The sequence below is a fragment of the Ischnura elegans genome, chromosome 10 (genome assembly GCF_921293095.1).
Source record: "Ischnura elegans chromosome 10, ioIscEleg1.1, whole genome shotgun sequence".
Lineage (NCBI taxonomy): Eukaryota > Metazoa > Arthropoda > Insecta > Odonata > Coenagrionidae > Ischnura > Ischnura elegans.
The window spans coordinates 75818905-75890993 of record NC_060255.1 but is presented as its reverse complement, the minus strand read 5'-3'; the positions used below and the strand labels follow the sequence as shown (position 1 = coordinate 75890993).

Sequence of the window (72089 nt, the reverse complement as noted above, 5' to 3'; positions counted from 1 at the left end):
AGTGCGTGTAATACGGCACACCCCTTTTATACGTGTTGCTGCTCAAGCCCTGCCTCGCGGAACACTGAAAAAAGATTGCTGGAGTGCCTTCCTTTTCACCTCCCCTTTCCACACAACAACTTCGCTTTGCCTTCCCCACACCACGTGTGCAGACCAGAAACCGCCAATCCCCTCCCATTACCCACTCAGACCTCTCGCCACATGCGATTGCACACATAAACACACATGCTCACGTGGGGTTTGGTGGGAGAAGGGGGAGGAAAGAAAGAGGGTGTGAGGGAAAGGATAGGGGTGGATAGGGGGGAGGGAGTATAGTGGGAGGGGGTTGGTGAGAGTGTGAATGCGATGGGTCAGTCGAATGACTGCGGAGGAAGAAAGCGGTTGGGTCGGCATAATTGGCCCTTTTTTGGGGGGGGGGAAATCCGACACCTTTCCCAGTATATCCGTCATTTATAGGTTTCAGAGCATGTACAGTGACATATACTCTAAGTACTCATATACGGGGCGGAGGAATACTAACCCCTTGAATTCCTTGTGTGGGCTTTCGCGGTGTGGCGAAGATGTTGTGTTCATGAGTGTTGACTTCAGTGACCTGAGTGGGCCAGCTGCATTTTCGGCGAAACTGTCGTCTACACAGATGGACACACGTGGTGTAAATGTAATGCTCTCCGCTGAATATTTACCCCTTGCGCTGAGATGATGTGTCTCGCTCGTGTAAGAAATTCCGATGCCAAATCGCGATATGACGATTGTAGCTCGTAATCGGATTTCCATGATTTTTGCACAATTTGGAGGAGAAATACAAATATTTTGAAAGTTTAACACCGTTAAAACATCCATAATGTACATAAAGAACTCACACTTCATGAAATCCGATGCATTGGAAGGAATTAAATGATTTCATACGTGTAGCGATAGGTGTGTTCTCTATGTTCTTACGTGTAGAGGCATCGTTTGTTTTCAAAAGGAAGAAATAGCTACTTTTTATATCATTGTTCTATGTTGATTACAAATTGAAAGTTTAATTTCATTACCTACCATTCCATTAGAAAAGAACTACAAATAATAACTAGAGGATAGGAGCACGATATTCAGAAAATAAGATGAAGTGGAAGGTGGGGATAAAACCCCTCCCCAGAACTCAGAGAAATTTTTAAGTTTAATCCATTTTACTTTATGGGATTGATATTATTTATAGAATAGTGTAAGGATGAAGAAAATATACCTCAGGAAGCCGTAAAACTCACCATTTTGAACTATTTATCTTTAAAATTCCGCAATTTATTAATCTCGCACCTACCGCTTATCCTGGTGGGTATACCATATCCCCACACACCCCGCTGTTAGTTGCACCTAAAACCCCCCAGCCATAATTCGTAGCTGCGCCCCGCTGGTTAAGGAAGGATAAGTTTTCTTCCAAAATTGCTCTACCATCTTGGAGTCAGTAAGTCCATATCACCATTCAATTAAGAGGTTTTTAGTAACATGCGACGGAACCACATATAAAGGCCGTTTTACACGGTACACGGAACTGCGCAATCTGACGTATACGTGCGATGGCACAATCAAAATTGCGTCGTGTAAAGTGGTGAATTCCAAGAACACATGCGAGAATGCGTGGTTGCGTGGATGCGTGGCAAAATAGCCCCAGTTCTAATTTCGTTCATGCATTCGCGCAATTCAACGCCATTTTAGTAATTAATGCAGCTCTAACCTACGCAATTCCGCGCCCCGTGTAAAACGGCCTTAAGAAATTTTTATAGAAGAGCCCTGAAGAAGCTCGGATTCGTCAAGCGTGTTGTGAGAAGACTTTAAGATGCAAAAATAAGAAAGGTGATATTTCACACCTGTTAGGCCACACTTAGAGTTAGGAGCATAATGGATACGATGCAGAAAGACTTAATCCGTAAACTTAATATAATCAAATATAGCAGTGGCGTAACTAGGAATATGCTTTGGGGGGTGAAGGGGTCCGGAGTAGGGACCAACTCCCCCGGGCTTCCAGGAAATATTTGAAAAATGACACACCTGGAGATACATTTTACATAATTTTGGTAATTAAAATTTAACTCTAAGCAGATACAGTTATTGTATGAAAAACTAGACAATAGTTTTAAATATTTTTTTTATTTCTCTGAGGTGTTAGGGAGGATTTATCGTCTTATCCCTTCATAGTGACGCCACTGAAAAGGAGTGCTGTACGAATATCAAAAACTGCTACGGGCTTACAGAAAGCGTGACACACATGTTAAAATAATAGACTGGCAACGCTATAGAGTGGCAGCTGCATAAGCAAATGAGAAAAGGCAAAGCGACACGGAGATAATCATATTAGAAACCCACTGTATATCCAGGTCCGACGGAAAGTATAAACTGAAAAATATATTTTGGCAAACGGAGTGTTGCAGGAATTCATTTTTCTTATAAATGATTGGCGGAATTTCATTTGGGCATTTCCTTTCTTTCGTTGACGGCTGGTGCCCTAATATCCCCCGCCACACACCTTACGAGGTGGCTCGCGAGGGAGAATGTAGATGTTGATGATTATCACTATGGAGGATTCTGCAATAGGCCTATAGATGCTACACCACCAACAGCATCCGGTCATGGTTCCAAGGTTCATTTAACACCTTCCACTTCATCTTATTTTCTGAATATCGTGCTCCTATCCTTTAGTCATTACACCAAATAACCCACGCGGAAGATATGCTCGAAAAAAGGTTTACATTAATATCTCGCAAGCAAAAATCGCAAATGTCTTAAAGGAAAATAATATTTTTTCAAGCAAATAATTTTAAAAACTAATAGAGAGCTGTTACAGTTTCCTTAAAATGCTGATTTCATTATCATTTTCTATGCTTAAATCTTACCTATAAATTGAACAACCATGGCTTGTCCCCCCCTAGTTTTTATCCTGGGTACGCCCTTGTGCAGCCTGTTACATGTCCTGCTACCCACGATATTGCTTTACTAAAGTTGCGACGTTGATGGTAGAGTGATCCTATTTACATGAGAAAATAAATTATTATGTGTGAAACTATAAACTAGAATGGAGTGTTCATCGAAATTTACATTCGCAATTACATAAAATCTATCGAATTTATGATACTTAAGGCAAATAAAGATAAGACAGAGAGTAAAGACCAACTACAGGAAGTGCTTAGAGAGATGGAAGTCACGCTGGCTTGACAATCTAAAATTAAGCAGGACCAAAACTAAGACACTCGTTGTAAGCAAAACAGGAATACCAGCACATATAACCTTGGGTAATACACAGCTAAACAATGTAGAAGAATTCACGTATATAGGAAGCAATATCACCACGGATGCCAGAAGCAAAGGGAAATTAGCAGTAGAATACAACAGGCAAAAATAGCTTTCAACAAGAAGAGAAAGATATACGTTTCAAAATACATGAATATCCATATTACGATGAATATACTCAAAACTTTTGTATCGAGCATAATATTTTATGGTAGTGAAACGTGGACAATAGGAGCAGTAGAGAAAAAAGAATTCATGCTTTTGAGTTACGGTGCTACCGTAAAATGTTAAAAGTTTCATAGTCCACCGGGTTACGAATGAGGAAATACTGGACAGACTGGGAGTGAAAGGAGACCTTTGGAATATTTTAACTGTAAGGAGAAATAAGTGGGTTGGTCATTGACTGAGACATGTTGGATTGGTAAAGACAATTTTGGAAGGCACCGTGGAAGGAAAGAACAGCAGAGGAAGAACGAGGCTGAATTACATTACCGAAGTAATGAAAGACAAAGGCCGCAAGAATTACCTGGAGCTGAAAAGGCTGAAGGAAGACAGACAACGATGGAAGACTACTGCAAACCAACCTAAGGATTGACTACTTAGAAGAAGAAGAATGCAAATATTGAGAATGAATGCATCGCCCTGCAGTCATCGTCACGCTGAGGAAAGCATTCAAAGCCTTTTAAAAAGCGAGCGAAGGAACGACATGAATCAAACTTCTACGGGATGGACTAGAACAAAGGAATTTAAACCGCGGCCCCCGGGCCCCGCATGCGGCCCGCCGGCTAATTTCTTGCGGCCCCTAGTGGCTAAAGAAAATATAGTATCGTGAAACACATATCGGCACACTATTCAATAATAAGCAATGTCAAAAATCGCATTGGCTGATTGAACTTTTTAACCAATGAAGATTTAGAAGAAGCACTTTGAAATTAATTTTTTTAATTGCATTGGTGTGGTGGTAAAGTGATGTGGAGTATTTTGGCACTCCGGAAGATGTAAAATCGATTTTTGGCCCTTGCAATAAAAAAGTTTGAAGACCCATAGACTAGAGCTTACTCTAGGCCATCCCCTTTCTTATTCCAACAGTCTCTACTATCCTAATATCGTATCATCTCGGTATGAGGGACCAATTTTCACCGAGAAAAATTGAAAAGGCATGATGATAACGCAGTTATCCTACGCATAGGATCGATGGAGAAGCCTCAGCGGAGCGAAACCCAAACAGAAAATCATTGAATATTAAAAAAAGGGGAAATATATTAGTATGAAAAAATAGGAAATAAAATAATAAATGCAAGAAATCTTTCAACCATCTCCCATTTCTTCAGCCGAGAGAAAACTCGGCTCATGAATACGGAAGGCCTCGAAAACATAAACATAAGTTGCTCTCCTCATTTATGTGTTTATGCAGTTTTAATATGTTTTGCGTTTCCTGTGTCTAGGTAAGTAGGAGGGGAGTGATCTGAAAACCCATGAACCTTGACTAATAAACATCCTGGTTAATTTCCTCCCTCAAACAAGTGAGTCTTGTTGAAGAAATATTATTATGAAATAAATCCTTTAGAGGACATTGTGGTTTTTGCTGCCAGAGATAAAATACCATGAGACAAAATATTCGTGTGGTAAACAAGAACTTCTTAAAGTTAAATACAGTCCAGTCAATAATAGGTAATCATAGTATTCGGGTTATTATAACACATATTTAGCATTCAGAGTACTTCTGCTGCCATGTAATCAGCAAAAAAAACTCAATAGAATATTTTAGCTTCAGAATATTTTATTTTGGCAGAAAAAAGTTACCCTCAATGTTTTAACTAACAGCTGCAGCGATGGATAAAAACGGTCTTGTTTTCTTTTGGCAGAACTCAGCCTTCGAGTTATGTTCCAAGTATTCTACGAGGCGTGTTAAAACAATGTACCTCGAGGAATATTTTTAGTTACCTTACTCCTCACCTCATTGTAATATATTATAACGGGAAAAAAACATCCTACACTGCTGACTATATCCGGAAAATATTTATTACATTTCCAAACCATACGATAAAATCAACAATTCATGCTATGATTTTCCAACTAAGGGGAACCGTATTCCTTTGAAAGCTATAATAAATAAAGTAAACTTAAAATTTTACGCAAACCTTTCCCAACAACAACAGCGAAAAATCTATGGGGTATTTCATTCAGCCTCAGCACGATGTTATTATTAATTTTATGATATTCTACTTCCCGCAACGACACAAAAATAGAACGCCATTTTCCCATAGGGAAACGGAAAATACGAGCTTCACGTGATTATCCTATCAAAACGTATGCTTGTAGTGCCCGAGATAATTTCTAGCGTTGATAAGGATAACAGGTTGGAGGACAGGAAATCACATTTATGAAAGTTACCGATTACAGTTAGTCGTCAAGGCAACCGCTATTGCCCACAATGCCCGAATAGATTACCTGATTGGTGTGACCGTTTGGTAACGGTTCTGGTGATTTTTACACATAAAATCGATAAATTACGAAAACTACATTAACATAAAAGGGGAACGCATCAAAATTTGTAGGCAGTGAAATATGTTGGAGAATGCAATCATAAGATTTAAATATAAAGTAGATGTTAGATAGATGAAAAATGGTGTATTGGACATGTGAATTATATTCAATCAAGCCACGGCAAAGAGATCACATTTATGAAAGTTACCGATTAGAGTTAGTTGTCAAGGTAACCGCTATTGACAATAAGCCCTGAATGGATTAGCTGAATGGTATGACCATTAAGCAACGGTTCTGGCAACTTTTGCACACAAAATCGATAATTTAGCATTTAGTATAAAAATCTCTATACAAAAGGAAATATACCAAATTTTGTAGGCCGTGAAATATGCTGCAGAATGAAATAAATAGGTTCCAGTATGAATTATATATATTTCATAGACGATAAATAGTGGAAATGGGCAATTAAATTATGGCCATCTAAGATATGGTGAATGATGAAATTGGTACCGATATAAAACACTACATTGGTTGCCACAAATGTGTAAATAAAATTTTACCTTAGAAAAGATGGACGAATTAATAAGGTAATTTGCTTTAGTTACTAAATGGTTTAATGAAAGCCCTTCCCTCACACATATTTATTGCATTGTTCCATTATGTTATTAACGTTTCTGTCTGAACTGGTTCATTGACGAAGAGGCTAAAATTGGACTGAATCCGAGACCCATCTCAATTTTGATAGAAGAAAAAGTAATTCATTACGGAGTTGTTTCCTACGTCACTGGACAGACTGGTTGATGGATTTACCTAATTATCTCACGATCCAGGTCACAGACTTGAGCCCTCTTATCGTCGTCGCGTTATCTCCAAAAAATATCAAATATAAATGTAATAAAGCCATCAAACGTTTCGGATGCTGCCAATTCCGTTCCAAGGGAATGTTTTGCGAAAATTTCCAAATGAATGCACAGGGGTAAAAATATACAGCGAGACAGAGCGTGTTAAAGTAGAGCTCGTAACAATGATAGCAGAGAAACTCATAGGATATAATAATAATCGATTATCCTCAACATAAATTGATTGTATCATAAACCTTTCGCGAAATGCATTGTTATTAATCAATCTAAGATAGCACATTTTCTTCAGAGATTTGACTGATTCTTCATCATTATATAATTTAATAACGATAGCTATGAATTGCTATTAAACGAATTTTTATTTATATCGAGTAAGTGCGGAGACTATTATGTGATGCATAATCAATAATTAATGTAACAATTTAACAAATTATTGTGAAACAACATGTGATTCCAATTAAAGGAAATTATTTGACAGAGTTTTTAAAAGTAGAATTTAAACGATAATCTTGGATTCTTTATCACCAAAGTAGAGCACGGATAGTTGTAATATGAATCCGATTTTTAACTATTAGAGAAATATAGTGGATAGAAATGTCAAAGTTAAGCACTCAAGGAAGAGCAGGAAACAAACACTTACGGCTAATCAGGAAGGCTAATGACTGTAGTGTGCTCCTCTATTGCGTGTTCAAAGTAAACTTTGAATTGAAGCATGGATATAATTGACGATATCTGGCGTGACTTCATAAGACCGAAGCATCATGTAAATGACACTACAATTTAATTTTAAGTGTTTAATTGAAACCCAGTTCGTTTGAATTAAGTTAATTTATAACTGATAACTTCGGGCTTGACTTTGTGAAACATCTTCATATTACTGCTTTTACTCCTTTATTTCCGTATCAAATCGTTTCAGGCTGGATTTTGTGGAATTTTGCTATATCCATGATTGAAACATAAATGGTAATCCACCCTATTTTACTATTTTATACAACTCTCAACGACCGACGATGGTTTCAACACTTAATGTCCTTTTCAAGGTTTTTTTAATCCTTTATTTCCAATAAGTTTATTTATGTGGGACACTAATTCAGCATTGCCATCTCTGTGTTGAAGCAATGAGAAAATAGTTGAAAATATGTGATTACTGGAAACGCATGCATTACCCACAGAAATAATATTTGGGAGTACGTGGGGACCCCATCTAGTGGCGGTGCGCCAAACCTATGCCTATCCAACCATACTTCGTACTGGGTGTGGGTCGAAACTAAACCGTTCGAAGGTGAAGCACGCGGTTCCTTCGGTGCGAAACACAATCTGTGTTTCGTATCGTCTCAGATGTTTAGCTCAGTTTTGACCCGAAGTAGTTGTGACTCCGACTTGGTTTCGACCCTGAGTCTAGCTCCCCGGGTTTAATCCCATTTCATTTCGTTTCCACATTCCGCTCCTGGGAACGAAACTATTGAAATTTTACTGATTTTAACTTTCGTTTAGTTTAAATTGTTAGCCCTGGTATTGTGTTAAAAATCAGTTACAAGAGTCCATCAACGAAACAGATTAACGCACAAAACAAGTTAAAAATAAGCAAGTAATAGCAAGAGAGTCCAGCATGACTGGAGCGAGAGCAGCACTGCCAACTGATTCCACTGTCAAGAACAAGGAGGATAAAGTTGGTGTACTCGCGTGAGCCCTAAAATTAGTGCGTGCGTTACCGCACGCGTGGAAATGAGGGGAGGGAGAGATTACCCGCAAGAGGGGATGGGGACGGAGGAGGAGGGGAGGGTGGAGAAATGGTTGGAGTGGGGATAGAGCGAATAAGCAGGTCACAGGCCTTATCGCGTGAGCGGCTGTTGCTTGTGCGGTGAGGACGTCGGATGGGATGGGTAGACAAAGTACAATATAGGACTATGGGAGGATTTGGAAGGGTCATTGCCACTACGTGGTATTCCACGGTGTTCGGAGGAGGCAAAAGATAACTAAGGTCATTTGCGCCGATGGAGGGGAAGGGGAGAGAGAAACCCGGTGTAGACATCACCCTAATATAAACTAAAGGCGCTATGGGGCCCGGCTTAACGTCTCATCCGACGGACGGAATACTGAGCTTCAAGTGCCTACCACACACCACTTACGCAAGACTTAGGCTCCCTTTAAAAATTATCGGATAGGGTTTGAACCTAGGCCTACTAGGTGTGAAGATAAAACTCAAGCCTCAGCACCACCTGATACCCCATTTACTCCTATGCAGTTTACTCATATGTAAAAGAAATACATTCTTGGATGAGCGTCAAGTCAACGATTATTTATAAAGAGAATATATGTAAATCTGCGACTTAACTTTTAACAATTAAACAACTCGACAAAAAAACTTGATTACTGCCGTTCAATTTCACTAATATGTATTTGAGAAGTATTCCAGTTACCAAAAAATCATGTGACTGGTTTATCTTGGGAAATAATGGCTGGTCTTGGTATTTGGTTTTCCTAATCAAAATACAATTCACTCTTATAAATTCATCCGTTAAAAAATTTATAAATTTTCGGCATCAAACAAGTGATCGAGTGATGAGGCATGCTATATAATAATTTGGATACTTCACCCATTGCATGCTATGGGCGTAATACTACGCAATACGTCTTTTGAAAAATCGTAAGTTTTCCATTATTTAACAAAGTGGTATCAACCTCTAAATGAACTTGAAAAATGAAAAAAATGAGAAAACAAAAGCAAATTCACTATATAAAATGATACTAAACATTTGTTCCTCGCATGACATGTTGTTACAAAGTTGTTGTTACATAGTTGTTACAAAATAACAAAGAAGTATTGAAAATGGTTGAAGATCTACAGTACTAAGATAAGTACGGCAGGTGTTAAAACCATAAAAAATAGATTCAAAGGATGAGTGCGTCAAATATTTCATTGCACTGACCAAAAAAATACTATTTTTGCGAATATTTTAATGTTCTTTTGACGAGAAAAATAATGTAAAGTCAATGGAACTGATGAAATCAATGGATACGGCTTTGACATTGTGAAAATTCATGTTGAAATGAAAACTAAAACTTTCAACTTGTAACTTTTTACTGGAAATTTGTATCGGTACTACTCGGTGTATTTGTTCGGCGTTTCAACGCTGAATTGAAAACTACGCCTCAGTGTTGAAACGCGTCGTAGCAATGAAAATTTCCAGTGAAAAGTTGCCTAGTTTGTTTGTTTTTCAAATCCAACGGGACTGCATTCAAAAGGTCCGATTCTATGCAATGGCAGGCTTATTTCTGTTGCCGCGGTCGCAATTTAATCGCCTTTCAAAATTGTCCCTGGCGCGGTGATGAGTGTTATGCGATCCACTTTTTTACAATATTTTTCAGAATAATCTTAGCGAGAAATACCACTGAATTTGAATTTGAATAAAAAAAGACTTTGATAGATCACATCATCATGTGTAGATCACATCATCATGTGTATAAATTTCGTTGATGTCCTTAATTACACCTTATTTCCCCGTGAAACTTGGATAATTTCTCCGTCAGTGACACTAGTGGCGTCTTTTATGAACACATTTGATTGCGCGGGGAGTGAAAACACATTTAGAGACCGACTTGGGGATGTTCTTTTGTGATATTCGTGTGAAAAGTCGTATAATAAAAAGTTACGAGTCGCAACCTTCATTTGTTTCTGGTTGTGATGGAATGTTTAGCTACGCGTCCGATAGAGTGGGTGGAGAGGAGGATGAGTACGTTGGGAAAGGCGAAGGCGTCGTATGCGGTCGTGACTCATTAATCTGGTCAACAAACTCGAGGCAAGGTGGTTAACTCGACGGTTCTTTATCCGAGGAAAACGAGGCGGAGAAAAAGCCGTGATGGCAGCCATGTGTTTGACTTCTCGAAACATTCGAGTAACGCCACGCGGAAAGGCGCCATCGTCGCCCGCGAAGACTCGTGAACGACTTGTTGCGTCGACTGACGGAAGAAGGTGGGGGGTGGAAGTACTCAAGGAGGAGAAGGTGGCATTGGTGAGGTGACTATTTTTTCACTGAATTATATCCTGTTTTATCTATCTACAGGAAGCTAAATTAATGTACTTCGCTGCATTCCGTATTACGTTTCAAGCCTTAAATTCTCGCAAAATTATGCGAGACATAGTTAACCCTCGAACGGGCGCGCCTGATATTTTAACACGACCGGGCGCGTGGCGTACTTTGTCCACGATACATGCATTTATGTGATACCTCTCGATTTTTGTTAACACTTATCTTTATTTATTGAAATTAGTTGAAGCTTGAATATTTGTAGGTGATACATATACAAAGGTACACAGGTGGTACAGCTGGTACACGGCCGGCCGCGAGGCGTTATTTATTCGCCACGGGTGTAGATTTCTCTTGAAGATCTAAAAATAAATTAACTACAATACTTCGAACTTTGAAAATTCGCACTATGGACAGTCAAATTACATTGTAGGAATAAACAAGGCCATTCTAGACCAGAATGTACCTACAATGTTGAAATCCTTGTTTTTCGAAGATTGGCGTACATTATACGCCACCGCGCTCGTTCGAGGGTTTAGTAAAAATTCTGGCTATAAGAATAGCCTTAAATCGATGAATATATAAAGGCATTTTACAAAGTATTGCTATAAATTACTCATACCTGTAAATATAAGCGTTTATGTTAAGAAACGATTCATCCACACCAATATTTGAAGTATTTTTATCAATGGTAGTGAGACATGAACATCGGCAGGTAAAACAAGGATTGGAGATTTGATCTTTTTTCTTAATGGTGCTCCACGGTACAATTATATCCTATTTTAGCCTATCCGGCAATGCAATCTTTGATATCGTCATTCAACACTAAATCTCGAAGGTACCGGAACTTTTCCTCTTAGTTTTTTTGGTGTTTCACTTCCAATCGATTGGGAGTCATTGCTTAAACTTTATTTTACAAACGCTCCTTGCCTACAGTTTTATTCAACGGAAATAATATGCAACGCAAGATGCTGATATTAGATTATAAAGAATAAGAGAAAAAATAAATTACTATTTTATTATAGAATATCAACAAAGTAGATTCAAAATTTTTTCTTGAAGGGTACATCAAGATTTTAGATTAATTATTTCCATGGTTTTCCATTCATTTTACTCCTAGTTTTATTATAAAAGAAATTATATGACAATTCTGAAAGTCAGACACTTTTCATGACTTATTTCAAGATATCTCCTTCTAATTACGTTGGGTTTAGATAACGGGGACGATCCAGCTTCAATATTATCAAAACAAGCAGAGTTTAGCTAGAGTCTTATCTTTAGTGTCGTAATTGCATGATAGAGAGACCTTAAAACAAACACTCACCGAACATTAGCAAACAGGAACTTAGAAAACGATTCCGAGAAACAAAATAGATGAATTAGAACTGCAATATGGCGCGCGCTCATAAGATAACATGTAAACGGATAGTCAGACGTAGAAGTTATTATCTGAAAAAAATGCGGAGTCTTAGATATTTATCTATTTATTTATTTCCAACTTCCCCGTAAACAGGACATAATGGCCTTTTTAACGGAAGAATTAAGAAAGAACGACACAAGTATCCATGCCTTAAATAGGGACCACCTACCCAGGCGGGATTCAAACCCACGACCTACGGTTTGGCAGGCGAGAACTTTACCCACCGCCACCGAGGCCAACATATAATATTAAGCGCTACAAAGACAGCTAATATCGCAAATTTCCCCAAACTTACCCAAAAAATTACTTATATTAACGTAATGATGATAATTACTAGAGCGTAATTGTAGGTCGAGTTTAATAGAGAGTGCCGACCAGTGGCGTAGCCACGGGGGAGGTGGTTTCCGGGTAACTATCCCCCCTTGAACCTTTAAAAGAGGCGCGGAAAAAAATTTTAATAAATACTTATACAAAATTACTATTTTTGAGTCCTAAAAATCACGTTTTCATTATCAAAAATCCCAAAATTTTCCGAACCTCGTAATGCGGTTTTGTAAAGCATCGCGGGCGAGGAATGTGAGACTCAAGATAACTTGAGCAGGTAGAGCAATTCAACTATTTATTCAGAAAATCAGAGGAAACGGATACAGTAGTAAGGGTATCAAGAAGCGAAAAGCATTAGCAAAGGAGGCTTTCATGAACAGGAAGGCGCTTCTTAGAGGATAGTTATGTATGAGTTTAAAGAAAAGGTTAGTGAAGAGTTTTATCCAGAGTGTAGCTCTCTACGGTGCGGAAACGTGGACACTAAGGGAGGAGGGCGAGAAAAGATTGGAGGCATTCGAGATGTGGATATGGAGAAGAAAGAGGAAGGTGAAATGGACAGAGAGGAGGAGGAACGACGAAGTGCTGGGCATGGTGGGCGAGGAGAGGCAGCTTTTATATGAGATACGGAGGAGACAGAAGGTATGGATGGAGGGAGTACTTAGCGGTGAGGGGTTGTTGCAAACGGTGTTAGAGGGTAGAATGTTAGGTAAACGAAGGAGGGGAAGGAAGATAATAGGATTTTTAGATAGATTGAAAGGGAGTAGGCCTTGGAGTGAATTGAAGAAGGCAGTTCTGGAAGGAAAGGGAGGCTACCAGATTACTTCTTTTGTACTCCATGGAAACCTACCTTAATCGGTAGAATACTAATGATAATAAACTCTTAGTGTTTTCCATACACCCCAGAAGGGTCCCGAAACCTCCGGTAAAACCCCTTTTTCAAAATCCTGGCTACCTGCTGGTACCAGCCTCCACTGCCTTATATTGCACTCCCCTTTATCCGAAAGCCAATCCGAAAGGATGTAAGAATGCAGTAGCTACTAAATGGGAGATGATCGTATTAGTGCTAGTTTTCAGCAGATGACGAAACGCCCTATTCTAGTTTATGCTAATTTGAAACAAAAAGTTTCGGAGATTTATAGAAAAATATTTTTGAAATTAAAGCATTTATGAAACTATGAGTGTTCAAAACCTTAGGGTTTACGGCTCACCAAAACGTCTATGGTGTCTAAAAACGTCTAAAACCGTCTAAAAATGGCTATGGTGTCTTTGAAGAACAAAAAAATGGAACGTATTTTAGAAATAATGTGGCAGGCCGAATTATGAAAAAAAATCCCTCTATTGGAATTACGGGATTATAGCTTTCAATAGGGTGATAATTTCTCCATATCGAATTAATATCTATCCGCTCCTTTCAACTTATGCAACGAGATAAAGTTTTGATAGTGGAAAAGGTTAATAAATTCCCAAGGAAATGGTGGACTATATAACCAGATCCAGACGCTTATAATCGGCTTTTAAAGAGGAACAACAGCATAAAGTAAGGCGTTTGACGCGCATACGCTACTGAAAGTTAAGTTAATGTAATATTAGATATTAAGTTGAATATGATATAACGCTTTGAAGCCGTTGGATTGGTGATGTTGTTATTTGAATTCAAACTAATACTTTAAGAGCTTCAAAATCTGATTTTGATATTACTTTCAGTTAATAATTAGGTAGGTACCGCATTTTTTCTCATCATGCTTCATATAACTTGGAGGACCTTACTTTAACCATCAAAATGATATTTTCATTCTAATTTTATTACTTATATTTATGAAGCTTCAGCAAGTACTTTTACGTAGAGAGTTTGTTTACAGTTTGTTAATATTGAATTACGGTGCTGATGACCGATTACTATAACGCCGTACAAGTACCGATGGGTACTTGTACGGCGTTATGGTGGCAAGGCAAGATTAGAAGTAGGCGAGGTGGTTGACCGCAGGGAAAAAAGCATGCGAACGTGTTTACTCGCACTGGAAGGAAAAATGGTAGATACGGAAAAGAAAGCACGACCAATCTAGGCAGAAGAAATTAGGGCGAGGGAAAAAGCTGTCTAGACATCGATAGGGATAATAGGTTCCCCAACGGCATAGATTACCGGCACCAGATTGCCGCGAAGGGATAGGACAAATAGCGAGCAAAGAAATTTGACCATAGATAAAAAGATTCACTGAATGCAAAACATAAAGTTTCTATAATTTACCTTTGCTAGTTAACTGGAAATACGATAATTGTCAAGTTTTTTTAACAATGAAATAGATAAGTATGATCCCGCAAAATGTGGCTTTAATTTTAAAGATGCTATCAGAGAATAGGAAAACTTTTGATCTGAACTTTTGTAAAATTCCAAGTTTTACACACAATATATTTCCGTAAACGAAAAATAAATTAAATTATCTTGGGTTATAAACACAGAGAGATTATAATAGAAAATTAGAAATAAAAATGAATTCAAATTGCCGTTTTATTACAGCTGAGCGATATGAAAATATGTTCTTCACACTACTGAGATAAAGGTAGGGAAGTAGGTTTCAAGATACCATGCTGTCGTGACGCCATAAAATAATGAACGTATATCAACGTAGAGGTTTGAAGAAGGTTTCTATTTGAAAAATAAATCTATAATCTACCTATAATTAATAATTACGCAATTTAATGAATCCAGTCAGATAACTCAGGGCATTGGAAGATGTTTTATCAAAGTGATTTATGCTGATGAGACCCGTTTATGAATTAACGCAACGGTGTTTCTTTTAACCTCACATGAGTCAATGAAAATTCCCAACTCCCCATTCAATCAGAATTCCAAAAATAATTCTACCGGAAAACACGCCGTCCTCGACAAGCAGTTGGGCGGCTGGAATGGCAATTTACCGAAGTGATAATGATGTCTCTACCTGTTGGAACCCACCCACCTCCCACTCTATAAATACGACGGGGCGCTTAAGAGATCCCTGAGGGACTCCCCAATAAGTTTGCTCAACAATAGGGGGGGTAGCAAACGGATGAAAGATGAACGGTTTGAACTAGAGGACAGACCTCCCACACAGACGTGACATCCTGGGAAAAAATAGCAGTTTTTTGAGCAAACTTCTGAACAAGTCTTCCCATAAAAAAATACTGTGAATCTAAAGAATTTATTGTCATCATTTAATCGCGTAAATTTTTAAGACTTTCGACCCAAGAATTTTTCGTTTCTGTCGCAGACGTCAAAAACGAGATAGAAGAAAATGAATTAAATTTTAAGTTTCTTGTCAAAATATCAACCCTTAATTAAAATAAGTCATGCAAGTCATCGAACTGTAGATGTTTATATGTATTCACTATTTATTTATCTATAACATACACTCCCTAAAATTTCATAAAAATATCTTTGGATGGGAGATCAAGGGACGGGGATGAAGAACTTACGATAACCAACGCCTATGCCCTGAAGAGGAGCTATCTACTCAGGAGGGAGCCGGTCTCACCGTAGAAAGCGAAAGTTAGCCTTAACGCCACTGTTGCCTGTTTTATTTCAAATTAATGATTACAGACAGATTTTATAGAGTATTTCGTATGGTTTACCAATGATTCCGAAAAATTGTCACTAGCGGAAAGTCGACCATTTATTTCTTTGCTTCAATGAATAGACCATGTAGTTTGGTGAATCATTCAACCCTGTTGGTCTCGTGGCGTCTACCAGACGTCCACATCGTATTTCCATAGCTAGGAGACTCATATTCATTTCATCTTATTATTTAATGAACATGAATTACCCACCAACATGTTTTGTCGCGTATTTACAATTAATTTTGATATTTTGTTGTTTCTGGAGTCTAATAGACACCACGCGACAACTATAATTACATGCAAATAGCTTCGTGATATTCATCGCAATTTTATAAGTACGCTTATAATTTCAACTAACAACTATTTAAAGCATTACATTTTGGGTATGCGTCTTATTGCTACGAATTTTTAATTGCAAAAATTTAACAAGTGAAAAAAGTATTATTTCGAAGTATTTACAATGGTTCTCACTTTATTTGAGTGAAATTTGGCGTAAAATACACAATTTTCCCCTCTCCTACATACGTTTATGGTGGCTTATTACAAATATGTATACGCATGAATTTAACCGTAAACATACACAAAACAATTTTGTGGTAGTATCGAATAATAACTTTCCAACCTGATAGGAAATATTTTATTTATTTATTTATTTATTTATTTAAGTAAATTTCACATACAGCCGTGACGCCAATTTACAGTGAAACTTTTAACAATGACATACATGAATTAGACACAATACAATAACAATATAAAAACAAACAAAGAATTAACCAGTAGGGAAGTATAACATTCAATTAGCAGACATATGGGTCAAAGCTTGTGCGGTGAATTTTTTGCGTGACAGGTAAAAAGGATCTATGGAAGGAGGGAGCGAATTTAGAAGGGAGGAGAGGCGATATAAAGCCCTTGGTTCAAGTTCAACAGAACCCGCTATCGATATAGATCGACCCGATATAGATATAGACACCAAAATCAATTATTCTTCTTGTAGTCAAAATTATTTGTGAGGTTATTTGCAAAATCCGTACCATGAAACTGTGAAAAATAGGTTTGGATTTACTGTCAGAATTATAAATGTCGATATAATTTCGACGAAAGAAAAACTGCAAGAAGCACCAAAATAGGTAGTAATCAGTCTTTAGCTAATACAAATATCTCCATAGCTTTTATGCATTGGTTTGTTGTCCATTCATGAAATTTAGTATTAAATAAAGAAAATGTTGTAGTCAAAACAGTTATTTACTCTTTCATGCATTTTGTTTAGCAATTCCATAATGGTGTCTCTGAGACTACTAGTGACAAATAGCATTGACGCGATGTGCGCGATCAACGGAGGATTAATCATTGGGTGAATTATACGTCGCACCCTTGCCAAATGGTCGCTCTGTGGTAATACGCTTGAAGTATGCATATTTCCGTTACGTTATTTCAAAGTTTCAACAAGTAATAAAAAAATGAGGGATTTTGCTCATGCCGTACCAAAACATGACTAAAACTATTCCCCTTGTTTAGCGCACACTTTATTCGCCAAGCGTCCATTTTTTTATTTTCCATAGAGCGGTTTCTTCACTTTAGACCTACGCTTTTGTGACAGTGGAAATCACATTCCTCAATCAGGGTGAAAGGAAGTCGAAGTGGCATAGGCAAAGGAGTAGGAAGGGTTGAAGAGGGAAGCTAGCAGAAGTTAAAGACACTTATCTCTTTCTTTCCCTAGGACGCGGCTATTTTTTTACTAAAGACCGGCATAATCTTTTAAAAAATTTCTGGAAATCACAAAGTAAAAACCCGGCAGTTCCTCCATTCTCAACCAAAGACGTGAATTAGTCCAAGTATTGGAAACCTATCCAAATAATGAGTGCTAATAAAAAACAATCATCCTGGAATATATCAAATCCAGGAAAAGGATACTTTTGCATTGAAGAATCTTTTAGTTAGGACAAGACATTAATACCATAAAAGATTACGCCATTATATTTTTGGGTACATTTTACACTTATCGGATGAAACGTGTATTGCTAAGATGCAATAAGATAAAGGAGTAGCCAAAAAATTACCTTGAAGTGGCTCAAAGATGGTTTTCCTACCATAATCGCAGTAATCCAAAAGAAGTTACATTTCTGAAAGTATAGTGTGCGATCAAAATGAAAAATATTACTTAAATAGCCAAAAAGTAGTATTCATAACTACAAATTTTATATGAAAACGAATGGATATTTTCTAAAAATTCACCTATAATACATGAAGAAAATTTTATATTAAAACTGTGATGGGGAAAAAATCGGAGGCCTATGGCATAAAACACGCACTTGGAGAAATATCCTCATGAGAAATCCATTCTTTGAAGACCAATGAAAAGATTGATTCTTTTCTTCACTGGAACGCTACGAAAAATACTTTACTTTCATATCTTTATACCTTTACTGATGTAATAGGGAGGAGACATATGGAGAGCTTAGAAAGTGGGACGTCGAATAGTGGTGATATATCAAGAGTTCACGCACTGACTCGGACGACGTCCACAATAAATAAACCTAACCGATATAGAAGTGAGTGAGCCCGCATGTGAATAGTAACTGGTGGAGACGAGAGTGGGAAGGGGTGTTTTTTTTAATGAAGGAGGAAGGGAGTAAGGTGCGGGTGGGAAGAGGGGTGGGGAAAGCTTCAAAAGTGGAATAGTACACGCCGGTAGATTAGGGGCACTCCTCGGCATTGTTGCCAAATTTAATCCATTCTTTCACATTGAGACGAACTGATGAATAAAAATGAGGCGTTGAATGGATCCGAATAAATATACTTCCGATAGAACGAGAATCATAGAAGGCAATGCAAGCAGAAAATGCATTCTCCAAACTTGATTCATTGGCTGACTTATGTTCACATAATTATTTTGGTTTTAACGTGAGCCTAATGCCGGCCTAACACCCGAATTTGTCGTCCTCTTAGCCAATAACAGCAAAAAATCACGTTAAGATTTTTTATTGTTTTTTTGCATGGTTTTTGGTTTGGTTTGGTGTATTACACGCCAAAGTTCACTTAAATTATTTTGAGAACCAAAGTAAATTCTTCGCTATAATAGTTTTATTCAGGTGTTTAATTGATTTTAGTAAAATGTTGGTAACAATAAGACGCATATCCAAAATGAAATGATTTAAATAGTTGTTACTTTTCCCCTTAGTGCGCATCAAACACAAAGTCAAAACCACTTGAGAGGTGGTATATATTCTCACCTAAAGATGGATCATTACCCAGTATATCTTGGGGTCATATATAAGGGTGAGCGAACGAAATATTCTTACATGAATTTACTTGAAGTTACATAGCGTGATCGTTTCCTCACAATATTTAATATATCTGCTTTAATCCGTCCACACGAACTTTTGACGAATAATCCTCATTTCAGTCATCATTAGCTGGAGTAACGGTGGGAGCTCGTTGGAGTCACGGGATGACTTCATTACAGCCGCTCTTCCTTCGACAGCAGCGCGCCCTGGCGGCCTACTTAGCGGCTAAACGTCATCAGTACGAGAGGGCAAAGTAAGATAGCCTGCGCGTGACAGCTACTCCTGACGCGCCTCGTTTACGTGGAACCGCCTTTGAACTCCATAAAACTTCGTTGCTTTATGAGGTTTGTGGAGAATGTTGTAAAGCAATTGACATGTTAACGAAGGTTGGTTTTAAAATGCTTCCAAGAGGCCATTAATTCTCTCTAAAAAATCTCTGAATTAAGCTTAAAATCTTCTAAAGATAATCAAAAGTTATTATTGCATGCAACAAGTAACTTTGAGCATCGGCACACCCACGGATGCAGACCTATTTACACCAAGGGAAATACTTTCTTTACAATCATTTGGTATACCCGAGATAGAAGAAATAAAAACAAAATTCAACGTAATAGGCATACATTTAGACGCATATGCCGAATAAAAGAAAAACTGAAGACACATAAAAAGACGAAAATATGTCTGCGTGATTATTTCATGTGAGAATTTAATATTAACCAAACCATTTAACACAAATATCTCAAATATAAATATCATATTGGTTTTAAATACTTTCCTGTCCATTAATTCTCTTAAAAACTCTGAGTAGGGCTTAAAATCTTTGATACGCAATCAAAATTTATTTACACCGCTGCGAACGTGTCCCCAGTAATGCATGACGGCGTAATACTCAATGTAAAATTCAAGAACGTTTCAATAATCTACATTTCCGCATCATCGCTAACGCATGAGCATGTTTTAAAATTAAAGCATATTTGGCTCTTCCAAAACGGCTTGTAAATTGAAATTTGATTCGGTAATATAAATACAGGGTTATCATAAAATAATGGTGCGCTTTTGAACATGGTTTAAATGAGAATAGATTTAATTACAGTCTATAATTTTTTTTATTTTTCAAGTGTCTCATCCCAAAACAGATTTTACATAATTAATAAATTTTAATGCGCGCACCCTAAGCCGCTCGGTAAGAGATAAATTTAGAAAGTCGGACTCAATGTCAGCCTATTCTTAAAGAAATGCGCCAAGGGGGCCACAGCTTAACCTCCCATCCGACGTATGGCGGCATCCAAGTGCACTTGAAAAAAGTCCTGAAGTCACCCTAGTAGAGAAAGGTTAGCCTCTGAAAAATCTCTGCCAACCACCTTCCTATGAATTACTGGTATGATAACCCAGTGGAAACGTCGACGCCGGATTTCTGTCTCATCGAGTGACTATGGGCGCGCATATTTAAGTTTATGAATTATTTAAGAAAATTGTTTGAGACGACAAATTCGAAATGTAAAAAAACATAAACTGCAAGTAATTTCGTTTTCATTTAAACCATTTTTTTAATGATAATTCTATGAAATCCAATTACTTTCATGGACTCCTGTCTCTCTGCCAACTCGACCATTGTTTTATGATGACTCAATCATTCCTCAACCATAACCCAACCGTGATAACTCAACCATTGTTTTATGATAACTCTGTGAAATCCTATGAAATATACTAATACCAATTACTTTCATGGACTCCAGTCTCCATGTCAACTTGATACCCGTGCTGAATCGGTAGGCAATTCATGAAGTAGGGAGGGTCTCTAGAGTAAGGTGAGGAAAGATCTGAAGAGTTAGAGAGAAGGGTGTTGGGGTACGAAGGGTATAGGCACAGGAAGGAGCGAAAATAGTGGGCGAGGGTTCAGTAAGGGTTTCGCCCTTTAAGGGTCTGTGGAGAGATGAAGTGCGAAAGGGAGTTTGTCGTCAGGGTCGGCAACCTTAATCCCGCGAAATCTCCGGGGAAGGAGTTTTTCCGAAGGCTTAATCCCCGAAAAGTTACGTCCGGTCACGTGACCCGGGTGCGGGACGCTTTCGGCTGACCGGGGGTAGCGTCCTTGGCGCTTTCGAGGAACTCTCCCAAATAAGGGGGCGACTATCGCCTGACATTTGAAACGACACGGGCCCCGTTCTCCGCCCGTGACGAAACTAGCCCTTTGAGCCACATTCAAACTGTCGTAATTCTGCACAGGGGATCAGTACATATATGTACTAGAGACGGGTAAGTGAGGGAATAACTAGATGGAAGGAGAGTCTAGTATCGGTGCCTAAATGCATATAAATTCAGCTATCCACTCATAAGCATGTCCTCAGGAAACCACTTATAAGAGAACTTTTAAAAACCACGATTGAAAACTATGCCCAAAATATTTTTTTTTACATTTGGAAAGATGAAAAATATTCTTTGGATGTAAGACAAGGGGGAAAATCTCACATAAGTAATTGCCAAAACAGAGGCACAAGTGAAGACGGTCTCGTCACGAAGGGAAATGGGGATATTTTTTGCATTATTTCTCAAAATGCCAAGGCCAAGCCCAAGTCAAAAAAGTTCCCTCGATTTAATTTAACAAATAAAGGATATTCCATATTTTCTACGAAAAGAAAAAAATCTTAAAAAAGACACGAAAAAATTGAAAAGCAAGCGCATAGGGAAAAAGGAATGGCTAGTAAAACGAAATGAAAATTTTTCATTCTAATCCGTAGGGAAACAAAAATCCGAGGTCCAGGTTTAGTTTCGTTCACGCTCGAAATTAAAATCACCTAGCAGTTTAGTTTTGACTCGGGACGAAACTCTATTCCCGGGAACGAAACTAAATTAATCGAAACTCCGCTGCTCATAGTTAAGTTCCGATGCCAGAAGTTGAGCGGAGGGGGTAAGAGACCCATTGCGTTGACACGGTGTGGAAAGGTAAAACAATTGAGCTTAAATGTTGAATGGCCAGGTTGCATTCACCGTTCTCCTGTAAGTGGTAAAAATATGGGTTCCACATGCATCTAATGGCGGTAGGTCGAACCTCTACTTCATTCAACCATACTTCGTGCTCAGTGTGTGGGTCGAAAGTAAATCGTTCGAAGGTGAAGCACGTGGTCCCTCCGGTGCGAAGTATAATGTATTTAGTTTCGTCCCGGAGTTTTAGTTAAGTTTCGACCCGAAGAAGATTAGACTCCAATTTCATTTCGACCATGAGTTTAATTCTTTTTCGTTTGTACACTTCGGGAAACATTTAAATTTGACTGGTTACGATTGCCATCCCAGAGGAGAATGCAAATGAACGATGTAAACGTTCAAAATGTCTCCGGATGACCACAATATATGACAAGAATATCGCTGTTCTACGCCAAAAGAAAATTGATAAAATCCTTGGCCTCATGGTATGTCATTCATGTTTTCAGCCATGGTTTCACTGGATGCGTAAAAGTAGATATTACCACACTTAGGAACTGAAGCTCGCATTTCACAAAAATACTTAGATTGCTATTTCCTTTCCTTAAGGAATCTACGGTTGAACAAAATTATGGTTTCGATGTAGCTGTTCCTTGAAGACTCAGAGCTGTCAATGCGCTGCATTTACAATTTGACCAATTGCCAAAATCTCGTAACATAATTAAATTACGCTTCACGAAAATTAAACGAAGAACATTGAATACTCTGACACTAAAACCACTACCTACTCAAATGATTTACACATATTTGGAGAAAATAAGACCTTGGTGGCATTGCGATACATTAAAAAATTACACGTTTATCAACATATTTCTACACCTAATGTGCAACCATTAGAGCATCGAACGAAGGCCCTATATATAATGCCTGTAACCGCTGAAATGGATTCAATTCAAAAGCAAGAAGTCAATAAGAGACGAGCGAGAGATATAAAAGTCATCGGCTAAATATCTGAAGGCGTTTATCTGAATAAGATAGGAGATTTCATGGTACAGAAGAGGTGAAATCAGTGGGTAGAAAATAAATATGATATGTATAGAATAAAATAAAATAAATTCGTTTTATTCCACACTTTATTTTAAGTAGCACGACCCGGGTTTCAGCATTTAGTGCCATCATGAGGTGATGATAGCACTAGATGCTGAAACCCGGGTCGTGCTATTTAAAATAAAGTGTGGAATAAAACAAAGTTATTTTATTTTATTCTATAATGAAGCAATTCCACAAAATAACGCCTGAGACCGTGTCTTATATTAAATATGATATGGCTCCAAGGACCGAGGCCAGATTGTGTAATGGAGGCGTTCCTCCTTAGCCCAAAGCAATAACGGGGATAGGAGAAGCTGATAGGGGCCAATTTGACTTCTACTCTGGAGGGTATGCCTAGGTGGTAGTGGGGGAATCGGATGAAGAGTCACTATAGAAACTTAATCCTCGATGCAAACGACCAATGTAGCATATATGTATTACGGTCATCAAGAATCTCATAAAAGATACGCACCGCACCAAATGAAGTAGATGGACCATCGAAATGCTTCGCTGATCCGGCGACTAGAAATCTATCGGCGGAAGTGACTGCAAATTAAACGAAGGCATGACGAAATCTGAGACATATCTCATCTCCCGACTCGAAACTTTTTCACTTAGCAGTCTAATATATACTGTCCGTGGGTGGAGACTATAGTTTCTCCTTCGCTCAAACCGGCGATAGGATCAGTTGGTTATGATTTCGGGCACTCGTGAGGAGTGTGTCTTTGGGGTAGCAGCGAATTGCCATTACTAGCATAAAACAATTTTAAGAATTTAAAAACAAATACCTTAATAATAAATTACCTTAGAAGAAACAATTTGAGTGTCCCACGGGCCACTGACAACGAAAATGAGTTGTGCGCGGCCCGTGGGCCTATGGTTAATATATTTACGAATGTAATCCAGTACAAACCGGGTGGTTACTCATTACGTAAAGTTTTTGGAATACATGACTATGAAGCATGAAAGACCTCAGGCGTTTGTCTAAAGATAATTTCCAAATTTTCCAAAAAAAACGTGGATATTAAGAAATTACTCTCTTTGGTAAAAACGACCTGAAAGTTCCTTGGCGGTTGCCCTAAGCTAATACACTAATTTTTCGACAGGGAAGGGTTAAATCGGTGGTGAAATTATTTGACCCGAAGGACCGAAGCGAGATAATATAATGAATGCGTTTCTCCTTCGCTCAAACCGGCGATAGGGATAGTTGGTGCTGATAGGGGCACTCGGAGGGATGTGTTTTTTGTGGGGTAGGGGGTGGAGAAGTGTAGGGGACCGGATTATGGGTTACTTTCGAAGACGTAGGGTAGGGGAAGGAGTAAAAGGATTTCCGCCCTCACAGATGGCGCCTCCTGGCGGGGATGGGTGGAGTTAATTCTTGGGGGATGGAGGGTGGGGCTGGATCCGACACAGCCTTTCCATTATATGGCTCTGCGTGAAATCGTCGCCTATACCACTTCCACTGCACACCCACACCTACCTAGACGCCGTTCCATTACTGGCGGACGCTCCCTCCTGCTGCGATCTCCGTGTGGAAGCTTAGTGCTCGCACTTAAAACTAGCACCAGAGACCGTAAAGGGGCCGGATCTTGCGAAACTCTCGAGGCACGACGAAATCCGAGACAGATTTCTTCTTCCGACACGAAACTTTTTCACTTCACAGTGTACCCTTTTGGCACTTCACTTCTCGAGTTTAAAATAGCATATTACTACATCATATCATAAGAGAAACGTGAAAATCGCACTTTCATTTTTATTTTATCGCGCTTTCAATAACAGTTTGTCGCATTTTGTAGCGTCTATTTTTTATTTTCATAATGAGTTAGATGACGATAAAATGTAGTGAAACACAGTTATATTACAAAATACGGAATGTTTTTAATAATTATGTTGTAGAACAATAATAAATTAAGGAAGAAGACATATAGAGGCGGAGGTGTAGCTAGCCCGCGCCCGCTAGTAGTTCCGCGAGTCCCAGACGACTAGCAGCTGGCCAGTCGCTCACATGCTTTAAATGCTTTAAGCGGCGATTGTCGACGGAGCATTTAAACTGCGCTCGTCACGAATTTTGCCGTCGAAAAGGCAAGTTTGCGTAAAAATATCATATAAGTTCAGTCATCGCATCTATGTCACATTTATTTGCGCACATCGCATTTATCGCATTTGCGATTTTCACGCATCTCTACAAATCATAATACTAATATCTCCGTTCTTCCAGTGCTACCGCGTCTGGTTGTTTGCTGATGACAACAGTTTCACTAGCACTGCTGCTAGCGTCTTCATGCGGAAGATGCCGGTCCACGACTCACATTACTTGTCAGCGCCGAAGGCGAGTATAATTTGCTGTACCGGTGAGAACAAAACTCACCACAACCAGCCAGTATAGAAATTAATTTAATTACTTGGCGCATGTGTGTCGTTGTCAGTGTAAGTGATTGTTGTGAAGAAAAGGAAAGATTGTGAAACAATTATTTGACAATTGTTTTACAGTAAATCGTATAATTTTTTTTCCTTTTGCATTGTGAGCAGCAAAAGATTTATTTATTTCATTTTTTAATCGATTTTTTTCATCACATTTGGAATCCCGGATTCAGGTATTGGAATAATTGTCTTTAAAGCAAGAACAGTTTAAAACCATTAAAAACCCTGTGATTGAAAGGAGATAAGACATAGGAAAGGCACATAGTCGTGATATAATTAAGGCAGAGTAATTTGTATAGGATAAATGTCTATAAAAGTTGATTTTTGTCCTCCTTATATAGGGGCTCATTCCCGCCAGTTGTGGCTGCTGCTCTCTCATTGGTCCTTTTGAGTAGTCTGAAGACGCTAGCAGCAAAGCTAGCGAAACTGCTGTCATCAACAAACAACCAGACGCGGTAGCACCGGAAGAATGGAGATTTTGGGCCCTCGACACCGCGGAAACCTACGCAGTCACATATCATATTACTGTTTTCCCATGGAGTAGAGATTATTTTTCATCCACAGGAAAAACGCTAGCACTAGGTATATACGATCATAGCCTAATCTTATGTGATCTTAATATTAAAAAATCATCATCATCTCCGGTCAACAATCCTAAATTTGTAAATATGAATAGCATGAGAAAAAATTGCCCTTGACCGGTAATCGAGCCATGGACCTTAGGTCTCTCTGCAGACCACTATGCTATCCAAGTTCTTCAATTCCCTTGGCAATTTTCCCGACACTCATGATGCTATATTTTAGACCATACTAGATAGTGATTGCCATGGGGATTATGGGAACCTGAATAACGATAGCATAGTGGTCTGCGCAGTTGCCCCGAAGGCCAACGGACCGTGGTTCGATTCCCCGTCCATGCGTGTTTTATCTCATGGCATTTCATGTTTATTTCACATCCGTTCATGCGGCCGACTTGAAAATATTACTAATCCTAAGATTTGTTTGACGTAGCGCTACATTCATCCCTCCTATCGCCTAAGCTTGTCGCATTTACGTATTTCTTCTCTTTCTAATCTTTATTTATCTGTTCCATATATATTATTGTAGGTCTACTTTTTCCATTCCTGTCCCTCGACCATTGTCTTAATCAGAACATAAAGAAAAACTGTGATAGAGGTGACATAATATACTTAGCAGGCGTGAAAAGGTGATTGATGAGTCTCTTGTACAAATCGATCCCCCTTCTTTGAATGAATATTTTCGGCAATATTGCTGAGATGAGTTATACACCCAAACATAGCTTCAGCGGTATTTTTAGAAATATTTAGATGGGGTAGCAAAAGTGCTAAGTTTAGAAAAATATATAAATACAGGATTATAAAATGGTGGATAACAAATAAATCACGCGTTAGAATTTCTTAAATGATTCTTTCATAGGCAAGAATTATGAATCAACCTTATAACGACAAGTTAAAACGCCGCTACAAAATCCTTATAAACTCGTCTCGATCACGATATTTGAAAGGGCAAAGTAATCGTATTATTTGATACTTTTTTCGAATTGCAATGACTCATGTTTACCTAAATCGCAAAATAAATTTGCCACACTAATTGAAAAAATCTATAAAGTTAAAAAAACTTCTCCTATATACTCATCAAATACATTTATTATTCCGATTTTGAAACATAGTTTTATGTAGTTTGCAGTCTTATGTCTTTGATGGTTACCAAAAGGTAGTGTTAAATAGCCGGTAACACTGCCAAAAATATTGTGTCCCATCCCTGCAAAAATACAATGAAGATAAAAAATTGATGTATCATACTCGTGTATTTTAATAATCATTTTCTTTAAAAATATTGCATTTAATTGAAAGCCATGTCTTCAAGGTATTTAAAAACAATCGTGTTGAGTAATTGTAAATAAAACGATGAAGTCATTTTTACCAAATGATAAAAATGTAACCACACATGGCTTAAAAAGGAATGATAAGGCTATTTTCGCCATATTACTTTACTAATATCCCACAAATATTAAAGAAAGAAGCCGTGAATACTGATTTAAAATTCATTTGCCAATGAAAGCACATCTTTATTATTACCCGTGACAATGTACCGTAAATGAAGAGTATTTAAAAAAATATTTTTCAAGGGGTTTTCTGTTGAAAATCGTCTACGACGCAACCCGAGACAAATTACAGCCTCGAATACAAAACTCCTAACTTCGCTGTGTATTTCATCGTAAGTTTCTTAGAAAGTACTTCGTAAGCTTAATATTCATTGAAAAGTACAACGTTTTTAAGCGAGGTGGTCCGAAAGATTTAAATAATGAACTTAATATATCGAAAAATGTATCGGAGTTGAAAGCAATGTTTTTTTAACTGTCGTTTCCAATTTCATGTTGTAAAGTTATTCTAAGAGAAATATGTTAAACAGCTGTTGGAAAAAACAAGAGTCAAATTCATTCGCAGTTGCTGAAAACAGAAACCTATACTAAGTAACCTAAATATAAATATAAAAAAAACTATTGAAACGGATTAGTAAAGAAATTTACGCTGCGATACTAAACATATATATATTTTAGAAACATGGTAATTACTTATTCATTTAGTCCTAAATGCACTGATCTTAAATTAACTGTGTCATTATGAGGATGTATCCTTGCTCTAACGTTTTAAAAAATATTTGCGTAAAAATCAATCTTTTTGGTACTTTATGCGAGCATTAATGTTAAATTTTACTCAAAAGAGGAACTTACCCCCAAATACTGGAAAACATGTGGACGTATACTTCTTAGCCTAAAAACTAGCAGGACCTACCCTTTAATTCAAAATATGTTCACATAAAATTTTCCGAAATACAATGAAGTTTATCAATAGATACTTAGCTTCAGAAAAAGTATTCTCAATAAAACCGCTTGGATATATCATTGAATATTTGTGACGTCACTAAATCGACGTGATTATTTCTATTATTATTTTAGCATTGTAATTTTGTCTCACCGCAACTATTTGTGTGACTATAACCGAGATTTTAGGACATGAATGCCAAAATCCATTAAGACAGCACAGTAGGATCGAATCAAATTTGGCCAAAATTTGAATCCAAAATCCAAAACTCCTTAAAGCAAAGATTAAAACGATATTACTAAATATAACAAAACCTCACACCGTACTACACCTATTTCAAAGTCAATTTCATTTAATCATCCCGATAAAATTTCCACATATCACATGAATAAAATTATTTTACTTGACACACAGTTTGAAACGTCTAAAGATAAGATAAAGCATTCTCGTAAATGTTTCGGATACATATGATAATTAACTTGGAAATTCCGAGAATAAAGGATGCGTAAGAATTGTACGATGAAGTTACAGCTGATAAAGCAGCTTTAAGGATTTATTTCAAGGAGAAATCCATTTCCTACAGCGGGAACATTTCCCTGGCAGCAAGCTGAGTTTTTGGATAGGGTTTTGGGCCGCTTGATAGCCAATCAAGGGGAAGGTAACAACGTTATATAAATGGAACGGAACTGCATCAGACAGGAACTCAAGAAAAATACTAAGTGTAAAGTCAGGCGACGGTAAAATAATACTGGAGTCATTTGTAAAACTGACGGTTAATATCTTTTTGTCGTATTGGTGTACTTTACAAATAAAATTGATTTATATTTTAGTAACCATTAATAAGCTAAGGTCTTTCTGAGAAAAATGACGTAAAAATAAAATTTGAACACATTAAGAACACGTTGTAGGATTAGAATACGACTGCAACTTGTTTTAGACGATGGAGTGTATATGAGGATAAAATTGACATGCAAATGGCATGACATATTTATTTCACATATCCCAGAATTCCATTTAGAATCCCAGGTACGCAAGATGAATAAGTATTTCCATGTAAAAAATATGAATAAGTCACCGACTGTCACTCAGCTTTCTTAAAATTTACCGCGAAGTTTTCTTGTATGAAGCTCTAAATAAATTTGGCAATTGGTAAGACACTGTAACGGTAAGCAGTAATACTTCATTTCTCAGCGTTGGCAAAAAACGCGTTACTACTTAACAATTTACCGTTCTGAGTGTTCATGAGCATAGTTGCCAAGTTTGACTTATCCTCTGTAGTAGATTTCACTTGTGACCTATAAAATATGCGGAATTACCACTTAAGGGAATTTTAGCTACAACAATCTCTCTAACAAATAGGATTGATCATCCCATCAAGGCGCAAAATAAATCAATTAACTGTCGGCTCTGTGAAGTATAAGGGTTTCTATTCAATTTTAGGGGTAACAAAAATAAATTCGTCTTTAGAATCGACGATCAATAGGGAGAAATGGAGCAGAACGTAACCATTAGTTCCCCTTCATTGAGCTCATCCTTTCACGACCATGCACCATGGAGAAGTCAGTGGCGCCGCAGGATGGAGAACGGTGGGATACGAAACTTCTTGTCCTCAGGATCTCGAGCCCTTTCAGCTACCTAGTTGAAGCAGTTATCCGCGGAAATCAGCGCCATACAATCGATTCTTTCCCTCTACAGATTGCTACGAGCGCGAATTTCAAAGATTCTATGAAGGTGGCCTAAAATGCATACACGTTTCTCAGAAAGCAGTCTTTATAAAATCGGGAACGAGGAACTTATGTGAAAACTGTATTTAATTCCTTCGCATAATCATCCACACACGAGCAGTAAGTTTTTTTTTAGGAATCCCTGATACTTTAAAGAATGGCTATATGACGCTGTGAAAGAAGTACACAACAGAGATATAAATGGTGTGCCTATTAACATCAGAACGCGCAATTTTGTTACGTGATCTATGGACTTTGATCATTCAATTACCTCAGCAACCTATGTCCTGAGGAAATATTTATGAATCAATAGAAATATGAATTGACCACTCAAATACAATATGCTAACTAATTGTTGATAGTGACATAGTATAGGATGCTGGGTGGTAAAGCTTGGGGAATTTTCCAATGAATTGTTAAGTTTCACCCGTGCATAAAAATCATTATTATGACTCGTCTCCGATGCTGTACAACTAAAATCGCGAACGCAATAATTAAAGCGCACGAGCAGTCATCTTGGCGAATAGCTTTATATAGTGCAATAAAATTCAAAGAATTTCTTTGTGATTGGATATTAGTATATTGAGTAACATGTTCTGTGATATGAGGAAGAATTAGGCAATAAACTTTGTATATGTTTCCAGTAACTCTAGTTTCGGGCTTGTTCTGCACATTTTAGTTACCTAATGAAGGAGACAATTTAATAGCGCACCTAAACCTAATGAAAATATTGAAATAGTAACTAACGCACAGAAAACTGGAATTCTGAAGGAGGACATTTGATATTATTTAACTTTTAAACGTATGTTAAGAGTTTTAGCTATTTTCTAGTCATTTGGCGATTAACAATCTGCCTTTCTTCTTACTACTCTCATAAAAACTCTCACAAGAGGTGAGCTTTGTGATTCTCACTTTCATACTTATTTATATGAATCATATCCCTTCTTAGACAAGCCAATACGCTAAGGAGGTTAGTAAATCATGAAAGCAGTACTTGAATTGACAAGAGAAGTTTCTATTGGTAGTACTCTATTGTTTGATACTTAATGATTTTGAATCTTTGAAATACACCCAAGAAAGAAAAAAAGTGCATTGAAAAAATTTGAGGTCTTTTTAAATTTATATTATTAGGATTTCATGTCAAAGACACTTCTCTGGATCTTAAACATGTAGACACATACAAGTGGAGGCACAAACAAATCCTACCATTAAAAAGCTAGAAAAGTATCCAACGACGTACTTACATATTAAAGTCGTTAAATGTTTACGATAATAAACTATTTAAATTTCATTTAGTCAATTTGAAGCAAACCAAACATTACGATACTTAAATATAATTTACTAATGCAAGAGGAAATGAAGATCAGTGACTGAAGACCATTAACTGGCATGAATGCCTAAAGCCAGAAGGACGCTATGGAATTAAAAGTAAATGGAAATTTTCAATGAATACTTAAATTTTCCTTGACAACCGGTTTTTTTCATTTTGAACTGGAGATAAAATATATTTTTTCAAAACACAGTCAGGCAAAGAAATTGATAAAACATTATAAAAACACTTTGTGGCCAAAGCATACGAGTGAATCTCTGTTCTGTGCAGAATTCGATTGGTAAATCAAATGCACTATTAAATATCTATTTCACCCCATTTTTTTACATAATTTCTGTAGCGAACTCTGTTTAGAAATAAAAATCACTTGTAGCCTTTGGCTTCTCATCTCCTCGATTATGAATTATGTTTTAATTTCATCCGATTAAACCTTAAACAACTCTCTAAGCTAGATGAATCTTTAAATGCCGTACCAATATCTCCCAATTTTTTTCTGTTCCAACCTAACTGAACCTGTTGAGCAACGCGTTCGTTGAAATCTCCGTGCCATAATCAAGTCAATTCTCTATGTAAACCACATTGAAGAGCTACAAATTATTCTCATGATTAAAAACATCGTCCTTCCCGATGACTCACACAACACGGCATTCTACTTAAGCCCAACCTCTTATTTATTTTTAGCTCTTCACAAAAGGCAGATTTAAATATTTACCGATTTAAAATACTGAGAAACACGGGTCATCTTTATTATTTTTCCTAATCCCACATGAAGTAGTCTTCACCTATGATTTATTACACGAAATCAAACTCTTTGAATTTGATTTCATTACCAGAAACGGCTTTCGTGCGTAACTGATGAATTATCATTAACCCTTCAAGTATTTATATCTTGTTTAAGAGAAGTTAAAGAAGGCAGAAAAATCTGAGAGTGTAAGCATAGAAATATGTTATAACGTTATAAATATGTTATCGTTCGTTTCAATTAAATATTCAGCAAAGAATTCTAGCAAACATTTCAGTTCTACATTAGGCAGGTTCAGAATGACAAAATCGATCTTTCGTAAATTCATAGTTAAAATTCCAGGTTTCAATTTATGAAATTCAAAAAATTTCATGTCACATTTATTATAGAAGTGCATACTTTTTCACGCATTTGAAAATAAAATTTTTGGTCTTCATAGTTAAATCTGAGAATATAGAATAGCACCAAACAAATATACATATTAAATCCATATGTTATAAGTTTATGTATGTATGTAACATATTTATTATACAAATTTTGCATGTATGTTACATATGTGATCTACATATGTTACATAAATCACAGCCTTCTGTATCTCATAACCTGAATAGTCTCTAAATCAAACTGAATTAAATTTGCTAGTGGGAAACCTTGTATTCTGAACTCAAATTATAGTTTCATGTCGAATTCAAAATTCTCTATAAAAGTAAGTAATTAATTTAGATAATATATTTTTGCATGGAAATTCTGGGACTTTAATGAGCCCATCCTGTTAGAGGAACAGACGCGTAGAAAAACTCCTTAGGAAGAAATAAAGTTCAATCACCTATGTATTTATGGAAATACCTAAAACGTAGCGTAATCCTTGCATTTAAGGGTACAAATGGTTGGCATAGGATCGATCGAGGGAGTTTATGATACTAATGCCTGTTACCATTACTGTATCATTTATTGTATGTATCCAATTTTTCTGTGTACTCGAGCTCTGATACTAATGTATACCTTTGTATGTTCTTAGTGGACCAAGAGTCCAGCAACAATAAACATTTTAAAAATCTTTATCTTTTTTGTCCATGCATCAGAACATGGAAAATCTAGTACATTTTCAATGTTAGGTATTAATGGTTGAAAGAATATCAATTCACGAAGTAAATAACTATACCCTGTGCCGATTTTCATCGTGAGACCATTATCATTTAGATTTCTCAACGGCTTGAAGAAAATTTTTGCAGGGAACGCAATACTACCCAACCCATGTAAGCAATCTGAAAAGAGTAATCTAACCAATTATCGATGCAACCTAGACTAAAATTATAATTAGAGAGTAGTAAAATGAGACAATTAAGAGACACCGAGAAATGGATAACTGTGCAAAACCTTTATCTAGCGGCTTATGATCCATCATAATCTCATAAAGCCCAAATTTCGACGCGAATCGGCTCTAGGTGAAATGCAATATATGCCTGTAAATGAATCGAGTAGTAGAGGAGACATGCAATTTGTGAACACTCACGTTTAGCTGCTGCATGATCTTGTTGTAGGCCCAGTGCCAGCGCTCCTTGGCCGTCATGATCCTCCTCTCCTGCGGCGGCTTCTCCTCCTCCTCGAAGCTCACGCTCTTGGCCTTCTCCGGCTTGGGGCCTCCCGGCTGTCCCTCGGCGTCCTCCGCAGACCCCTGCTGCATGAGTCCGGCCTGCTGCTGCGAGGGGTGGTCAGGGCCCATGCCTCCGCCCAGAGGCAGCGTAGTCATGTCCTCCGGCTCAGGAGGCAACTTTCCCGGTTTGTACGGCGTGATAAGACTGTTCTCCGGGGGCTCGGACTCGTCTTCGGCGCCCGGGCTGCCGTAACGGTCGCCGCCGCTGTCATGCGGGGACATCTCGTCCTCCTCCCGGTACATGTCCTCCTCCTCCTCGTCCATGATTGCCTCCTCGTCCTCCTCATATAGACTGAAATGAAGAGGAGGATTCATTTAGGACGTTTGTGGATCAAGAATCCGCAACCAGGGACTTGAATTTAAATATATAATCATATACGTTAACGGCAAGTGATTAAATTCAACAAGGACCTGATGAAATTTTGTGAGAAATAAGGTCTCATTGGAAATAATTATACATATTGGAATGAATTCAGTATGAAAATACTTATATAATCACAGCGAATTAATATTTTAAATGAACTACGACACAAAGTTTTTCTATTTTACCAAAAGAAAAAAACTAGGAATACGAATCAGTTCACATAAGTATTAAAATGAAAAATTATGAAACTATGTCATTGCTTATTATTATCTCTTCATAGATAAGTAGCTATTTTAATTTGAGCACCATACCATGTGAAAGATTACAAATACAGATGTACTTAGAGTTAAAATGGAAAAAATGTAGTTTTTAAAAATAACTATGTATATTTTAATAGAAACATGCCTCAACAAAATACCACTGTTAAAAATGTTCAATTAACGAGGGAGACATTTTTCAATTCTCTACGATGTGAATTAAGTTTTAACATAGAGTATTTTTTAGATGCATGATGCTGAATGAGAGAGGAAGCAAGGAAAAAGAGGATATCTGCATACAATTTTTATGTATATATGAAATGCAAGGAAAGCGCGTTAGGTGTTACTAATTTGCTCCCTAAAGGATTTAAATGGGGTCGACATGATGCTTAATAAAACGGAAGTATTGAACATATTTTAAAAAGGCCCGGTAAAGGAGAATAACATGAAATTCGTGTTGTTTATCTATTTATATTGGGCAAAAGTTCTTAAAAACGGATACTTACTCGTCTCTACTGCCGATGTCCTCATCCTCCTCGTCCTCGCCGGGCCGGAACCTTTCCTCCAGGCCGTCAACCACCTCCAGGAGCTCCTCTGCACAGCTGTCCAGCGATTCCTGCGCCCTCAGATATCCCCTCTGCTGTCGATTGCTCATTGAACCAGTCTGAGAGCCCGCAATAGAGCCCTCACGGAGAGATCCGGCAAGAGAACCGGCCCGCGATCCGGGGAGGGATCCGGCAAGGCTGGGCGGGTGCGACTCGGCGGTCGAACCGTGGACAGAACCGTAAGTGGAACCGGTCGCGGCGACCGACACTCCGGCCGAGGACTCGGGCATCGAACCGGGATAGCCACCCATTTGGGCGGACTGGACGGGGTACTGGTTGGTTTGATAGTCTCCGGCCATGGAAGTCGGAACACCGGACTGCTGCATCATTTGCTGTTGTTGCATCTGCTGCTGTTGTTGTAACTGCTGCTGTTGTTGCTGCTGTTGCTGTTGTTGTTGCTGCTGCTGTTGTTGCGTTTGGGGTGCCGCCTTCTTGGCTGCCGTCTGCACCACTCCTTCCACGGCCGCAGAGACTACCTGCTTCTGTCGCTGGTACAGTCCAGACAGAGTGGATCCCAGACCCCCGAATAGGCCGCCGGCTGAGATGCCGGAAGAGGGCTGGGTTGAGGACGCTGAGGTGGCTGGAGTAGAAGACCCGGTCAGTGAGGAGAAGAAAGAGGCCGCGGCGGAGACTGGCTTGGGAGGAGGGGCAGCCGAGACAGGAGGAGCGGTTTGGTCCCTTGCTGTGAGGTTGTTGTACTTTTGCTCCTGCTGTTGCTGCTCCAATTTCTGCTGCTGCTCCTGGTGAGCTTGTTGCTGTTGCTGATCGTAGGACGAATACTGGTCCTGCCCATAGCTCTGCTGCGACTGACCCAGGTATGATGATTTGTCGTCGTACGTGGAGGTGATTGGTTGGTAATCTTGGTCCTGCATCCCATACTGTGAGTCCCCCGTACCATATTGCTGGTCCTCATCGTTTCCATATTGTCTAGAATAGTCGTCATCTGCGTAAGAAGACTGTTGCTGGTCGGTGTGGTATGAGGAATCTTCACCATAAGGCTGCAGTCCGTTGTACTGAGAGTCCTCGTATATGTCGTTGGATTCTCCTTGGTCGTAAGACATGTCCGTGTCTTGCTTCTCCGACGCATAACCGAGGCTTGGCTCGTTACCATAGTCATCCTCGTGGAATGACTGCTGAGTCTTCAGGTAAGGCGTGGTTTTATTTTGGTACCCAGAGCCGTATTGTGACGCTGTCGTGGTTGGCGTCGCATCGGCCGGACTCTCCACGGTCGTCACTGTTTCGGCTGCTGTGGAATAGTCGTATCGTCTTTGGGAGGAACTAATAGATGACACTGCGGTCTCAAATGAATCCCTAAGGTCATCATGTTGCGACGAATCGATCGAGTCGTGGAGATAGGACGTCGTCTGTAGCCCCGTTTGCTGCTGCTGATTCGGCGCCAGGGTTACTGTGGTTAGGGGAATCTGGCGCTCATCCTTCTCTACGGTCAGCGGACTGTCTCTCCTCCACGCAGCCCTCCTTTTCTCTCCCACTCCTGCTGTCGTGGTGGTCGCCGAGGTCTGCGACGTCGCCGTCGTTATTGCGACGGATGTTTCTACTGACGGAACGGTCACCGGTGTTTTGGTCTCCGTCGTGCTGTCGTACCTCCCGTAGTAAGACGAGTCTATCTCCTCTTCCTCGTAGTCTCTCTCGTGAGCGCTGAAATAGTACTCGTCTTGCGCCGCTGTTGTGGTCGTCGTAGTGGGAGTCTGCGGCGGCTGTCTTCTCTTATTAGCGAGACTGGCGTTGGTCATGCCGCTACTGTCAGTGACCGGAGGCTCTGCTGATATCCTTCCGGTCTGGTACCCTGTCGATCCTTGATATCCTGTGGTTGTCTGATATTCTGTCGACGCAGGGTAACCAGTAGAGGTCTGGTATTCCGTTGACGCAGGGTATGTTGTTGAGGTCTGGTATTCCGTCGACGCCGAATATGCCGTTGTAGTCTGGTAATCTGTTGACGCCGAATATGCTGTTGTGGTCTGGTATTCTGTCGATGGCGGGTAAGCTGTTGAAGTCTGATAATCTGTCGACGACGGGTATGTTGTTGAGGTCTTGTATTCCGTCGAAGTCGGGTACGTAGTTGAGGTCTTGTATTCCGTCGATGCCGGGTATGTTGTTGTTGTTGTTTGATATTCCGTTGAAGCAGGATATGCTGTTGAAGACTGGTAATCAGTCGACGCCGGGTATGTTGATGAGGTCTGGTAATCAGTTGATGCTGAGTATGCTGTTGAGGTCTTGTACTCCGTCGACGCTGGGTATGATGTTGAAGTCTGGTATTCTGTTGTGGGCTGGTATCCCGTTGAGGTCTGGTAATCCGTCGAGGTCTGGTATCCCGTCGACTTGTCTCCAATGATGAGCTCAGAAGCGGTCGTCGTGGTCACTCCGTATGCTGTTCGGCTCTGCGCTGTCGTCGTCACCGTCGGTAGCGCTCTCGAAGCCTCCGTCGCCGGTGGAGTCAGGTTGTCTATGCTCCGGTAGGCGTAGTTGTAGTCCTCATTGTACCCGTTGGTCCTCCTGTCTTGGGCGTCTCCGTAGTACGACGTGGGGTAGGTGTCCTCCGCGTAGCCCGTTCGCTGGGTGTCATCGCCGTAAGAGTTCTGCCCGTACCCGCTCATTCCCATGGTACCAGTGGTCCCGGAGAAGCTGTCGTAGTACTGCGACTGAGTTGTTGAGACCATTGGCTCAGTGACCTGGTTTTGCTGCAGCTGGGTTTGATTCAACTGTGCTTGCTGCGTTGGCGGAACTGTCTGCGGTGGCTGTTGCGTCTGCTGAAGCAGCCGCTGTTTTTGCTGCCGCTCGTGGAGTTGCTTGTACGATGTTGGGATGGGTGGAATGACCCTCTGGCGACGGGTCGGCCCGGGAGTCGAACTCCCGCCCGTCACCTCCACCCTTGGGGTGTCCGAGTAGAGGTCTGCGACGGAACTAGGACGACGGCTGGACCTCCTCGTTGGTGCCACGATGACCGCGCTACCGCTCTCGCTGACGGACACTCCGACGCCGTAGCCACCGGACGTGTAGCTGGATGCGTAGCCGCCGCCGCCACTGCCGTATTGCGTGTAGTTTTGGTAATCCGCTGTGGTTTCTGAGGCGACCGTGACGTCCGCCTCGTTCCTGTAGTGGTCCCCAGATGGCGCGGAGGGCGCGGTGGTCGAGTAGTCCCCGGTTTGGTAGTATCCCCCCGAAGACCACTGTCGATCATCGTCGTACCTTCGATTTATTCATTCGGCGAGGGAGGAAAAAAAATGGACGATCAGTGCACAGAAGATATGAGTGTGCATATAAATTCATTTTAACTGAACCAGATTAGCAATAAATATTGAGGTAATTTAAAACCATAGAGATGTGACATTCTTACTGCATATTACAAGGAATGTCACTATTGCTGAAATTTACCAAAGCTAATGACACTGTGTTAGTATCTCAATGCCGCATAATGCTGTAGGTATTGCTGTCGCATTATACCCCCAAGACTCTAGACAATAAAAAGCAATGTAACAATGATGGTGGAGAGATAACGCCATGCTCGGCTCTCTTTTCTCATGCAGTAGCATGGAAAATAACATGGTAATATCTAAAAACAGATGTTCTCTGTAGCATTACATATTATTTATATTTTACAAATTAACACAGCTTTTAAAAAATTATCTAAAAAAGGGGTCCTTCCCCTTTTATTTACTTTCAACGGGCATTCATTTCGCATATTAATTGTGTATATCCAAATCTTATCAACTTGCTGCAATATAGTACCGAAAATAATTTCCATTTCATTTTTTTGCGGCAAAAATAATGCCGGATATTCTAACTACGTTCATTTATAATAGAAGGTATGAACTTTTCATTATACCAGTAAGTTTTTAAAAATTGAATGAGAATAATAATGAGATATTAGAGGAAGTACAAACAGTTCAAATACCTAGAACGGACACATATAAAACGATGAGACATTAAAATTTAAAGTACAAAAAAAAAGTAAATCAAAAAGCATAATGATATATAGTCATCTTTTGCCTGGTTTCGTAACTTTCAATGCCAAATTTCACACAATCACTGGTTCGTTACTCAGGCTATAGGCCATAGGCGGCAGCAGATAATCTTTGTCAGTAACTGAATGTCTTTAAGTCGAAAGTTTCCACCAAAGTTTTTAACGCTTACTGACAATGGTGAATACTTACCGTGTTTCGCCGTACCCGTATAAACTGGCCCCGGAATACTCGGGGCTGTAGGCAGCTGAGCTCTCGTAAACCCTGCGGAATGCATTGAATGAAGAAGAATGTCCCAAAGGAGGTATTCTTTACAATGGTGAGATGCGATGACGAAAAGAAAAAAGGAGAGAAGAAAGAAAGAGACAAGGAGACAACGGAGCCAAAAATACGAAGACGACAATAAAAAAAATGAGAAGTAGAAAAGTGTGAGTATTCGAAAAAAAAGTGCTACAGGAATCGTCGTCATTAGCAATATATTAGTAAATTTTGAGGCCTCTTTCCAATTATCATATTTAAAGAGCATTTATAGAAGTTGAAGAACAGTTTCCAATACACATGATATCCCGCGTCCTCAAACATATATCATGTACCGGAGTTGAAATGCCAAATATAGTTGGGTAGGATGAATTACCGTCTAATGTGTCTACCGAGATCTGGATAACGAAAATTCCCTTTTTTTTTAGCTCCTACATGAGTTATGCAACATGAAACTGATATTAAAACATTAAATTTCGTTCAAAAATTACAAATAAGCACCTATGCAATTCCTTTCCAAATTACTTCCATTACAGAACTGATGGTTGCCACACAGCATGTTGTAACTAATTTTTTACACTATTTATTACACCTGATAATTTTAAATACCTTCGCGATATGCTTTTAAGTGCTAATCAGAATGGCCGTTGAAAAAACGCAGTCTTCAACTGATTAATCGATAATTAGGTTGTTAAATCCGTAAAGAGATATCAAAAGCATTCATGGATGTCAATAAGGTATATCTTAAAAAAATATTGAGCTTTCCATTTAAAGAAGGTTTTTTAGATAAAAAAGGTAGATGCTCCATTGAGGGAACATTATGCTAATTAAGACGACACCCGTGTAAGATTAAACAGCAACTACTTCATACTTTGGAATAGATGAGAATAACATTGACAGAATGAAAAATGACCATTGCGATCAAACTCATACACTAACAACATATTAAAATTGTATATTTTTGTACGACTAAATTCAGTTAGTTTTCATTGGAAATCAAACATTAATTCTTTACCTAAAAGTTATGTAGTGAAATTGACTTCTCATTTATTTTTTGACAGACGTATCAATGATGATGTCATCGTGTTTCAATTGACAATAGCATGATAAAATGATTTTAATTATGGCAAGTTTCAGAGTGAAACTACATTTTGTATATAAAATCAATTGAATAATATTGCATAACATTCTTTTAACGGTCAATATGTTAAATCTAAGACAATGAACAAGCAGAGCAGGACTTTTATATGCCATTAAAAACATGTAGCCAAAAAAACGGCACGAGCTTCCATTACTGTTTTTAAGTGCACACCACATACAAGGAGTTACCAATACATCAAAAGCTAGCATATGACAAAAACTCAGAGGAGAAGAGCTTCACAGCTATGCAGAATAGCAGGAGGTAAGACCAGAAAATAAGTGCTTAACCTTTTGAATTATTTAATGAGGTTTAGATAAAATCAACCTACATACAAGAGAGAGGGTGCTAGACGTGTGACATTCAACCACCAGTGCGAAAGGGTGAATAGATTTCAGGTATGTTGAATAAGAGCGAAAGAATTTGTCACTCATGCTATCAGTAGGAGAGTGAGAAGTGAGGAAAATGTCAATATTCAAATGCCAACATTCTATTCCTACATTAGGTTCCATTTTTTATTAGGAAAGGTGAAAATTAATATCCACTAGGTTTGTTAATAAATTTTATGGCTATCGCAATCACTTAGGCATACTTTTAATGGTAAGCATGGATGGAAATCGAAGCGCAGGGCAAGGATCTTTCAAAAGGTCTTCACGAAGTCATCAAGAGCAATAAATTATCTTAACCTTAATTGGTTTTAAGTCACCATTATCATTGTTATTGTTAAAAAAATCATTCATTAATTGAAACAAAACATCCGTTCAAGATTTTTTAACAGAAATTAACGCCATTAATAAACTATTAGTTCACAAAATTTAGCCCATAGTTAAATGACAGAAGAGTTTATTATGGTGCTATGCTTCGTTTTTTGAATGAAAGACTAAAGAAGTATACGATTTATCACCTTTAATATATCAATAAAATGGTCACCCAGCGCATGGTAGAAGTGATGGTGTAAGTGGTAGACCTGATCGTAAAACATAGAATGATCCATTTACGAGACTTAATTCAACGCAATCGTTATTTCATCGATAACCATCCCTGAATTGAAACTAAACGATTTTCAAAACCAGTAAAATTTCAATAGTTTCGTTCCCGGAAGCGAAGTGTAGAAACGAAGCTAAAAAGAACTAAAACCGGGGAGCTTCACTCAGGGTTGGAACAAAATCGGCGTCAAAACTACTTCGGGTCGAAAGTAAACTACAACTCTGTGACGAAACCAAACATATTACGCTTTGCACCGTTACATTACATTAACATAAAAAGCCAAATGTAGCCATAAAAATTTGAATTGGAATTGATTGGAATTGAATATATTAAATGTTCACGAAGATATAGTACTGCTCACTTCATTTCATCATTACTCCACTACGGGTGTTTCTATTGGCTTGCAATCATCATTAAGATTCCAATCTCAAGCCAATCAAAACATCTGTAGTAGAGTTGAGAAGTAAAAGAAAGGGGTCAAGACGATATCTCTGTGTTAAGGGGACTTTCTGGTCCACGGAAGTGGCGTAAATATGGGGGGGATGAGGGGATGTATCCCCCCCAAAGCCTCAGAGAAATAAAAAACTATTTAAAAATCCTATCAGGATTTGATGTATAATAGCTGCATCGACTTAAAGTTAAATTTTAAGAGCCAAAATTAAGTAAAATGCATTTTCAGGCATGTTATTATTCAAAACTTTTCCGGAACAGGGGGGTATCCCTCACTAATCCCCCATATCCCCCCCGAATCTTATTCGTAGTTACGCCACTGATCCACGATATATCTCCGGAAAAAGTTGGTTTTAACGGAATATATGCATATTTTTTCCGATAAAATGCTGTGCTACCGAAGTTTTACGAAAATAAATCATGTAATTTACCCAATTTCTTAGCATATTTGAAAAAAATTAGTATTTTAGTTCCTTATTCCCAAAAGGACCACTATTTGTTCATAATTACTTTTTTTCAACTGTATTTGGCCAGTGGCATAACTATGGGTGGTGATAAGGGGATTGATCCCCCCAAAGCCTCAGTGAATTACAAAAAATATTTTTAAAAATTTTCTTATTTGGTCACATAAAAACCGCATCTGTTTTAAGTTAAATTTTGAGTACCAAAACGATATGAAATGCATCTCCAGGCAAAAAAAATCCTGGACTCCCCGTTGGCTGGGGGACGGCCCCCCAGTCCCCTCCATTCCCCAAAGCATATCCCTAGTTACGCCACCGTATTTGGCCTTCTCTATGATAAACTTCCCCTTATATCCTAGCAAACTGGACCTACCAGGAGAGGTAAACAATACTTTAGATTTAAAAAATGGATGAACATTATAGATAGTGACGATAACCTCCAGAAATATACATATTGTCTCCAACAATATCGAAAAAAGCCTCATCAATGTGTCTTTGATACGAGTGCTGCTGCTACAAATATACCTGCTGATCCACTACGCGCGTACGTACGCAGAATTCACGTCACGCGTGGGTGCGTAACAAGTGAAAACGATGCCTAAGGTGCGTGGGTTGAACTCTCCGTGATGTCGAGGGGGAGGATGATAAACGCTACCACGAGAAGGGGGCAAATGTAGTACGACACATTTTCCTCATCACCGATTGGTGGATTCTCCCGGAATCTCCTCCCTTCCTACCCTATTCCGTCCCATCAAAGGGGTGAGAGGGGATTGCGTACGCATCTAGCGCAACACGAGCGACATTTTCTAAACGGGTGGCGGCGGTCGAGCTAGGTACTTCCTAGACTCGAGAGAGTGGGAGTAGAAATTAGGCCAGCCTCTCTAAATATAGTCTCCAACCCCAGCGATCGATGCTGGAGCGTATAGAGGTCGTGGGAGTGAGTGAAGGTTCTCGTGTGTACTAGAGGGATTGCGAAATAGCGTAAACAAATTGGAGAGGGAAGCTTCGCGTACTCAAATTTTATGGACTACAATGTAGCGGGAGTGTTGTACTCACGTAGCATCCTCGTGACCGTTAGCGGTGCCACTTGAAAAATCATAGAAAAACATAAATTCATAACCAAATAATAAAATTAATAAATCCCACTGATTAAATTATAAGTAAAGTAAAATATTAGTTTAATGTGCAATTGTATTTTGAGTCAATGATAGAATTGAAGGGAATGATATTAATGTATTTATTTCTAAGTACCTGCATACATGGCCTTTACAAGAGTGAGGCCTGGCCTTCAAATGGCCTTTACATGTAAATAGTTCATAATCAATTAATAAAATTAATAAAAAACAATAACCAACGGTAAATATACAATGATTATGAAATAATATCTATAAAAGGGGAATAATATTAACGTATTTATGTCAAACTACCACGAAAAAAGTACTTAACGGTCTTAACATTGGCTATATTTATTGATAATTTGAACTAAAAATTACAAAATAACATCACTAAATTTCATAAAAGTATAATAAGTACTAGTTTATTATGTCACTTTGTTTTGATTCAGAAACAATATCAATACCAATCAATATAGAAGGAATAATATTAATGCGTTTATTCCGATATACCCCGTAAAGTCTCTTAGCGAATCTAGCCCGGCGGGAATCGAACCTGCGACAACCGAGGCAGACGAGTAAACAAAATATTTTCTTCGGAGCAAAGTTAAAAATAAGCATTGATAATTTCATATAGGTATTGGAGATTGGTTCTCTTGACATGGAAATTTCCAAGGGCCGACAGAAGCGATAATTTATGAGAAATATTTAGCCGAACGAGTAGATTTGGGAATTCTTTTTCCCCCTAAACATAAAGAACTTAAATAAATGCTAATAGTAATTCCTTTGGTGCATTTCCTTTTTATGTGTTAACGGCTGGTGTCCTAACACCTCCTGCCACACGCCTATTTAGGCGACTTGCGGGGTAGTATGTAGATGTAAATGAAGACCGTAAAATCGTTTTCTATTGATTCATAATCAGAATTAAAAAGTTAACGTGAATTAGAAACAGAAAAAATTAATGAAGAAAATCGCGGGGAATAAAGTTATTATTTAAAATAAACAAAAACAAAATATTATAACAGCATTAATACTAAGAGCATGAAAAGTAGGAAATTGATTGATTCATAGAAAAAAAAAACAGTAAAAATTTTTATCGGGGGCCTTACAAAATGAATACGAATGGATAGAAAATGCAACATTGCTTGTAATAAGAATGTTTCTTTCGTGATATTTTCATCGGTGGAAAAAATACGACGAACTGAAAGATTATTTCGACGAGAACAAGAAAATGTACCGAGTGAAATTCTTCACAAATGGTTAATTTAAAGACATTCCCCAAGATATAAGAACGCCGCGTACCGTCTTTCACATGACGTGTTGACTGGGTCGTAAACTTGGAGTAAGCCGTGAGATGACAACCTGTGGTACGCTTGACATAACTTCTCAGAGGAACGGCTTTCTGCTCCAAGCAATGACACACGTGGAGTCAAAGTGATCTCACTCACTTCAGCACATTCAAAGACGGGAGAATCGCCTCGAACAAGAGTGAGACAATCATTGCTACTCTAACAATGATTTTTTTCACAGATCCAAGTTGCCTGCTTTAGCAGTCGACGGATAAGCTCAATTTATATGCATGGACATTGTCCAAATTGTCCAAACAAACAGAAAATCGGCCCTAAAGGGCTTTACTTTTACGTTTTACATAGGGATAGCACTTTTCCTGCTCCAAAAAACTCAATTGAGGGTCCTCAGTACTTAGGGCCCTTGGGGCACGGGTTGCCCTTATTTTGAAGTAATCAAATTTTAACATGTGAATATAAACTTCATTTTGATCATTTTGAGACTTAGAAAACATAACTTTTCGCAATTCTGAAAAATAAGGGCCGGCCTAATGGGCAATGACTGAGAAGCACTGTAAAGGGAGCACGAATGTATTGAATTTTTGAGTGGAAATATTAGCGAAATGGAAGCAGTTCAAATTTAAACGCAGTAGGAGCGTATAGTTACAGGTTTATTGCAAGCAGCAATTGTTGTTTTAGCCCAGTCAAAATAAACATTGACCCTTACATAAATTCCCAACAAGTTGAAAATGTATAGGAACGTCAGGGATACCATTCTTATGTAATTCTGAAAAGACCTCATAGATCACGTGTGTGCAAAAAATTTTATACACGGTCGAAGGTCACAAAAATAGTTTTTTTTTACTTTTTTGGCCAAACGGTAAGTTTTACGATAAAAATTATTTGTAACAAAATTTTTGGTCAGGAAATTATCTACAACATTGTCAGCATACTTTTTCTTAATAAGATTTATCATTTCTGAGCGAAATCCGTTCGAAAGTTAGCTGCAACTATATCCTCCGTAATGTGGATGACCATGTTGTTGCGTTCTCTGAACATTATTGGACAATTCCAGCTAACTTTCGAATGGTTTTTTTCTCAGAAATGGTTAATATTAGAGAAAAAAGACGATGACAATTTTATAGATTATTTCCTGGTCTACAATTTTTGTCTGATAAATTTTTAGAGTAGAACTGTTCGGCCAAATAATGCCAAAAATCCATTTTTGTGACCTTTGGCCTTGATAAAACTTTTTGCACACATGGGAACGACAGGGACTTATCAGGATTTCATAAGAGTGGTATTACTAACGTCCCTGTTAATTTTCAGCTTTTTGGGTATTTATGTAAGGGTATCCCTGTTTTTGGGCTGATTTGACCGGGCAATTTTCACTGCTCAGGGAAAGACAAAAATAATTCACGGTGTCCGGCGATATCTGGTGGAAATGTTTTATATCCATGAGAAAAAAAAATAAAATGGTAACCTTCCACACAATTTTATTTACTAAACTACCGACCCGGTTTCGACACGTAGTGTCATTATCAAGGTTTTTTTATCATTTTTATTTTTCATTTTTATTTATTATCATTTATTTTATTTTTCACTATCAATTTTTTTTCTTAAAGACGAAAAACAAACAGATTGCTTTTTCCAAGTAAGTAATTAGTTACACGTGGCAGCCAAGGACGTGCAGCGCAATTTTCGGTATGATAACTAAACGTAATTTATTTATAATCGTTCAAAAAATTGAGACTTTCACCAAATCTATTTTTATCATTCCTAACAATGATGGAACCACTTAAAGAATAGAAATAACGAATGGAACCAATAGAAATTTCGGAGTGCTCAGATGGTAACTAAGGTGATACAACAAGTAAAACATAACAAATAGAGAAAGTATAGAAGACAGATAGAACAATGAAGTAAAAAGCCCACAGAAATATCTACGACCAATTCCCAAAATTAACAATCAGCGAACCATTTATCATGCATGGATAAAGACTGGTTCAACTCCAGGAAACCAAAGCTCAGAGATGGAAGAGACTGACTTCAGGAAATGTGATAAGGCATGAGACACTGCTTATGAAATACGGCCATGATTCCAGGTAAATATCCAAAAGCATGAATTCAGCAACATTGGAAGGTCTACAAGTTAGATCCCGATTACTATTGTATTCAAATCAACAAGATGACAACGATTTTTTCTGAAATTTTTGGTTATCATAAGTAGCACGATTATATCTGAGTATATTATTCTTTTTAAAAAGTCAATCAATATTTCTGTTCAAAACTTAAATGGGTGCTTAAATTATCAGATTTACAGGCGGATGAGTACAAGGTGTGAGAATAAAAATGATTGGATGCTCAAAATCAAGGTTCAATTGTTTGAGAATTTCGATTTGGGCCTCATGAAAATGAAACTCTAATGTTATCAAGCAGGTCTATTGATGAGTAATATAAATTTCAAACAAATATCACCTAAATTTGAAGGCCATAGCTAACCAGTCGGTTTCAATGCATCAAGTTCTTTTAAAGGTTTCTAATCATGAATTGTTACCAAATTTAAATGCATTATAATTCGCTTATTAATTCTAGCCATAATGATTCGTTACTCTGATTTATCTATAGCTTTGATAGAGCAAGTTCTATAAGCCAAGCTCAACTCGTACTTTAGAGTAGTTTTTAAAGTTTGTTTTTATTCTTCTGAACATCTGGTATTCCTTGTAATATAGATATCCCTGCCAGTTAAATTATCTTTTTAAAATCCGCATTTTCTGTCGCAATGAAAATGTAGAGAACAATTAATCAACTAGCAACAGCAAGAGAACAGCAACATTAAAATTGGAGGATAGAAATCTGTGCGCTGAATGCATTAAAGGCGAGAAGATTACATTGAAAGCCTGAAAGGGAGAAATCCCGAATAATACTGAAGAACCACAGATAGTAAAGTTACAGATCGTGCGAAGATGTTGCGCTTTGAGACATAGAAGGACAACAATGAACACACAGGCAAAAGATGAAAATAGAAATACATGTGCACAACATTGATAGAGAACCCTAGGTAAAAGGAAGATGGGACTGCGGTGTAAGATGGAAGTTAAGGAAGAGGATGATGGTATGGGATGCAGAACAGGCAGACACTCACCACACAACACTTAACGGCGTAGCCACATATACCAATGACATTTGCAGATGTCGGGATACTTTAGGGATAGGAAAAACGTAGGAATGGTAATGGGAGAGGGAGTATAAGCTTCAAGATAAATATTCTTCTGAATGGACACAGAATTATACGTTTGATATGCTGAACCCTTAGTTACACGTTAAGTGGGGATTTTTCCGCATTTTTGGAAAATTCGAAATAGCGCGTTTAATGCGCGTGTGGTTTAATGCACTGGTGGCACACTTTTATATTCTATTTCTGTACTTTTTCCTCGACCAAGTACATTATCGTCTGCATTTCCTCAAGAAAGATTATTCAAAGTATTTATCAAGAAATGTTCATATTAATACGCTTTTTTTGTTTATAGAGGAAAGATAAAAATATTTAAATGGCTTTTATTTTTTAGAAGCAATCCTAATGCGTTAAAATACCCTAAAATTTTAATGCATATTTAGGAAATCCAACAATATTGAAGCGCGGGAAAAACGCCGCGCCGCAAGCGTGCACTGGCGCTATTATCGCAGGCGCGTATAGCTAAGGGTTATCCCATTTTCGCTCAGAAAACTTTCTTTTTGTGATGCAAAGATATTAAGGTACGTTGCTCCTCTGGTCATCTTCAATAATCCAGTAAAATATTTTGGTGATATATCAACTTGTCTCTTCAGAATAACTCGTACGCTCAGTACAGTACACTAGCGTGGTGAAGAGGTCAAAATCTATTGCTGTATAATTTCTGCGATTGGCCTTAAATAAAAAAATTGGCCATTCATTTTTTTGATACTTGCAAATAATTTACAGGCAGTAGGTGTCCATATTGAATTTTCGTGTCTTTCTGTCAGTGGGCTTATACGATATTATCCACCGGCTTCCCAAATAAACTAAATAGTGGATAGTGTAATTGCAAGTTTCAACAACAAATTTATGACATTTGGACAGCAAATAGGAATGCGGATTTATTTCAAGTGCTTATATGCTCAGAATGGTAGGATGTAGCCACGTGGCTACGGTGGTCGGAAATGGGTTGTTCCAGCGCCAGTGCAGTTCATCGGCGGGTTATTCAACACGAAAAAGATTTCTCAATGGTTACCACTCACGTTTTTCCAATTTATTATCCTATCGTATGAGTGCACTTGTTTAGTTGATAAATAAACACCACAGACGAAATTTAATAAAATTAATCGCCAACGGGCTTACTTCGTGGTATTTTTTCCATGGATTGAAATGAAAATTTTTGTGATGTTCCACATGGTTTCCAATCTCCTAAACAGGTTTCAACGCTATTGTATCTTTTTCAGGTGGTCAAAAACGTCTATATCTCGTCTAAAGTATCTCTTGAGAACGACGAAATTATTATTTACTAGTCATTATTACTTTGATGCCCAAATAGAATATACATTTATCTTAAAATAAGCCCACTTATCCGTAAAGACGAAGGTTCAAATTTTGAAAAAATAAAAATCTGTAACTGTAACTGCCACATATTTTTTAAGCAATTGAATAATAGCCTTCCATGAAGGTAAGAACCCCTCTGAAACAGGCCCACCTCAACTTATTAATGGTTTTTGGGATGAGGGAGAGGGTGCAAGGATTCGAGGAAGTCACCGACATATTTACAACAGCCAAGGCCACGCCAAACACTATGGAGAGGGCTCCCAGAGAGGTACAGAGACACAGGCTCTATGACAGCGACACACGGCGGTGGGCGGAGGAAGCTGCCACCCCTTGCTCCTTACCTGTATTCCTCGCAGGAGGGATTGTGGCGTATGGAGGGGATGGCGGACATGGGCCTGCGTTGGTGTTGGTGATGGTGCCTGTGATGGTGATGTCGGTTGGCGGGAGCCGTGAGGGGGAGCGGGGGAGTGATGATGGTGCGCGAAGTGGTGCGGTGGTACCTGTTATCGGGAGCCGGCTGCTGGTAAGTGTCCACACCACCGGACTGGTAGGTGTCGCCGTAGCAGTGATCGTCGTAGAGCGTCGATTGCCTCTCCAGACTCGGCCGTCGGTTTGTTCCTGGGGAAAAGTACAATTGACGGGATCAGCTCAGGGTACAAGAAAACGATTAAACCGCTATCATCATTCAGGGGAAATGGCTAAACTAGACCACGAACCAACGCAGCAGCCAAGAGAAGCTGGGAGCCGCTAGAGATTCTGATGCCTCGCTCTAGGCTTAGATTGCTTGAGCGATAGAGAATATATGAGTGAATGAATGAATGAATGAATTTATTACTCCAACCTTGAATGTACACTTTTTTTAACAACACAAAATTAATGGAGCTTTAGGCTTTAGCTTCAATGGTTAAAATAAAAAACCAGTATGGAAACTACCATCTTAAAAATCAAATTCAAGGCAGGTCAGTAAACAAAAAGAAAGTATTTATAATTTTTGATGCATTATCATTATGAAACATATATGTGACAATAAGTTACACTAAACAAGAACAAAGTATAATATATGGACAGATCAAAATAAATTTCTTTTTCCTCCTTTCACAAGAATATAAAAATAATATATAAATTAATATATAATAATACTTATATTATTCACAAACACGTCAAAAAAGAACATTTATATTATCATGGGATAACAACCAATCTTTGGCCTTTTCACAAAATTGAGTGGTTTGAAAGCCAAGGGGTATAAGTGATTTCTTTTTTTCTATATACAGTTAGGTACAGAAATAAGGCATTGAAAACAAACGAGATCATTAGATCATTGATATAGTGCATTTGATTTTCCACTCGATGTCAGCACAGAACTGAGACTCACTCGTTTCCCTTGGGAAGTATTTTTTGTGTATTTCTTCTAACAATTAACTTTACCTAACTCCGTTGAGGAAAATAAATCACTTGTACCCCTTAGATTCTCACCCCCTCAATTATATCTTTAAGAGCAACAAAGAGAACATCATATTAGAGAGATCCACTATGTTTTCAGCTCTGACAAAAGCGATAAATTACGAGAGATATTTTGCCGAAAGGATAGATATGGGATTTCGTTTTTTCCCCAAACCATGAGGAATTTAAATAAATGCTCGTCCTAATTTAGTTTTTTTAGGAGGCTTGCGGAGTGGTATGTAGATGTAGGGCTTATATTTGATATATTTATGACGTAAAGCACTGCGGTAAATTCAATAGTTCTTTCGGAGTGAGTATTAGTTATGGATATTATCATGCCATAATCGACTTAAATACAGCCTATCACGTTTTGTTTATTTTCTGAAACATTCTGTCATCTGATTGGCATAGCTTATGTAAAAAAAATTTAATAAACGGTATATTCACATGGACTTTCGGATTCCTAATGGGTTGAACGGAAGGTAGTATTTGAGGTTATACGCTAAGTTTTCCTCATGAATTTAAATTCGTTGACACATAGTTTCATTTGGTACGTTATTCTTCCATTTCTTACATAATGACAACTTATATTCTGGTCCAGATTTATTAAAGGGGGTATCACAGGGGTCATTCACCCCCCCAATTTCATCAAAAAACTTTAATATTTTGAAGTTTATTAGTTTTTATATCCTTAAATGTCTAAAATTGTTCAATTTAATCTCTTTTAAGAATAAAAAAGACATTTTTGGCTCCAAATGCATAACTAATAGGTATTCTATGGAATTTTACATGGGAGAACGCCCCTCTCCTATCCTCTCTACGAAATCAGGAAATCACCCACCTAAAATTGGTAAGACTTATGGTAATAGATTTTGTTACATTTTACTATGCAGGGTCAACGCCTTTAGAATGAGGTGCTTATTAATACTTAAGGACATTATTCTCAACAAAGACAAACAATAACACAAAAAACATGTAGAATTATACTTCTGATATTCTAAATTATTTTTTCAGCAACCACTATAGGCAAATTAGGCCAAAGCGCAGTAGGCTGCAATCGGAAAAAAGCTGGCCAAAACCTTAAAAATAATTCTTTTGAGAATTAAAGTTGAAACATTGCTTCCAATACAGTGGTACACGATTTGGCACATACTATATTTCATAGGTTACATTTTTTAACAAAATACATGACCTCAAAGTTGAACAAATTTCGCAAAATTTGTCTACATTAAATATTTTTTACGAAATTCAGTATTATATCAGTAACTCAACTAATAAATCACCTTTTATAGCTATTCATTTGTAAAAAATGTTCATACTATACTATACGGTTAGTTACAGTTATTTCTCACCAATTTTCACGACTATGTTGCTGTACTAGTGGCCAATATGGTACAAAATAGCTTGTATTACACCAGGTGGTTGAGAAAGAATATAGAAATACGCCATAAGAAAAGCAGAGGGGGATTCAGGTGAGCTGATAACGATATCATAATGCTAGTTACTAAAATATTCAGTGCAGGTAATTAATCGCGTAAAAGTCATTGGATTACATATAACGATTACTTTTTCAGCAATTTGTATTGGAAACGATTACTTATTACTAAATGTAATTTTTATATGCAATTTACTCCTTACGGTTAATGATGAATCGTTTCTTTATTTTTAATCGTTACTTGCTCCTAATAGATGTTTACTTTGCTCTCCCCCTCGTCATTTGCTTGTTAAGGTTGATCCACCTTCACGTTGTAGCCTTATGATACTAAATAAGACACTCAATATATTTACAGCAGTTTTTTTTGTATGCATTGAAAGTGAAATTACAACTTAAGCAATTTCTTAGGCTAAATTATTACAAATTTTAACTACACTATTCGAAATTTGCAAGGTTATATCTATATTGGACAGTTTTGCTAGAAGTAACCGTAATTGTAGCTGTAATTTTACAGATTACTTTTTGAAACCAGTAGTTTATATTTGTAATAGATCACTTTTTTAACGAAGTAAATTTAATTGTGCCCAGTCGTGGGTGTACCCAGTGAAGGGCAGGAGGGGGCAGCTGCCCCTCCTTGAGGCAAAAATCGCAAATGTCTTTAAGGAAAATAATATTTTTTCAAGCAAATAATTTAAAAAAACTAACTAAGAGCTGTTACAGTTTCCTTAAAATATTAGTTTCATTCACCTTTTCCATGCTTAAATCTTACCTATAACTTGAACAACCATATCTTCCCCTATAGTTTTGATCCTGGGTACGCCATTGTGCCCAGTTACTTCTGTTAGTATTTTTACCAACGTTGAAAATATTCATGTTTCTACACAAGTCATCAATATCAATGTTTTACCTTTGGTCCTCCGACTGCTGGAGTAGTAACCATCACTGCCGTCGTTGGCGCCGTAGATGCCGGTGCTGCTCCCTGTGAGTGTGCTTGGGTACTCCGTGTACCCCGTTCCTCCTCCGTACCACGTGTCCATGCTGCGATTCACAAAAGTCGTTAGAATCGTGCGAACATACAAGAGTGAATGGAAAAGTAAGTTAACAAGTACTTCTTTATGATTGAGTAATTGCAGAATGTACACAACATATAAATTCCTTTTGGCAATAAAAAGAATCTACCATAAATATTGCGAGTACATGTGCTGATTAAAGGAGTACTTTGAAATTCATCGCAGCAGCAAACATGTATGGTCAACATTTGGGGCAAATGAATAGAATTTTACAGTTTATTTCACGTTCAAAGGATAGGTAATGAAGCGCAAATGTCATGCAAGAACGCGAGGTCGAGCGATATGATCCGCGTGTAAATAATATTGCAGTCAAAGATGACTACCATGGGAACATTTAATTGATAAAAAAAACTTTTGAATATGATTTATATCACATGCCAAAACCAACACTGAATACATGCAATGCATGTAAATGCATTATTTAATTTTTTTTATTATAATGAGAAATTATAGGTAATTATGAAATTGGATGCAACAGGGTTGAAAGAACAAACATACGTTTTCAATTAAAACAAATTTCGATGAAAATATAAAGATGATACGTAATATGATTTAGTGATGAGTGAAATGGATCCTAAAGATACGCCAAATCATAGATTATAGCATCCTAAAAATATGCATGTACAATCTGCCGAACTGCTTCAATAAAAATATTTCCTGGACTATGCAATCTAAAAACTCGTAAGTAATTGAAGCCTTCTAGCAGCAATAAATTAGGTGATGCTTAATGCTCTACTTGTCTATTATAACTAACTTAGTCATTTATTTACACTATTACCATCTGATAACGACTAATGCGACTTTAACGAATATCCTTGCACGCTTGCTATTAACAACATAGTTTGGTGTATTTCTGACTATTACGGCAGTAGAACGTGATAATCTAGAGCACTTAGATATTGTGCAGGAAATGCGACATTGAATGCAAAAATATGCACTACAACTGCCACAAATTCAATAGATTAATAAAAACGTAAAAATAATGGTTTGCGCAGAATCCTAATGTGATTGTTAAAGCGTATCTGTAGCACTAGCCTATAGCAAAAATTCTAACTATTTTGAAGACCGCAATTTATTTTTAAGTCAATTCAAGTTAGAAAGAATAGCGGCAGAAGAACAATAGGTACAACCAGCCATTAAATAAAACACTACATCTAGTCAAAAGCACCCGTACTAGAAAAACTACAGTTGCGGGAACTTGAATTCCGTCTTGAGAGGCAAAGAGTACATTTCATTGTCCCCTGTAGAAAAAGCAGATATTTGAAAACACTATGGAATACCAACATTCGCAGTGGGTAATACGTAAGAGATTTCCTACAACTTCCTAAAGCATTCTTGGCATAGAAACATTTTTCAGATTAAGAAAAGCTTTCTGCAGGCTTCAAGTTGTGTTACATATCATGCATTAAACTATTTTTGCGATAGCTACGTTTTTCGGCCGGGTTAGCGCATGCTTCCAATCTATTTTTTATGTGAAATCGACATCAAAGTAATATAGGTATTATATTTAACATCACAAAAGCAATTTTTTTGACATGGATTATTAGATATGACGCTTGTAATGAAAGCGCTTAACATGTAAGAAGAATACGTAGCATTTGGCAAGCCGTTCATGAAAGTTATAGAGCACAATAATCACTTCGTATTACATTTTTTTATTTGAAAAAAATCACTCAGTAATTAAAAGGACGCAGAGCACAGATGCATTCTTAATATTAGGACTGTTTTACACTCTAATTAGCTAGGATACTGCAATGTCTTGCAGGAATAAATGCACACCAATAAAATATGGTTAATATTCTGCAAAGCAAATATTTTTGCTCCATTAATCCAATAGACTAAAAAATAATTATTCAACGACAAGAACATTTATTCGCACAACTTGATATTTTGAGCAATTTGGCTGTAATAATTTCCATAGATAGACAGCATAAATATGCGTAGCAGTGATCATGAATGACAAAGTGATTTTTACATGCGAATGTAATAATGAATGATGTGAGGTAAAAATGAGGATGATAATCCTATGAGATGCCATAATCGGATTTCATTGAGCATTAACCACCGTGCAACTTTATGCCCATTTTTTGTAGCAGCGGAAAATGATATGTAAAAGATGCTTAAAGTGAAACATCATGCTGAAGTAAAAGATGGTTAGCATAAGAATATGAACAGAGTAAAATCCAGCATGAGGCGCTGGTATTAGTCCACCGAAGCGATTTAAACCAATAATAAGAAGCATCCGGTCTATTTTTACATCCCAATACTGCCTAATCAATCGATTCCATTAAATATGGCTTGCTGATAGTCCAACCACAAAGGAAAATGGAGAATCCTCTACCTCTGCAACTTGTTGTCTAACCAAAAACATGCTGTTCGCATCAAATCATAAAGGAGGAATTTATTCCATTAACGCGAGGCGACGAAAAGTCACGCGTTTTATCGATTTTGTAACTTCCTGATAATGTCAATGATGATTTGAGAAAACAATACTTTTCCAATGGCCTCTTAAATATGCCTGAAATTGGTTACACCTAGTTTTGTTAAAAACAAAGATTAACATTTTCCTATTATGGAATACAGCTACTAATATAATAGCTAAAATGCCAAAAAATAAATTCCATAAAACTATCTTCATTCTTTCTAAAGCGCTTCCCGTTTGATATTCGCGGAGTATTTTTTACGAAGTATATGTGAGAAAAATTAAAAAGTATTCGTTTATGGACTACCATGGCCATATTAAAATTAGGATCAATATAAGAATCTGCATGAGGAGAATTTAAACTGATAAGATTTTGCCATAAGCAAGGTAGGAAAATATCCCCACATGAATAATTTACGGATGTTTCTTGTTAAAACATCTTTGTATTATAAGCTTAAATTAATGCAGTAAACTATGTTCCCATTGTAAAGTCAGCAAGAGCATAACCTCAAATACTTACAAAATTGGATTTTATTTCGAGGAAAAATTGTCGCGTACCTATAAACCTGCTTTTTAAACACTGTGTAATAATACCCAAGCAGGTTAAACTAGACTTGACTGACAATTCATATAATCAGTGAGAAATTCATTAATGTAACGAAAATTTCGTTGATTACCTACACATTTGGACTTATGCTTACACATCAATCATCATCATCAATCAGACGAGTTCTATGAGTTCTGCTATACAGACGAGTAAACCCCTCGCGACAGTGGACTAGTGCATCACAGCAAAAACATACCAATACTTAATATGTTAGTTCATGATGGGTAAGTTCAAAAAATATAAAATATGGCAGAATAAATGGAAGAAAAAGTTTCGAGGAAAAGTAGCAACATGGTGATAACATGCCCCATAAATGCAACGCCAAAAATAGGCTGGCAAAGGCGTGAGCATTAAAGAAAGGGTGAGATGTTATCACGTTCGATCGAGAGCTGGCAGCGTATCATGCGTGTTTTGTTTTGTTTTCCAACATATACACGTGGCATTGTTGCCACTCTGCCGTAGCAGTGACCGCCTTCTCTTACCTGTCCTCAGTGTCCCAACGTTTCCGGTGCCTAGGTGAGCATGGAAGAGATCGGACGAGAAAATAGATGGCGTCTCGATATTGCGCTTATCTTTACCATTTTTCAACTCCCAACCAATTTTGGAATACGGGAAAGACTTAAACATTTCCAAGCCACCCGAAAAGATCGTTGAAGTGGGACGGAGAGTAACATTTAAAGTGCAGTTAATTGATGACGATGGAACGCGCGCAAATTACTGGCGATATTAATTCTATCCCTAAGGATCAATAAAATATTTTCTCAATTTTTAGGAATTAAATCACCTATAGTTTCATATATTAATCAAAATAAACGCTTACTCTATGCACAAGAAAAACTTAATATTGCTGCATCGATTGATTAATAGAATAGGTGACATATATATCAAATTACACATTTATAATGCGCATTTCTTCATATTTTATAAAATACTGAAGTCCGTAGTCTCCGTATGATTGAGAAACAGGGTTAGAAGTTTATTGCAAACAGTTTTGGACTTCATACATTAGCAAAATTACGAAACTAATAAATGTTGTCGTACCATCTTCATTACTGGCATACGTATTATTTTAACCTACATTCATTAGTTTGGGGATCAAATTAAGAATTGTATCCATCATTCGAGCAAATAGTACATCGCCAATGAAAAAAGAATACAATTCTGTTTAGCTCATGTGCTAAGGCTCCCTATGAGAAGGATTCCAAATCCACGTTCTTTTGTCCTATTGTTAGTAAATGCACGACGTCGATACATTTTAGAAGTGACAAATTTTTGGGAAGAACCTTGGGTAAATATTTTACCAGCAATAACCTATGTGCTCAGGTAAAGCCTTTGTTTATTTATTCTGCATAAAAAAAGTATATGAAAACCTTTTATGAGCATAGTAACGATTATGTCTCCTATATACCAAGATTTTCCACAACGTGATTAATATAACTATAAAGACAGCTATTACTAAGTGTAATTAGCATTAAAAACATGATCATGATGGTGCTTCTTATGAGAACTTAAAACGAGTTTTCTTTTACCATGCGGGATGAAATGAAATTTATGACATTTTGAGAATTTTCCTAATTGTACTTTCTTCACTGACTTCAAGGCACCTAAAATACATCTGATGAAGTAAAACAACTAACAAAGCATTATTGGAAGACAGAATTGGGCGTGAATAGCTATTTTTTATCTCCTGACTCCCAGAAATACAGAGTGGAGAAAATATATATCATGGAATTTTAATCCTTCATAGCTGATGCCAGTAGAAACCTAAATTACTGATGATATTCAGGTCAAAAACACACCATTTTTATCCAACAGAAATTTTAGTCCACCATGCATAGCCCTTTGTAGTATATATTGAGATAATGCATGACACCAGACCTGAAGTGATTTTATGATCAAGAAGACTAAATGTTTAGCATTTACCGTTCACCGATATAACACACAAAAAATAATATGTTTAGATGAAGCCTGAGGACTTAATTAAAATACCCAGTTAGCTAAACAACATTGAAATTGAGCCTTATGGACCAGGCTAATCACCTCATTTCGCATGAAACCATTCCATCCATCTATATGGTCCATATTGTTGTGTATACCTGAAACTGACCTTAGCGATGTAAATGGTAGACTATCTGACTAACATTTGGAAAATCCAGGTGAGTCTGTATCAAAATTTCACCTACATTTTAATTCCATGTGAATTCAGGGACCATTTCAGGAACTTGTTGCATGAGGGTTATTAGTATGGTTTCACACGAAAGGATGTATCCCTACAAGTAGAGAATCTCACCTGTATCTGTTTCATATCGTACATTAAGACCAGAGGGGGAAGTTATTATCCTAAAAACCCCCGTTTTGTAATGATTCTATTTTGTTCCGGTGCACATTCCGTTCACCTAATTGTGTTAATGTGAAATAAAATTATTTGAACATTTAGGTGCTCAATTTAAGTTCTCTTTATACCCCAGATAATATGGCACAGTTACACAAACTATTTTCAAGGCCCATTTATACTTTAATGTGTGACTTTATACCCGTATTATGTATATTTTAGAGTTTAAAGTAATTTTACTTAGTTCATTTATTTAAAATACAATGAACATGATACGATTCCGCATCATCCACAGAAGAGTCAATCTTTCATTACCAAGTGGTTGTTCTCATCCGACATACCTGTATTCTTTGTAATCTTTCGGTCGACTGTTGTAGTAAAGTGGTTCGGACTCCGTGTCACTCCTCTTCGCGGACTCCCCGACATAATAACCGTCTGGGTCCATGCCACCGCCTCCTCCTCCTCCTCCCCCCGGCCCGGGACCGTGAGGGGGTACCCGACCCCCACCATGGCCCCCACCCACGTGGCCCTCGTCCCGCTCGTACGAGTTCTCGCGGCTCGTCTCCAGAGAGCGCTGCGGCGTGCAGATTTGGTGCGCCGCCGAGCGGAATTGCGAGGCCGAGGAGTTGGCGTTCTGCCCAATGGGGTAGTTGAGGTCGCTCGTGTAGTCGCTGTCTTCCGAGTAGCCGGCTGCATGGGCGAAAAGGACGTCGAATGGCGCAGATGGAAGGAGAGAGAGATAAAACAAGTCAAACGGGGAGAAAAAGTATTCATGTACATCACATAAGTAATTAACGATGAGATTAGGAAAACTCCAGGGAAAATATGGTCTTTGGAATAAGTACAACGAGTAGAACAGTCTGCAGCTTGAAATAATGATGTATATATTTCACAAAAAATTGAATCAAAGCTGCCAATTGACGGTATTGATACATTATGACATAAGTTAATTTTTCGCAGTGAGTGGATCTATGTGAGAACCTAGAGTCAGAAAGCTTTTGATTTCTTCAACTGATTCCTGATGATAAGAAGAATTAAGAGCTATATAGATCATGATTGAAAGAAGAGAATTTGAAGATGGCTTGATTGAACAATTAACTTGTCAAATATTGTATACAAGCATTAACTTAAGATTCAAAATATTCCATGAAAGAAACATTTTCAACTACAGTAGCAAACTGAAACTGGATAAACTTTGCATGTTCCCAGTGCGAGTCCTCCAAAATATTTGACATAATTATCATTATGCTTTCTTTCTTTCCCGTAAAAATTCAGACTTAACCAGAAGTAATTAAATATTGGTATTTGGAACAGAAAATTTGTACGCTTATTTAGATCCACAAAGTTATCTGAAAATGGCACAGCTCACCACGGATTCTTTCATAAAAATAAATTATAACTACTTGGTGAAGGAAATTTAGAATTTATGTGGGTACCGGTATTTACATTAGCTCTATTATGGTAGCCATATTTTTCAGAGGAACATATTCAATGTTAATTATCTACGGAGAGATGATAAAAACCCTTGGTGCCATTTATGCCACGAAAGATGAAATATTTACACGGATGTTTCTTGTTGACTGAAAAACCAAGCAGTTTAGTATTAGCATAGATCATGACAAAATGCATCAGCATACAGACATTAGCCATTAAAAATCTTAAAGCTAGTGTGTGCATTTCATATGTGAAAATCAGTGTTGCATTATTTTATTCAAATTACTGCACTCAAGTGTATGCACTGTAAAATGTCAGCCGAGCCAAATAAAGCTACAAGACAGAAAATTAAACTACGAAGTTGCTAAGCATGTGCTTAAAGCATCGAAAATATTAAGGAAACTACGTGATGTAATACTATGAAAATTTAAAATTTAGTACTTATGGCATAAATTAGAACTATAAAATGTTATAACATTAGAGAAATTTTATGGTATTGAGAAATAATTTGAAACAGTAACATAAGCCCAAAATTACCTTTCAGTGTGAATTTTCACGAATAATGAAATATTATAATAGAAGTGCCGAGACAAGATGGCCGCAAAAATCATACATGTATATCAATGATTAAAAGTTCATGACATCAAAATTAAGATACTAAAATAGTCAAATATAAAATGCGTTACTCTAAACTACTATTTTTGGTCAGTGCTCAGTGTTATTAAATTTTTAAATAATATCTGTAGAGTGAAAACATGCTTTAAGTAAAACATTGAGAGCTATTTCAATTTAAAGTTATGGTAAATATTAGCGATCATTAAAATAAAAGAGCCTAAATGGTAATTTACATTTTATCAATCATTGAGCGAGAAACTTGTCAAATATCGTAAAATTTTAACTCTTAACACCCTTTTATCAACTTAATGATACTAATAAAGTAAATATAAATGAAATTGCTATCAATAAAATGAATATGTATACTAATATACACCTGGTAAAATTACAAAAAAATGTGCCTTATGTCTATGAATTATTTACTCCAGCGAAATTTCACGTTAATTCTTCATAAGAAGATTTCACGATGCGTGAACGCCGATACAGGGTAATGTGTGATGCATTCAGCTATTTTAAGCAAGAATACACACATATGAAGCTATTTTGAATTAAAAATAAGCATTTTACCTTAATTCGGTTGAACATTTACCTTAAATAAAAATAATGAACTGCAATGATCAATAAAACAAAACCAATCCTCCAAACACACCTTGTTTCAGAGATTAAACTGGAATCATTTGCGTCATTTATTGAAACTACGTTCACGGAAGCGCGAATCATAGACACATTTAATCTCTATTTCGCTCATTCCAATCAATACATTTGAAACAACGCATCAAATATATTTTTGCAGGACACATAATTATCTATTAAGCCAAAAATATGTTTATACACACAGGAGATCAATTCGCCGAGCCCTGTTTTTAAGTTTGAATATTCACGTCAAGTCTAAAATGAGGTAACTTATAACAGGTTATTTATTTTATCAATTATAAGTGTCATCCTCTACGAAATATTAAGTGGAACAAAAACTAGTTCGGAGGTTTACAGTATTTATGAGGTGAAATAGCACGATAATGTTTGATATTTAGGAGTTCGATTACTGCAGAACTTAAAAGCAAATTATATCATATGAAAATTACATACAGACTACAGTTCAATCTAATATACCTTATGTAACATGGTTATGAGATAATACAATTATGTACGCCACAAGGCGTATTTTCGTCTGTGAAATAGGAATTCAATTCAAATTATCGAGTGTAGGTCATTATTATTCCGGAAAATCCACTTGGGTATCCAGTCGCCTCAATTCATTGCCCGAGTCTGGAATATTGGTCTGGAGAACATGGAGATACTTTTCTATGAAGTCTAAAAATTAAGTGAATTCCAATTATGGGACTTACAATTAAAAAAGAGTGCTTTGAAATATGTGACATAAGTTTCCAAAGTTTCATACCATTTTAAATAAATATAACAATAGAAGCTAAATATTTAAAAAAATTATATTAGTAGTCCGCTTATTTACCGGGCTAGAAACATACTTACCCAATAACTAGGGCAGACTACTGCTAGTTTTTGCCGCGTGAATTCAAATTTAATATTCATAAACTATTATAAACAATTATGAGTAAAAAATGAGATCACTGGATATCAGAACAGAGTGAAAATTATGAATCTCAGGGAAGAGATGTGGCTTTGTAACCATTTGTCGGCCAGACTATAGCACGGTTCCTGAAGACAAGTTTTAGTGATAATTTAAAGGCCTAGCGTAAAACTTCCAAATACGATGGAATAAATTTAATTCCAAACGGAAAACCTTCCAATAACGCATACAGACCTTTCTCGATACTTTAAATTGGATTCATAATCACGAGGTTCATAGAAGCACACTGAGATAACAATTCAATGCCATATTCAGAGTATTGGGGACTTATTTCTAAAGCAATAATGATTTTGACACAATAAAAATTGAGAATACAGTTGCATGACCTCATCGTGCTCATTTAAGATCATTAACACGGATATTTTTAGTTTTATGTGCACAAATTTCTAATGATATTGAAATAATATTAGTGCAGAGGTACTCAAGGTTCCTTTTTATTCTTCAATATATTAAGAAATACCAATAATATTCAAAATGTGAAATATTATGTACACATACACACAATATTGTGTGACTAATCGTGAAATAAGGAATCAATGTGCTCACATAATGTGCATGTTTGAAGTGGTGCCAATCACAGTGCTCCTAAATGTGAATCTATATATCTCCAATATTGGTCTATCATACTGCTTCTGATACTGGGACAAATTACACCTAGTTAACGTAGTACGTGATTTCGAATTCGATATTCGTTAACTGTGATAATGAAGAATGAAATGAATGGATATAAAATCAAAGCAAAAATGATGAAATCTCAAGGCGACATCGCAATGTAACCAATTGCCGATATACGATGCAAATATCAATGATCACTTCATAAGAAATATTTGAAAATAAAAGAAAACCACTAACCATTGAGGAGTAATCATAAAAACTTTAGAAACTTATAAAACGTGTTAATTACATGAGTTTCAATCGATAAATTTTTCTTCCACAGTCAATATCGACCAAAAATAAATATCAATCCCTCTCTCAAATCTTTGGCGCCTTCCAGTCCCGAAACTGAAACATTTTACAGTCAGCAGTAAAAATTAGAACGCAAGCCAGGTATCAAAAGTTTCAAACAGTTATTGAAAACTTGGAATGAGAGCAATCGAAGCCATTACTTTACATATGAATGATACAAAGTAATTTTGTAGGGCTACCAGTTATTTGATCTAATATAAATTTTCTCGGAATTTGCATCCAATATCAATTCTCCTATTGACTACACCTACTTATCCCTTCACAGAAATTAATTCCCTTACGAAGCAATTTATCCTCTAAAGAAAAATATAGGATTAATAATCAATTGAAATGCCACTCGATAGTACACCCAATAGATAGTACCTCGGATATACGTATTTTATCGGGGTGATAAATAGATAAAATTTGTACAGAGTGTATCAAAAATTGAATTTTGCTGGTTTTTCCGGGTATTCTTCCGCGTTTATCCATTTGTAGGACAAATGGATAAACTGGTGGTCCTACAAATGGATAAACGCGGAAGAATACCCGGAAAAACCAGCAAAATTCATCATAATCTCCGCGGAAGCCTACTTGGAAACTGTATCAAAAATTGGCTGAAATTTTCAAAAGCTATTATGGTATATTAATTAATAATAATAAAAGTGATAAATTTTGTGCTCGGTGAAGTGAGTTGTAGAAATTTCCAAGGAAATCCTCAACCTGCATAAATAGACTGTAAATTTGGAGTAAAATAGAACAATGTACAAGATATATTTATTTAAATTTCCTCTTTCTTTTTAACATCCAAGAAGACTAAATATGGCTTAGTGATTTTCAGTGACACAAATACTCCTATTCTTATCCATTTAAAAACGTAGAAGTCAAAACAATGATTATAGCACTATTTTTTAATTAAAAATATTAAAAACCACAATAAAAAAGCATTAAAAGGTTATCACCACGTAATCCAATAAAAAGCAAAATTGATGGATAAAAATATGATGCACGCGCACTTCAATATACATGGGATATGGTTCATCCTGACATGTGAGTTAAACACAGCGACATTACTGCATTTAAATTTTAACAAACTTCATTTCTAGTTAAAGGCACAAATGTGCTGTTTCTTATTTTATTGCTATACATCATTTTTCAAATATATAACGGTATATTTCGCAAACTTTGAAGCATATATTCCGAATTGCGCGAGGAAAAGTATTCGATTAAGAAAAAAAGAAACATAAAAATTTCCCTATACACAATTTAAATCATCAAAAGCATTGAAACGCAAAAATATATACTTTCTATATAATAGGGACGAAGAGCTAGTCAAAGTCTCAAAATGATTGAAAAGTATGTTTCAGCAGCATAATCTATTTACACAGACAGTCAAAGAAGAAACATCAGATATGTTGTGCAGTTTTCCAAATCGTTATATGTAAAGGGTATATGGTGTTACAGATATTGAAAAGCGAGTGCAAATGAGACACTGATTGTGGAGAATAGTTTGCTGAGAAGAGCCGGGGATAATATGTTCATTTGTTATGATATAACCTTACAATTGACATTCAAACACACTTCCCCTCTACCGCCCCTTCCGTTTCTTCCACGTGCCTCCGACAGCTTGCGCAAACAAGACGTCACACGGAAATGGCCGAAGCCTGGCGGAAAGGGCCGAAGCCTCACGAAAAGGGCCGAAGCCTACTCACAGTGGCCGAAGTACTGCATCTGCCTCCTTGCCTGCTCCGCTCTCGCCTCCTCGTCCATTATGCTGTTCAGGATCTCTAGTTTCCGCTGGAGGTCGGCGGCTTCCGTGTTTTCGGGATCTGCCGAGGAGAGGCGCGGCAATCGTCGCAGAGTTGACCCGAGTGGTAGTGAGAGGACGCGTGGACTCGAGTTAATGTCAACGCCAATGATTCCAAACCACTTTTACTTTCTCTAAATACTCCTTTCAATATTTTTTTACACAGTGACTCTAATATTCCATAGGTACTCAGCAAAATACATACATACAGCACAACATACAGCTCTCTTACACACCGATAAGTACGATAAAAGAGGACTAAACACCACAACAAAAAAGGGAAACTTAAAACAAATCAACTAACGAAGTAACATGCAGAACATGTACCACAGACATCCAATATAGAAAACGCCAGAAAATAAGCACAGAGATATTAAACACCAGATAACTCACACAACCTCGCAAAGCTCTTGTGAATGTCGCAAGAAAACGATTTTATTTATCCAATCCCGTTCAAGTTCATGCTGACGCTCCTGAGTAAATTCATAAAACCAGCTCATATTGAAAAGAAATATACTTTTTCCTTGAGTCTGATACAATTAATTGAATTAAAACGCTCTTTCCTCAAGAAAATTATTCTAAGGGTTTTCCAAAATTTCATGAATGCTTTTTCATTTTCTATCCTTTCAATGTTTTCCAGGAATTCCTCCTCATTCCCCTAGTTAATAGCTCAAAAATAAAAATTAGGTGATACTGTACTGAAACGAAAGTATAACTCTATTTATAGACCGATGCTCTTGAGAATATTGGTATCAATATATGTACCATCGACTGATTATACACTGATTTTATTTGAATTAACATAGAAAAATCGGTGCAGGCCGTTAGGATAGTATGAAAGTTTACAGAAAAGTAAAATAAAAAGGTTAAGATACCGAATAAATTATAGTCGCAGCATTTTATATTTCCTGTATCTTTAAGAAATCAAAAAAATGTTAGGTAAACATTCTTAATATTAACTTTATGTCTGGAGTCAATTAAGATTGTGTACATTAAACACCATTGCTCTTTGGTGTCAGCGACATAACTTTAAAAAAATAGAAAGCCAACAGCCTATTGAAAGAAGGTTACATATTCATATTTATGATGGCTTGCATATACTTAATAATAGATCAACGGATCTTAGTAAATGAGAGTAATAATAAAGATAATGAAGAAAGACAGCCATTTCCCAGATCACGATCTGCGTCTGGCTATTCATTTCGCGAGCAGCTGGTGTTACCTGAATACCCTTTAATTGGATGCTTCAACTTTCACCATATCGGAAACACATGCGCAAAATTAAATTTTGTTACTTATAATTGATCACTAAAACCTACCTCGTATGGCAGACGAAAGCTCATATGACCATTCATATTATGAGAATATCTGGGAATATTTGTCATATAATTTCTTATTAGCAATTCGTTTAGACAATGGTACACTAACATCATTGTTAAGGAAGCTAGATCCGATTACCGTTTATGAACAAAAAATATAAATAACCTTAGGATAGGACAAATTGAATTCTTGAAGAAGGAATCTTGTGTTTCGAATATATCGTTAAAGGAATAAATATTAAGTAATGAATATTTCTCGCAATATTTTATGTAACACATGAACCTTTTTTTACATAAATCTAACGATAAAAAAGCATAACCATGCTCCATAACAACTCAAGCACAAATATTTCTTGTCAAAACAGAAAGGTTGTCTTGGACAAATGTCAATAAATGATAATTATATGGATGCGACGATGATCAATGAATTCAAAACAATACTAAAACGCGGAGGTATGCATCGAAGGAAAAGTAGAGAAAGCATATTACGAACAAATGCTAACACTACTTGCATTATCAAAGAACCTAAATTGGTGTAGAAAAATTATATTTCTATGGTAGAAGAATGCTCGTTTTTGCATAACACAAACGTAAAAAAAACGCTATTTCCAAATACTAAGGTATCTAATGAAGGAGATCTAATTTTCTAACGTGATGCTCATAGTAAATAATCTTCAAATATGATGGAAAAGTGGAAAGAGAGAAGGTTTTTAGAGGAGATGAATGAAGATATTACACAGTGGTCACAAACGAATTTTCTATTCATGGTTATGGAATAAGGTTATATTGAAAAAATGCAGAGTAGGGATGAGTGAATTGATTTTTCTTGCCCACCAGGGTACTATGAGGGTAATAAGTCCACTATTTTGACATGGAATGCGATGCTGACGAAGTTTGGGTGGTAATATATTCAACAGATGTCTAAAGAAAAGGTTCTTTAAAGAAAACTCTATGACAATTGCGTAATGACTAACTAATTTGACTATCATGAAATTATATAGTATTTCCAAGAAAACTATTCAACCAATGACAATCATTTACCTTTCACTACAACATTTTCTATGAATGAGTTTCTACACTTTTAGGACAAAAAATTACAGCATGACTTTAATTTAAAATATTAAGTTAATATACGGGTCAACACTTATAAACCTGCCTTCAAAGTGCGTTGGAAAACCGCCATTGACCTTCACAATTACCTCGCACACGATACGCTGAGGTCACTTCATGACTTGATTGTGAACTTAACTTAATTAGTGTAAGGAATTTATGAAGCTTCCAACAAAAAACTAACACCTATTCTTGTTCCAAAGAAGATGGTATCTAGATTAGGGTTAATTACTCCTCAGGTGCCTAGAAATTCTTAAATATAACCATATATACTCTAGCTTTAGGGAATATTTCGTAGTCTTTCGTAGAGTCGAATAGACTTTAAAATAATTAAACAGCAAGTAAATCGAACTTAAAGCTAGCCTATCGCCTTATATTTCAGACGAAAATACGTAAAACCTCTAGGCTTCCTTTTTGCGCAAGAAATGTACCCGTGCTCAAGAAATAATTTCGTCCTCTCACCGTTAATCCATAGAAAATATCAAAAGCTGATGTCAGGAAGCCATTGAAAATTCATTGCATACTTAATCATAATAATAGCTATACTATAAATAAACCTGCTAAAGACAATGTGATCTATATCACCCCAATATATTATTAATTTAACAACATCGTTTTTCAATCCTGCCGGGTGAACAGTGGTGAAAATTTGATTTCATCAGCTAAAAAAGTCCTTTGGACAACCCTGAAGAAGACTTTCCGGGCCACATCAAGACCAATATGCTTGTCATATACCTGAATCACCATGAAAATTTTACTGAGCCCATGATATAACATATATATATATATATATATATATATATATATGACTCCATGGTACTCGTGGTTCCAGAATAATGGTAACGCGAGGTAGTCTGGATTTCCAAGAATTCAAAGGTCTGTGATTTAATTGTCGACCCATAGGATTTTTTCCCAGGTAAATTAATCTGAATCCTCAAAATAACCTGAATCATCTCATCTCAAAGTTAGAAATTCCATTATCAGCGTTTCAAAATTGAACGGTAAGGTATAGTAGAGAAGATAGTGCAGAGAAAAAGGCTTATGAAAAGTAGAAAAAGATGAAGAGGCCAACCTCTTTGCAATATCAATTCATCTCTGATGATTCTGTTGACTCATGATCTCACATTATACCGGAACATGACACTCTATACAGAATAAACTGTTCAACAGAATATAATGCCGAACTAACCAATATATCATTTCAGTAATCTACGCAACTGATTGCTTTTGTAACTCACTCGCAATTTTTAACCCGCAAAAAATGCGGTAAACACCATAATGCTACGCATAAAATTTGGCGAATTACAGCGTGCATTGAATTTTACCACATTCTGGTTTTTACAATAATTACTACTTGTTGCATAAAAAAGAAACAGAAAAAATAAAAAAATGAAGATACGAAAAAGTTAGTGGTTATATTTCACCATCATAGTAATTGTTCAGAAATCTACCTAGTTTCCTTACATTTTTATTCTTAAATCAAGAATAAAAATATATTTACCAGGAAATATATTGAACAGCTTATGTGCAAAGCAAGATTCGAAATTTCGTAAATGTATTAAATATTTTTCTCCATGGGCTCTATCATTTTGCAGTGAGTCATGAACAACTACTGTAAAAATATCCAAAAAGAGATTAATAGAACGTTTTTTAAAAATATTTATCCCGTTAGGAAAAGTAAACAAGCATTCTATCAGCATTAAATCCTCAAATACTATATAAAACTCTCACTACATTTAACTAACATTAGGAAGAAGCTCAGATAGTGTGTAATTTTAATAGCAGTTCTAAGAATTGAAGCATGACTTCTCAACGAAAATAGCAGATGACGCATTTTGAAGTATGCCACGAATACCAAGGGGTATCCATTCCGACAGCATAAGTGGGTTTTCAGGATTCTTTTTCAGAAACCGAAAGTAAAAGCTTATGCTATATTAATATTCTAAGCCGTCGAAAATTCTTTTATCTAGCGGTTCCACGCATTGCAATGCATTGGCCCTATTGGCCAGCATTATTTTCTTCATTACGAACTGTGAGCATCCTGGTGATTATGCAGTGCTTATGACAAATATTAACACGGGTTGCGTACAATCAAGGATGTAAGGTGAATTGCTATTTGCATAACAACCCAGGATATGCAAAAGGAAAAACCTTTCTTATAATTTTGACTTTGCTTCTACTAGACAGAAAATCTAGTATACATGCAATGAATTAAAGGAAAGAAAATATCTAATTCGCGGATATTTCATTACAAATTTTTATTACCAATTAAACTTGTAAAGAATATTTCCTCCACAGAACTTGAAAAAAAAAAATTTCAAAAAATAATATTCTTAATATGGTATAAATGTATTACAAGGATATGTAAATAGTATGTTCCTGGTAATAATTGGAATCCAAATTCCTCGTTGAAATTCGCGCCATACTCAGCGCTACGGCGGGGCTTTCACTTACTATGAACAGGTGGGAGCCTTGTAAAGTGCTGCCACTACGTTGGAACTACCTGCGCGCCAGGGTTATCATTTGGTGGGGGGAGTTCCCCTTGAGGGAGAGTAGGGGGTATTTGAGGGGAGGGGAAAGCGGCTGATGGCAGTCTGTTCGTGGAGGGGTATAGAGAGGGGGAAACGTCCCTCAGCCCAAAGTCCAATGGATGCGGGCAGATACAAAGAATCGCCCGCTTTAGGCCACCATTACTACGTTAGTATTCGACGGAGTTGGAGCGGGATTGGAACCACGCAGGCGCTGGAATCAGCAAAACTACCCCCCCTGCAATCCTCCCTCCACCGCAGGGGTGGAGTGGAGAGGGATCCCTCTCTCTGTGTCGTCGCGTGCATGCACAATATACGTCATCGGAATGTTACGCACTCGACGTAGTAGTGGGAGCGCGAACCCTGACGGGGAATGCGCGAACCACTTCACTTCGATGCCATCGGCAGGGCGGGAGGAGGAGGAGGAAGTCAGCCGGCCGGAGGCGGGGGCGGAGACGGAAGTATCATCATTGGCGGTGGGTGCAAAAATCGTCTGGGTAAGGGTGGCCGACCTAGTCTCAGAAGGGGAGGCTTCCCCTGTCTTCTCGCCCACACGACGACGGCGACTTCGCAAACACGTCATCGCACGCAAACGGGGTGGATCGCATCCGTTCGGCCCCATTTGACCGAGTTCCCTTCGGATGCGGCCGTCCGCCGCATAATCGATCTCTCTCGGCATGATTAAAAATGAATGCGCGCCGACGCCGTGGGGATCCATTTGACCGCTCGGAGTCTGATGGTTATCTACGCGAGGATGTGATCACGCAATCGCACGCACGGACAACTGCGAACATTCACCAACCCACGTAAGAGTAGTTATCAACAACTTGCGGAAAGAAGCTTTTTGCAATTGCAAACAGCAAAAAAAGATTTTTGTAATTTCTTTAACCTTTTTACTTCCACCGGGCCGATATATCGGCTCTCGCTGGTTGATGGAAAACTACCAGGGGCCGAATTATTTCACTTTTTTTCGTTATTGTGGCATTTTTAACGTCTGTAATTTATGTAAACATCCTAATCTGAAACTCTAATGTATCTTTGGTTGTAAGATGTGAATATATCTTAAGAATTGGGAAAAGAAATGCAGACGTATTAAATAAAATAAAGTAACTGAAACATTTTTGACCCTTAAATGTTGCTAATTCCGGAAAATAGCCTTGGCAGTCTTCGTACATCATGCCTGAAATGGGCTACCAGTAAAAGGGTTAATAACTACATAAATTACATACTACATAAACAGGGTCACATAGATTTCAGTTGAAACTGGATCCCAAAAATACATTATAAAATATGAATGAAATCCGAAGATTCAATATTGGAATAAATACTTGCAATTTTCCACGATTATAAATTTTATTACGACCTATTTGTCATTGTAGCTACATCATCTTCAAGGTGAGAAATGTACAAAGCATACATTCCCAGATCGAAGATGATAACAAAGCGTATTACTGTTTCTTCCCATTAAAACTTTAAATCACTGAAAGGTACTCCTAGCTAGTCTCATTATTGAGATGAGTTAATAGTTTGATAAGACGTTAACGGCATTTGTCGGTCAGCCTGCCTTTGAACCACCGGTAACGTGAACGGTGAACGTGAAGAACGGTAACGTAAAACGTAACAAACCCGAAAAAATCAGCCAAACTTGCTTAAAATCCACAAGTAGATACTGAAGTAATCATTAAGTCCTACCGTCCTACGCACACCGAAACACCAACAGCTCTGAAAACAGTTCCATGTAAATCCTCAACATACGCGCGCCCAAGACGCTATTAACTAAAAGTAATGCCGAGGTTACGAGTGTTAAGTGTTCTTCAGAATATTCTCATTAACCTCTCAGTGCCTAGCGATGCAAAATAGCACCCTAATATATTACTTTGAAAATTTTCACTCTGTGCTCCATGAGGCTATTTCACCATACCTTTGCATCAATGTCATCTCTTTGACCATCACAATGCCCAAAACATTTTCCGGAACGACAGG

The 72089-nt window shown here is 37.4% G+C and overlaps 1 protein-coding gene across 1 annotated transcript; it reads right to left on the bottom strand.

The window, feature by feature from the left end:
* Positions 1-33616: 33616 nt before the first annotated feature.
* On the bottom strand, positions 33617-59188 carry LOC124166458 (mucin-12-like). The gene is made up of 8 exons (XM_046543989.1): positions 59084-59188; positions 56893-56922; positions 53219-53349; positions 49775-50051; positions 39379-39495; positions 35111-38413; positions 33843-34275; positions 33617-33634 (listed from the first exon to the last, which is right to left on the bottom strand). Exons 1-8 carry the CDS (start codon positions 59185-59187, stop codon positions 33617-33619), a joined length of 4413 nt encoding a protein of 1470 aa, XP_046399945.1. The 5' UTR covers position 59188.
* Between the last annotated feature and the right edge of the window lie 12901 nt (positions 59189-72089).

Excerpts from the sequence above, each read along its gene's own strand:
- LOC124166458 (XM_046543989.1), bottom strand. The coding sequence starts at position 59,187 with ATGGACCCAGACGGTTATTATGTCGGGGAGTCCGCGAAGAGGAGTGAC. Across the intron at positions 56,923-59,083 it reads AAAGATTACAAAGAATACAG|GCACCGGAAACGTTGGGACA; the intron begins GTATGTCGGATG and ends ATGCTCACCTAG. Across the intron at positions 50,052-53,218 it reads CAGCAGTCGGAGGACCAAAG|GAACAAACCGACGGCCGAGT; the intron begins GTAAAACATTGA and ends ACTTTTCCCCAG.